The sequence below is a fragment of the Gossypium hirsutum genome, chromosome A07 (assembly GCF_007990345.1).
Source record: "Gossypium hirsutum isolate 1008001.06 chromosome A07, Gossypium_hirsutum_v2.1, whole genome shotgun sequence".
Taxonomy (NCBI): Eukaryota; Viridiplantae; Streptophyta; class Magnoliopsida; order Malvales; family Malvaceae; genus Gossypium; species Gossypium hirsutum.
The window spans coordinates 1,310,290-1,382,378 of NC_053430.1; the positions used below are offsets into that span (position 1 = coordinate 1,310,290).

The window sequence follows — 72,089 nt, forward strand, 5'->3', positions numbered from 1 at the left end:
TTTTTATTATAGTATTATATATAATCATATATTTAATTTTATATGATATAAATTACATAATATATAAATATAAAATAAAACAACATATTGTAAAAGTAGAAATAGGACCGGGTTGGGTAAGGCTCAAACTTGAAAATTAGAGCTCGAGTCCTATTTATATTTTTAAACAAATTTAAATTTTTTTTATCTAAATCTATTTTTTCGAATCTTATATTTTTATTTCAACTCTCTTATATTTTAGGTGAGCCTTTAGGCTCGAGCTAGTATCCTAACCTTTAAACAATTCTAAATTTAATTAAAAAAATTAAATTCAAATTATACTAAACTCAAACCTAAAGTTAAATGACTTTTAATATCCGGCGGTAACCCGATCCGATCCATGAAATCAACACCTCCATATCAAATTGAGTGAGCTAACCAAAAACTTACCAATGATTACTTTCCATAAAAGGCTGCCTTAACGTTGGATCACTTACATATCAAGAACGTTATCACATAAGATTAAAACAGATAACAAACATGGTCCCACAAACATGATGACGTGTCCAATTTTCATCCTTTAAATCATTATATAACGACTAATCACGTACGCTTGATTCGGATAAAACATATGGAGTTTAATCTTCGGAGGGACCCAAACAGGTCCAACCCGACCCGTTTTATGGGATACATGCGGACCCCATTTTTCCTAATTTTGCACGTAAGAAATCACTTAAAATTATATTTAAAAGTGGGACCCTATTAATTTTGGTTAAATTAGTTATATATGTAAAAAAATTTATTAATTGACTAAATAGGTCGAATTTTTAAAAATTTTAAAAATATGTTATTTTTAGAGAAAGAGTATGAAATTCGTTCAGTTGGACGAGCTTCCTACTAACATGTCAGAGAAAGCGCGTCCAGCTGGAAATGTTTTCTCAAAATTCCAAAGAAAATACATTCAACTGGCACGCTTTCCTTACTAATTGTGAAGAAAGCTCGCCCAATTAAATGCGCTTTTATACTTTCTTTCAAAAAAATCACTTATTTCCTTAAATTTAAAAAAAAACCAACCTATTTAACCAAATATTTTTTTTCTACGTATACAACTAATTTAATTAGCTTTTAGAAAGTATGGGCATGAAAGGAAATGGATATTTCTTTTATATTTTTTAATGTAAAAAAATTAATACCTAAAAGGCTACAAGTCTATAACATAAAAAATATTAATGTCTAATTTTCCTTTTATTCTTATCCTTTATGTTTTGATAAGAATGATTTTTTTTTATTTTATAGTTTCTTTGTTATAAATACAATATATCTATAACATAGAATCGTACCAATACAAAGTGAGGCGAATTTAGAATTTTTATTAAAGACAAAATTGAATTATAAAAATTTAAAAGGTTAAAATATAATTTTATCATGTATTAATTTATAATTTATTGGTTTTAAAAGGACCGTAAAATTTTCATTTGAAGGGTCAAAGTATAATTTTATCAAATATTAATTTATAATTTAATCCTTTATTAAGAACTTGAATAGCAATTTTTTCATACAAGTCTCTTACATGTCACAACAGATGAATAACCAAATTAAGCCTACAAATACCATATGCACATGGTAAGACAGAGACCCACATGTCACAATAATACATATGAGTAAGCAATGGGCATAGCTCCTTTGATTAATGGAATAATTTTAATTTTAGCTTCACTTAATAATTAATTATTCAATTTAAGATTTTTTTAGCTTTTCCAATTAATAAGAAATTTTATTTTTGGCCATTTAAAATATTAATAATTTAATTTAAGTTTTTTTTAATGAAAATAAAATTTTAATTTTTTATAATTTTTTCTCGAAGCCTCTAAAAACATTCTCGGCTTTGCCCTAGATTAAAGAGAACTAAATAATGAAATAAGGCAAACGTAAATTTTGACAATTAGACAAAAATAAAGTATTTAAAGTTTCAACCAAAATATACTCCTATTTAAAGAACTAAAACGTGACAAAACACTTTAACTAAACTTGCACACATATATATACTTTTTAAGTCGATTGAATATTAATTTGATTAGTATAAATATCGTTGTCAATATATAAAGATGTAAGTTTGAGTGCGTTGAAGGGCATTATCCTCCTAATTATGGGTTGAGAAGGGGCTATAAATAATTCCTGATATTGTGTAAAAAAAATATGATCAGAACTTATAATTAGATTGTTCAAATATATATATATACTCCTTAAGATTTAGGTACAAATTTTTAATGTTGAATTTTCTTATTTCAGTTCAAATTAAATTAAATAAATTTTAAAATATTTTATTTAAATCTAATTATAAAAGCCATTTTTAAACATTAAAATAAGACAATTGGGCAAGTATAAGCTCGAATTTTTTTTTAGAATCAATTCAGAATTCAATTCGACTTAACCTATAAACATTTTTAGATAAAAAAAATATTTTTGTCTTTTCTTAAAAAAATAATTTAATTTAATTCATTTAAAAACAAATTTTAACTTTAACATTCAAAATTTTATAATTTTGTCTTTACCCGAACATAAAATTCTTAGCTTCACTTATGGTTTTTCTTCTTTACTTTCTTCTAATAAAATATTATTATTAATATGAATTATGAACAATAAGAACGTAAAAATATAGTACGCAATATAAACAATAAATAACACAGTATAAAATGATGCGCAAATATCATTTGCAGAATAATCCCAAAAGAGGAAGAATACAAAATGGTAGTAAACGCAACACTAAAAGAATTTAAAGACAAATTAGAGATGCACCACTTTAATCAAACCGCTTAAAATTGCATTCTAACCTTCCATCATCATACCAACCTCATAACAAACTCCGGTCAATCAAGAAATCACTGTTAAAAGCAAAAAAACACCCATTGCATCAGTGACATGTAAACATTGATAATATAATAAGCTCGATTCAATATAGTGAATTATTATTTAATGATTAAAATAATATTATTTTATTTTTAATAAAATATTATAAATAAAGATATAAAAATGTTATATTTATAAATTTTAAAATTAAAAAAATGAAAGTTTCAACCAATTGAGTCAAAAGGACAATAAATTTTTATTATCCAAACCTACTTCATGTCTTGTAATTTGACAAGGTTGCATGAACCACTTTTTAGTCTTATGTCCTAACCACTTACGAAACTAATTTAAATCACACATTAAATGGGCTGCTATTAGTTGGTAAAATTAGAAAATTAAAAAAAAAAGAACTTTCTTTAAAAAAAAACATTTTTTATACGTTAAAATGATTCATGAGTTTACAAAAAGAAAATTTAAATTTAAAAAAAAGTCAAATTTCACTATTAGTCCATCTATCATGTGTAAATTATGGATTTAATCTATATACTTTATTTTTTAAATTTAAAATAAGTTATTTTTAGTTATTGTACATTTCAAAATTTAAATTTTAATCATGATCCAAACAATACTTATTAAATATGTTTGGTTAAATTTTGTAATGTATCTTACGCTATGCTAAAATTAGATTTAGTCTATATTCGGGATGTAGATAAGGGCACGCACCCCCATCCAATGGTAAATATGCCTTTTAGTCTCTTTGAAGTTTATGAAATTATAAGTTTGTATAACGGTAAAATTACACTTTAGTCCTGACAAAAGATTTGTTATTCATCTCTGGCCCTCAAAAGCAATTTTCTGACTTCACCCCTATCCATGTTCTTCAATTTGACCATTCTCAGTCCCTATACTTTACGAATTTTGATATGTCCATCGCTATGCAAATGACAACCATTAAATTCATTAATTGACACTTTTTTCGAGTAATGCTAGAAAATAGCAAACAAACATGGCATTACACATGGGATAATATGTTTGTTACATAAGATGTTGAAAATAACAAAAAAAAATTAACAACCACTGTTTAGTCAAAAATGACAAAATTAGAAGGACTAATAGCATAATAAAATTAATTAGAAGTTGATAAGGATTGGATAACTAGATAAGAACATTTTATATCTTTAATTGTTAAATTAAAAAAATAAAGAAGCCCATATTTTAAAAATGGTTCAAAAACTATCTACATGATTTAATTGAACCAAATAGTGGATTTTGTCAAAAGATAAGGTAAGCCATAAGTTTTTGAAGGGAATCACTTTTACCAATCACAAAATTAGGCAAAGTATCTAAGCATAATTTAAAGTAACCCATCTTTAATTAATAACTTCAATTTTTATTTTATTTTATATAAAAAAGTAGGTTCTTTTTCCATTGATAAGTCATGTATCAAGTGTAGAACTATTCATAGATGGGTGGTCTAATTGCTTCATTATGTTGGTAATTTTTGAGTTGAGTTTTAGCGAAGATTTTTTTTTTATCTCAGATCAAAATAAATTCAAACTAAATAATTGTAAAAAATAAATTTAATTATAAACATTATATTATAAAATTTTGTGTTTTTATAGTGGGTCACAAAAGAAATTTTCCGAAATCAACTTCCTTGCACGATGATTAATATAAAAAAAAATTTTAAATTCTCGAAATGATTGGATTTAATTATTCGACATCTAATAATTTCTTTTAAATAAATTTAAATTAATATTCTTCACTCTATCGTAGTCATGATCATGAGTATGTTTGTGTGGATAAATTTTATGATAATTAATCAAATTATATTCTTTTAGATGAGTCTCGTATACAATAATTTAAAATTTTAATTGAATTAATATCACCCATTAATCGAATTTTAATTCAATTATAAAATTATTAAAAAATTATTATTTTTAGAAAGTAATAAGTATCATTTTAAGAGTATTTATTTTATCTTTCTATATATTATATAAAATCTAAAACAATACATATGTATAATATAAAATTAAATTTTAACTCTCAAAAATAATAAATTTTTTATTTTAATTTTTATAAAATATACAATTTAGTTCTAACCTTAGAAAAAATTTCTAGCGAAGCAAATAAATCAATTGTTGATCACCTATTTATTTATTTATGCCAACCACCATAACAACTGTATATTGATTTATTTTATTTCTAATTAAAGGGAAATAATAAGATGTTTGATTAATGAAGCACCAATTATAAACGTAAACCCATTATTAATTATTTAAATAAACAATGAAAATGAAATCTTACAAATTATGATTTTTTATTCTCTATTGCCTTCATTTTCAAGCATGGTACAGCTGTTTTATTTTTTAATGATCTTATCTCAATTCCACTATCTTTATATAAATATGGTTGGTGTTAGATCTAAGTTTATCGTTTTCGAAAATCGGGTCGGATCAATTGGGCAAGGTATTAGTTAGAGTATTGGTTCGAAAATATGGGTTGAATTAGATTAAAAAATTGATTAATCTGGTTTTCTCTATTTATTATTATTGTTTATTTAAAATTTTTAATGTTTTATTTGTTTGAATCGGAAAAACTAAGAACCAGTGACTTGACCAATTCAATGTATAGTTCTGAAAAAACCTTGCCTAAATTAGATTTTAATGCAGAGTAAGTTAATAGAAAGATTTGACTCAATTAAAACGTTATGAAATTTGAGGACTAATTTTAAACCATTATTTAGGATGTATAGTGCAATTAGCCCTTTTATCCAATTTGATATGGGGTCAAAGAAAATCAAGGAGCTATACGTCATTTGGAGAAAAACATTTAGGGATGCGGCAGCTTGACTTTATTTAAAGTAGTAGTTAGTCCTAATCCTACAATCTTTGAATTTCATGTTATATATATATAATGGTAAAAATAAAATATATATATTTTATTCATTTACGTGGAATTATATTTTCAATGCAAATTAGTTAAATTATTTCTAGAGTTATATTTCTCTTTTTAGTTCATATGTCTCATTCATTCATTTAAAAAGAATCATTGCTTCTTGTTGTGTAATATACCTAATTAAAAATTATTTTAAGTGATAATAACAAAAAAATAATTATCTCTTAACAAATAATTATAAAATATATAAAACTAAATTAAAAGAAAAAAAAACACAAGAACTTTGTCACGATATGATCCTCGACATTTCATTTACATAAAAACAATAGGTTTTAATAGTTGTTGTTTTATATATTTTTATGAAAATTAAAATATAATTTCATATTTTTATTAATTTATATTTTATGGTTTTTAAAAGGATTAAATAAAAATTATAGTATTTTTAGAGATCAAACTATAATTTTACTATATAATAATTTAAGTTATTATGAATTTTGAGGTCTAAAGTAGCAATTTTTTATTTTAAGGGGTGAGAGGGTTAGGGTCGTCCTTGCCCTTCCCTTCACCTTGTCTATTCTATACTTAAAATAATTTACTGAATTAATGTTACGAGTCAATTGAGTATTAACTCAATTAAAAAATAATTAAGAAATAATTTTTTACAAAATAAGTTATAATATTACGAGATTATTTCTTTTATTTATATTTTTAATATATAATTAATAAAAAGCCACACATATTATTAGTTTTAAAACTTCAATTTTACCATCCAAATTTTCATTTTCATATAAGTTTTTCAACTCATATTTAGGGTATAGAACGTAAGAGATTATTTTATCATGTAATTTCTAAATTTTATAGATTTTTTTTTGAAGTTACGAACGTAGTTACGTGTATAATCATAATTACAAATATAAGATATGGGTAAATATCTACTTACATTATTGTAAAATTAGAATAATTTTACGTCATTTCATATATTTTTATATAAAAATTTTCACTCATAGTTTGGGTACAGAACATAAGAGTTTAATTCATCACATAATTTCTAAATTTTATTGATTTTTTTTAAGTTACAAATATAGTTGCGTATAATTATACTTACAAGTATATATGGATAAAGATCCAACTCTCATATTTCACATTCCATTCATATAAATAATGCATGTTAAATTTGATGTAAATTAATATTTTTTAATTATTTCTTTTATGGAAAAAACATTCAATTGTTCAATAAATATCAATCTATATATATAGTACTTTAGATCGATAAGATAAATATATCATGGTCGTTTAAAAGTTTTACATGCATGACATGTACAATTATACCGATAAATTTAATGATTAAATCGTTAAAATATTAATCGTACAAAGTGATATGAAAGGCACATTACACTCTCAATGGAGAGTACAAATTTGAACATAGAAAATAGCATTATTGATAGGAGTAGTCATGAATTTCGAACATACATCGTAAAAAATATAAAAGAAATGAATTAAATCGATAATCGAAATACATACTAATTGGGTTAAAACTATTAAAAAGAATTGTTTATTTCCTTATAAACCACTTAACAATAATAATAAAACTGTAGACAAATATAGAATTATTGGTAAAAGAAAATCAAATAAAAATTGAGAACTGGACAAAACAGGACAATATCCATTGATTGAAGAAAAGAGAAACAAAAAGCATCCAATTGCTCTTTTAAGCAAAACAATTGATACCCTTTACTCAAATAAATAAATGAATAAATAAAAAGAATAAAAAATAATAGTTTATGAATGGAATATACACACGTATATATATATGGATAAATGAAGAAAAAAAATGGAAATAAATATTTAAATAAATAAATAAAGTATACTGCTTTATTGGTACTGGTAGAATCTTTCTTCAAGTCACAACAATTTCAAAAGATACTACAACAAAAGCATTATTGTTTGCCCCTATTTTCACACGTACAAATGTTAGGCACAAACTCGATCCAATTTAATTTGATCGTAAAAATTTCTATCACGAGAAGTTGAACTTAAGTGAATTAAATTCGGAATGACCCTAACAAATAACATTTGAATTTAACATGATTTGAACCTAAATGATTCAATCTCAAAATGATTTGAGTTTTCTAATCCTGAAAATCGTAAATATTTTCAATAAAAGATATAAAATTGATATATTGATTAAGTTATCCTTACGTGATGTGATATATGATTAACGGAAAATAAACATATTAAATTGATAAATTTTAGCCAAAACTACTAATGATAGGATCATGATTCTTAAATTGAAAAAGGACTAAATGTCAAACTTATAGAAGTACAGGGACTACGAACATAATTCAACCAGAAACGGATGTTAAGTTTTCGTATGAGCGAGAGGGTGAAAGAGTTTCCTTCCCCCCACAAAAGGCAAAAATGTGGGCTCACTTTCTTTTTTATAATCCTTCAAACTCACTTATAAAAAGCAGTTGCAGAGGCACAGCTTCGCTTTGTCATTCATTCATAAACCAAAAACTCTTTTTTAACACTCTGCCTCCTTTCCCCATTTATGTAAAATTCATAAAAGCAAAGAAGAACAGAAAAAAAAAAAAAGCTCATTGATTTCTTCAAAGTGATTTGTTTGTTTAATAATGTGGGACAAACACAACATGTTATCATCAACAACAACAAGAGCCAACATGTTGTTCATGTTATGGCTATTGTTTTCCTCTTGGGTTTTTTCCTTGGTTTCAGCCACTGTTTCTTACGATAGCAAAGCTATCATCATTAATGGCAGAAGAAGGATTCTCCTTTCTGGTTCTATTCATTACCCCAGAAGCACGCCTGAGGTATATATATACTCACTTTTTTAAAAAATATTTTTCATGTCCATTTACGGTCGGTGATCGGGGTATATACACTTTAACACCCCTTCACATTGGGTTTTCATTAAACCCTGAGTTGAGCCGGACCAAACTCCTATAACGGACTGTTTTCATGTCTGGTATATATATACACCCCAGAAAAACCCTGAGGTATATATATACACTTTTTCTTTTTTATATTTTTCAAATATGTTTTACAATTCATGTTTGGATATATACATTTTAACAGCTTCTCCACATTGGGTTTTCATTAAAACTCGAGTTCAGTCGGACCAGACCCCTAAAACGGACTGTTTAATTTGCCATTTTTTGTTGCATATGCAGATGTGGCCCGATCTTATAGCAAAGGCTAAAGAAGGAGGGTTAGATGTTATACAAACATATGTTTTCTGGAATGGACATGAGCCTTCTCCTGGAAAAGTAATGCACTTTCATTCAGATTCATAAAGTTCATAACTTTTTTTTCTTTCTATATTAAAATTTTAATTTTTCTTTTTCTTTTTTTGCAGTATTATTTTGAGGATAGATATGATCTGGTTAGATTTGTTAAGCTGGTCCAACAAGCTGGTCTTTATGTTAATCTCAGAATTGGTCCCTATGTTTGTGCTGAATGGAACTTTGGGTAATTATTGCCATTTTTACCAATCATATGGTTCGAGTTTTTGTTTGATACTTAAATGACACGGTTTCAAATCCTGTTATTGACACTGATACACTCTGTTTTTTTAAATGATTCAGGGGATTCCCTGTTTGGCTCAAATATGTTCGTGGTATTGCTTTCAGGACAGATAATGGACCTTTCAAGGTTGAAAATTTTTAAAATCTTGATTTTATTTAAATACCCTATTGTTTTTATTTATTTACTGATTTTATTAATCAAATAATTTAACTTGATGTTGACTATAATGTATAGGCTGCAATGCAAAAATTCACAGCGAAGATAGTCAACATGATGAAAGCAGAGAAGCTGTTTCAGACTCAGGGAGGTCCAATAATTATGGCTCAGGTTTTAAAAAAGAAAACTCATTTTATTTTTATCTTGATATTCAATCAAAACCTTTATTTTCATTTTTTTAATGAATTTTATCATATTATAGATTGAGAATGAGTTTGGTCCGGTTGAATGGGAAATCGGTGCTCCTGGCAAATCTTACACCAAATGGGCTGCACAAATGGCAGTCGGACTCCGGACCGGTGTCCCGTGGATTATGTGTAAGCAAGATGATGCACCAGACCCTGTGGTAAGTTTTTCAATGTCATAAGTTTCTTAATGCTTTTGCTTTTGTTAGTATACCCTTTTGAATTATTGTATCCTCTTTTCTTGTTGGGGTTTTGAACAATGTTGTTTTGAGTCCCACATTGATTTCTTAGTGCTTTTGTCTTTTCTAATATATATATCTTTGTACCGTCACAGATAAACACCTGCAATGGATTCTACTGTGAGAACTTTACACCCAATGCAAAATATAAACCGAAGATGTGGACTGAAAATTGGACAGGCTGGTATGTCAACACAATTTTTACTTATACTGCCTATATGATTTTTTGTTATGCTAATCCGGTTTCGGTTCTAGGTTTACGGAGTTTGGTGGTGCAGTTCCGACAAGACCGGCAGAAGACATAGCATTTTCAGTTGCAAGGTTCATACAGAATGGTGGTTCATTTGTTAATTATTACATGGTATATTAAGTTCTGGTCTCTTTTGTGTTTTACTTGAGGTCACTGGGTTTTGTTTTTAACATTTTTTCAAACCTTTTTTGGTTCAGTACCACGGTGGAACCAACTTTGGCCGGACAGCCGGTGGTCCCTTCATTGCAACTAGCTATGATTATGATGCTCCTATTGATGAATATGGTATGTCGATATATGCGTTAAAGATTCAAACTTACTTAATCAGAGAGCACCGTGCTGTGCTGTTCCATACCGTGCAGTTTCATGAATGGTTGTTTCCATCTTAAACCAGGGCTTACAAGGGAACCAAAATGGGGACATCTAAGAGAATTGCATAAAGCAATCAAATCAAGTGAAGCAGCTTTAGTTTCTGCATATCCTACAGTGACATCTCTTGGAAGTAAACAAGAGGTTAGTTTTTTTGCTGAGAACTCATCTCCCCGTTGTTTCGGTTCTGGAATTAGAAATTTCTCCTAATTGATGATTGTTTTTCTTCCTAGGCTCATGTGTTCAAGTCTAAGTCCGGTGCATGTGCTGCATTCCTAGCAAACTATGACACGAGATATTCCGTAAAAGTAAAGTTCGGAAATGGTCAATATGACTTACCTCGTTGGTCCATCAGCATCCTCCCGGACTGTAAAACTGCTGTTTTTAATACTGCCAGGGTAAGGAAAAGATATTGTTGCATGAAATTCAAAAGCTCTTTAATGTAAAATTTAGCATTTGAATGCAATTGTTGCACAGATTGGTGGTGCTCACAGCTCAAAGAAGGCAATGGTGCCTCTAAACAGAGCATTTTCTTGGCAATCATACAATGAACAAAGCCCCACTGCTGATGATCGAGAAGCAACTGTACATAATGGTCTCTGGGAACAAATATATCTCACCAGAGATGCGTCAGATTATTTGTGGTACATGACAGAGTGAGTAAGCCTACCCAAATGCGTATTACAATACCTTTGAAATCATATTCGATTTCCTTAACACCATTTCCTTTCATTTTCTTGTCCAACCAGTGTAAAAATCGACCCTAATGAAGGGTTCTTGAAGGGTGGGCAAGGTCCTATTCTCACTTTTTGGTCAGCAGGCCATGCTTTGCATGTTTTCATCAATGGTCAACTATCGGGTAAACCTGAAACTCAGACACTCTTCATTCATTACCCTCAACCCTAAACTTTAAACCCTAAATATAAGCAAAAACTTGGAACTGACCTTATTATCTACTCTATTCTTGTTTTCAGGTACCGTGTATGGCGGATTAGACAATCCAAAACTAACATTCAGCAACAATGTCAAGCTAAGAGCTGGGATTAACAGGATTTCTTTATTAAGCGTTGCAGTTGGGCTCCCGGTTAGTTCAGTCAGTTTTCTAATGTTGACTTTGATTTTTTTGATTTTCAATGATATATTGTTGAATTTCATATGTTTCAGAATGTTGGCACTCATTTTGAGACATGGAATGCCGGCATTCTAGGTCCGGTTACATTGAAGGGTCTCAATGAAGGGACAAGAGACATATCCAAGCAAAACTGGTCTTACAAGGTTTGTTCTGATTACTGCTCTACCAGACTGGAACTTTTTGAATGCTTGTTAAAGCATTCAAAAGGAGTTTAAGTTGTTGCAGTTACAAGCATGTCGATATTCTAATAGACAATGTCGGGATGATGTTTTCAGATTGGTCTAAAAGGGGAAGCCTTAAACCTTCACACTGTTACTGGAAGCTCTTCAGTTGAATGGGTTCAAGGATCACAATTGGTGAAGAAACAACCTATGACTTGGTACAAGGTTAGGAAATTTCCACTTTCCATCTTTGATTCAATAGATACCATGTTTGACAGAATAGATCAAATCAGATATAAATATTTAACATCTATTGTTTTACAGACAACTTTTAACGCACCGGGAGGCAATGAACCGTTAGCTTTAGATATGAGTAGCATGGGAAAAGGGCAAGTATGGATAAATGGCCAGAGCATAGGACGCCACTGGCCTGGATATATAGCTCGAGGTAGTTGCGGTGATTGTGATTATGCCGGAACTTATACTGACAAGAAATGTAGAACTAACTGTGGAGAGCCTTCTCAAAGATGGTGAGAAACTATATTCAGTTTACGTTAGATTCATTTAGCCGATTCAAAAGTATTGATGGTAGAGTCTACACTTACAGGTACCATGTTCCACGTTCGTGGGTGAAGCCGAGTGGAAACCTTTTGGTTGTGTTTGAAGAATGGGGTGGTGATCCAACTAGGATTGCTTTGGTTAAAAGAACTGCAACTGCATGAAGAAGCTCTCAGTTGAAGCTGCCTGCAATTGGTGTCTAAAGAGATAGATTTGTGATAATGAAGTTCAGTTAGTTCATATTCAGTACATATATACTCAGTCTCCTTGTGAGTTTCAAAGGTAATTCAAGCTTTACACATTCCGTTACTGCAAAGAAGATATTGATTTGAATATGATAGAAGGCAATAAAGTGTGTGAATCAAGTGAAGTACAGCATACTCTGTTCGGCCAACAACAAATATTGGTTGTGAAATGGTCAGAAAAGAAAGCTTTATGTACATAGAGAAGCTATTATTTGTCTGATACAGCTTTATAAAGCATACTTAGGATCACTTTCTAATACCCAGGATTCCTCTAGCTTTTGCTGGAATCAAGTTATGCTTGTAAAGTCTTTAGAGGCAAGCAATTTCATTGCTTCTCCTTGTAAAAAGTAAATGGAAAAGTAATAAATCCAAGCATTTCAATAGCATTTTGCATGATGAATCCTTTGACGATGTTAGTGTCTCTTTGATCTATTTATTTGACTTGACGATTTTCTGATTCAAGTAATTGATGATATCATCTACATCTTTCTGAACTTGTAATATTTCCGGCCCTTGATGCCTCCATCGCTCCAGTCTATTATGTACGTCCCTTAACGTCGAAACTCCTCCTTTTTCATTATTAAGCTGGCATAGTCTATTGATGCACTTCATTAAATACTTCCCAGCCTTTACTTTCACCTGGTAAATAAAATCTATCCCACTCTCTTCAGTCTTGAAAAATGAAGCAGATATACTATCAACAGCATCTGTCAAGCCAAAAACAAGACAAGCACCTGCTAAAACATCTTTTTCACTACATTTGTCAATCCAGGTAGTTAAGTCCTCCCTTTCAGACTTATGTTTTATATGTCTTAGTCCAGCGTGCATAGTTTCCCTTGGCTGAAGTATTTTCCCTGTTGCAGCATAGTGCAGCAGAAGTTCACATCCATTCTCAGTAATACAACTGGGGCAACCAATCAATACGCCTAATAGGATTCTCCTTAAAAGAACATTTTGCTGCAGGTTAAGAACATAGAATGCATTTGAATCAGCAGATGCAGAACCATTGATGGTTGTATTACTACCATATTCAAGGTACATTTTTTCAGTTTCATTGAGCCAGATCCCAATCATTTGACAATCATACTCTTTTGCCTGAGCATAACCCTCCATCTTGTTATGAACTTTTGGTTTCTTAAGTTTCTTCTTGCTTGTAGCTCCTTCTTTGTTGGGCATAGCTAAGTCGAATTGTTTCAGACCCCAAGACAGAGATATTTTAGTCAAAAAATCAACTAAAAAATCCTGATTATTTTTACTAGTGGGACTCAGAATCCAGGCAATATACCTTGCAGCAAGTGTAGACAATGATTCCTTATCATGTACTTCTCCAACTTTGGGTGAAAATGAGCATTTAGCTTGAAAATTCTTCTGGAGAGTTTTCTCAGAGAAGAGTAAAACAGAAGCAAAATAGAACCAATCAGGAAAGTCTATTGCCAAAGCCCTGCAAGGAAAATATTTCATCTTAAATTTTTCGAGTAAAGAATACGCTGGGAGTGGGGGCTAACCACTTTGTATTGGAGTTTACCAGAGAGATTTGTGATCTATGCTCTGAACTGCCACTGCTGTCGACTTGATAGCTGGACACAGTTGTTCCCCACCAAGAGATACTAGTTCACTTGTGGCATGCACTAGATGTATAAAGTTTTCAACAGAGAAGGCTCCAACTAAAATCCTCAATAAATGGTTCTTATTTGGGAAATATGCATTAGAAAATGGTAGCTTAGATCCCATTTCCACAGATAAGCCCCACCATGTTGGTCTGGAAATTACATCCAAAATTGCTGCCACTAGTCCAGCCAGAAGATCTAGTACAAAAGCCAGACCCCTGTGTTAAAACTAAATTAATAATGAGGAAATGCTTGTTAATTAAGTTACACTAGATGAAAACAAATACAATTAATGATATAACACATCTTACATGCTATCTATTAGTCAAAATGTATTGTCAATAGAATCAGCAAACTGTAAACAACTTTTAAGTCCCTTGGAGTTTTCCATAACATGCTTCCATTACAATATCTCAACATATTATGAATCAATCATAATGATCATCACAGTGGTGAAAACAAAAAGTGCATAACATATACATGAAAGAAGAGACAATTCAAATCTGCTTCTATACACCTCCTAAGAGACAAATATGTACTTGTAGAAAATGAGAGCAATCAGGTTGTTGGAAATTATTTATGCTATAAGTAATGTGGAACCAATTGGAAAACACATTCTGAAAATAATTAGTGCATCCAACAAAGATATTAAAACAATAGTCACGAGAAACTGAAATATATGTGAGACGGGAACTTACGTTCTAAGAAACCAGTTATGCAATAGAGCTCTGGTCTCGATAAACATAACAGGAGAAAGTGCCAAGCATATTATGATGGCACGCCAATCCATTCTCTGGTGAAATTCCTCACTCAAACAAAGGAAAGGCCTTTCTCTGGTATCTTGTAATATCTTTGAAACAGCTTGCTTTAGAGTTAGGGGGTCCAGATACCAGAAGAACAACCTGCTCAAAGAATAAAACATAAATCTTTAGAACAATAACTTACATAATTCAACTAAAACAAAACATTTGAGCACTTATATGTAAAGTGGTAAATAGTAGTAAAAAGTCTATTAAAATATGTAAATCAAGCTTCAATATACTTCTCACTCTTCCCGTTTTCCCCTTATGCTAAGTTTATCAACAGTTAACCAAGAATTAAAGTTGGTTAACTTCTGTATAGTGTAGTAGCAATTTTTGTTCACAACGAACCTCAATGGTAGTTCCTCATTTTCGAGGGACAGTTCAGCAGGTAAATGACAATGCAACTTGGAAACAGCAGCACTTCTTCCTTCAATTGATTCTACAAGAATAGGTTTATGCGGGGATGAAGACAGATAGCAAGATGCCAAAACCGCTACCCTTAAAACAGCTCGTAACAGCAAATGAGAAAATAACCCTGCAAAACAAAGATCATATTATGTGACAGGTAATGAAATCCACCAAAATCATAGAATAAACAAGACAAAATATTTCAATCCCAAATCTAAAGAACAAATAATCAAAAGCATATTATTTCAAAAAAAAAAAAAAAGGAGGTTCCACTCTCCAAGATCAATCTTCTTAATCCTTCACTACTTTATTTAGTATAATTCAAATAAATTTCAAACTAGTAATAACAATGAAGCATAAAAAAATTGACCTTTTCCTTGTGTCTTTGCGTGAATGTTGTTAAACATTTCAACCAATTCCACGCAATGTAGACCCAAATTTGAGCTATCTATAAGCAAAAACTCTTCATTTTGAAGCCGCGAAATCTGGAAAGTAACCGAAGATGACAAAACGCTGATGATCGTCTTCACTAAATACTCGATCAGTGAATCGAAAACCTAAGGGAAATAATAAAATTTAGGCAATTGGGTAATCTCCTATTAGAAACCCTAAAAATTACAAATTTGTATGTGAATTCACCTGGGGCGACTTGAAACACATAAGAGATAGAGCGGTATCCAAAACCCTAAGCTCAGAATTAGGGTTTTCATTGAGGTTGAGAGATTGGTTTAGCTTCGAAATCGAGAGATTGAGAGTTTCCTCTTCGTTTTCGCGTGCGTTGATCGGTAATTGGAGGTGAAGAGCGAGTTGAGCGAAGAGATCGGTGATTGATGGCGTCGTCGCCATGGTTTTCCGACAATCAGACGGCTGATACAGTGACGGGCGATTGATGATGATGAATATAGCGGCGGAGGATGATGGGATTTCCCGCCATAATTGAAATGATTCTGGGCCTTAGGTAGTTATCAATGGGCTACGCAAGGGTGGTAAAGAGGTATGTATGGAAAATTTGTGGTTTAGTTAAATTTCCTTGTACTTATGGATTTATGCGGATTTATCCACTTTTATTTGATTAAATTAAAAGTTTATGATTTATTTGAAAGTTGAGTTTAAGTTCAATAATTTATAATGTAGATTATTTAACATACATTATACTTATTATCTCTAAATGTGAATTACATGTTAGAATCTATGATAGTAGTGATTAATAGTAATTTCTTTTCTATCTTTAATATGTTGGAACGTTTAGGAAAATTTTATAATTTTTCTATATATTTTTAAAATTTTTAATAATTAAAGAAAAATAAAAAGGGTAGGGGTCAATTGAGAAAATTTGTAATGGTTGACGGGCTAAATTTGTGATTGTACCTAATTTTTAATAGAGTTAACGAATAAAATTAACAAAGGGAATGAAAATGAGTAAATCAAAAACTAGAGAGATCGACTTTGAGAAAATAAAAATAGAGAGATTAAATCCATATAAATCAATAAGTAGAGGGACTATCCTCAAAATATAACCATTAAACTATAAAGTTATAAGTTAATCCAATAATTGCATCTTGATCCTTCCAAAAATTGATAATTTAATTTTGGTTTAAAAAAATTAGGTTGTCAGCACCCAAAGGGAAAATTATTCACTTGTGTTAACTATGCCGACATGACTAGATCCATGTTGTGATAGTTTTAACATTAAGCATTGAGATAAAAATCATATAAAAATATTTAAGTAAAGATATTTTTAATAAATATATTGATATATGTTATACCCTCCCACGAATAATGACATGTAGCAAGATAAAAGGCCATCCGAGGGATAAAACTTCGCTAGCTATCAACGGAAGGAACACCAAAAGCTTCACCTCCGATCCTAACCACCTAAACAAGTGGGAGGTAGCTATTCAAAGAGGTTGACCATCCATTTCTCTAGGCTCCTGGCCTTTTGATAAGAACGTGATCTTTTTGGTCACCAAAATACATGGGAGTTCAATTGCTCTGTACTACCAAATCAAAATGAATGATAGGATCCATCCAGTCATAGACATCCTCATCACATTGAAGATATTTGCCCCATGCGTCCTGCAATGATTGCTTAATGGCAAGTTGAACACATTAACATCACCTTACGCGAGACACTGCCTATAAATACTCCCATAAGATGATGAAGAAAGGATCGACTCTCAAGCATACAAAGCTTACACTCTATCAATTTACTCCCAATACTTAGCCTTCATACTTTCTTCACCTCTACCTTTTGTAATCTCCGACTCTTCGCCCCAATTGGATGAACTGGCCTCAGTTATTACCACCATATCCTCCTTGTCCTTTTCATGTTGTATCACTATCTCAACAATAAAGTAATAAACTATAGTGTTTTTTTATTTTTAAAACAAATTAAATTATCTATATAATCCTTTTAATATATGACTTTTATTTTAAAATTTTGATCATTTGGTAAGTTTTTTAACTGAACTAATATTAGACTTATAACACAAACTCAATTATAAGTTTAAATAATATTATAGATAGATGATAATTGAATTAAGGTTGTATAATTGAATTAAGGTTGTACTCTTTGTAAATTTGGAATTTAACCCATATCCTTTTATTTCTAGGAATTTAGTCTATCTACCTTTCAGATTTCAAAATTCATGTCTAACAATTAATATTGTTAATATTATTTTTTAAAATTTATGTTCTTTACGATATCAATTTTTTAGTTACATAACAACTAAGTGAGTATTTTTTATTTCAAAATATCACACCAACAAATTTATCAATGTTAACAATTAGACTTGGATTTTAAAATATGAAAGAGAGACTAAATTTCTAAAAATAAAAGTACAGTAATTAAATTCGAAATTTGTGAATAGTAGAAGGATCTATGATATATTTTAACAATTAAAAATGAAGAGCTTATTGGTTGTGATTGATAAGATAATCTGTATGGAAATTTAATCTTTATTAAGTATTGCTCTAGGTTGTTAAATTAGAGGTCTGCTACCTCTTTCGAAGGCCACCTAGACTTTTGACCAAGTCAGAAATACATGGACGGTCCATGGATCTCATGCTATTTCGTGTAAACTCCCCAGGGAAGTAATTGAAACTTTCCTTAGTAAACCTACTGTTAGTCAGGCCCCCGGCGAAGACTTTATAGGATGGGGACCTTCGAGTTCTGGATATTTTACTCTAGCTAGTGACCTAGTGTGTACTCTCTAACCTTGAAAAGGATTCAATACCTCCCTTAGATACCTAACATGATAACACTAAAATCAGACAATCCTCAAGCTAGAGGATCATTGGTTCTCTAAGGTTAGAAAGGTTATTGTCATTTAGAATTTAATTTTCTATTTTAATTTGACATAATTTCATCCCGTTAAATTATTTTTAGGAATTAGAGTTTGAAAATTATTACTACATTGGGGTCTAAAATTTTTATCCAAGTTGATCCCTGATATTTCCTTGAAAATTCTAAAGTTTAAGTCTCATCTGGGAGCAATTATTAAGTTTAAGGATTATTTTGGATAAGAAGAAAGTTTAGGCCCCAATGTTGGAATAATTGATTAGTTTAGTTGGAATAATTGATTAGTTTAAGTCCTAACGTGAGAATAATTACTAAACTTAGAGACTAAATTGGACCAAAAAAATTAGATTCCACCATAAGTAATTACCAAGTTTAAGTCTCAAATAGTGATTTAATCATTTACTTTTATAATATCTTTAGTAGGTTCAAATTGATAATATCGTTAATTGTTATTGTTAAAGTGATGATGGGTAACTTATCAAGACAATCTCAAACATCCAGTTAAGATAACAAATTTATTATTAATTCAACATAGTTTACATAAGTTTTCACTGTCTCCTTAAGCATAATAAAGCAATTAAAACCATATTTTGTCTGAAGATTACTTGTTAGAACTCAATGAAGAAGGGAAAATAAGGTGGGATTTGTTCAGTTGAAAAAACATGACAAATTGAAAAATGGTGATTGGTCGGCCAGTAGGCATTGTTTTCCTCTTTTGGTTACTTTTTGGGCAAAAAATTGGTTCAATCTTTAGGTTCCACGTTGCATTTGTAATAACTTTAGTTCCATTTTTCTTTTTAAATGATTTGAGATTTACAATGTCTTAATCCTAACATGTAGCATTACCATACACGTGTCGGGGTTTTGATGGTTACTAAGTTCCAATCATGAGACATGGCTGCAATAACATGAAAAGGAACAGGAGTTTGCTTGTAATACACTACTCTGCAATGGTTTTTGGAATATAAATACAATATATATATATATGATAATTGCAAAGACTTTGTGAATTAGAGGGTGTAATCATAGAAAATTATGGAATTAAACCCTTAGCAATATGATTAAAACTGATGATTTTAAGTAGTTGGTGTGTGCGAAAAATTAGAGATTCTTAATTGTTTGTTTATGAATTAGATAAGATAAGATTTTTCAATAAAAGTATTATAAAAATTAGATTAAAATGATCAGTTTTATTCAATAAAAGTATTATTATACTAAATGTTGGATTATAGTTTATGTCTTTTATTTAAAAATAGGTAAATTAGTTTTTATAAGTTAGATCAAATAGTAAATTGATTATTTTTTGTTAAAAATCACCTCAATTTTTACTATTAAAAATTAATATTTACATGTTAGTATGAGATTACATGGTACGTCATGTGTAACTATTTGATTATTCCATTAACCACGCTAATTTTTAACAATAGGAGTGAATGAATTTTTTTTTATAGAAAAAACCATTTGTATTAAGAGCCTGACTATATTTTTTAAATTAGTTTCTGTATGTTAGGTCCAATAGCTAATTAGTTCTTTCTATTAAAATTTACATCCAATTTTACTATTAAAAATTGATCATTATATGTTAACATGAGATACATTTATAATTATTTAGTTATTTCGTTAACCATACTAATTACCTATTAAATCTCAACAAAACCTCAACAAGGAGAAAACATATAAACACAATAATGGAGCAATACATTTGCTCTCTTTAACCCTAAAATATCAAATCATTTTGGATTTTTTTCAAAAAAATCCTTGATAGATTGCTCTTATTGTTGTTACATATTTGGTTTTTGAACCATGAGGCATCTTTATAAACATGAGGGTCAATTATTAAGGGTGTTATGGACCTAAAAACCATTATCATCCTATTGAATAGTTGGAATAAATGTATTATTGAAGCCGTATATTAAGAGTTAGATTATATTTTTTTCTTTTATTTAATTAGATTAAATAATAAATTATTTTTTTACTAAAATTCCATCAATTTTACTGTTAAGTGTTGATAAACCAACCGGACAATGACGCTTGGTATGCCATGTGTACCTCATGTTAACATGGAGCGATAATTCAAGTAAAATGATGGAATTTTTAATAGAAGAAATATATGAATTTTTTAATAAATAGTGAAATGGATGGCATTTTCGACTCGAGAGGGACTAATTCAAGCAATCAGAGATATTAATATGTCATCACTTAATATTAGAACTAAATGGAATTTTTAACAGAAGAATCAATTTGCTTTTGATTTAACGTACATGGATTAATTTGTTCATTTTTTTGAATAGAGAGAGCAAAATGCAATCTCACTTTTAATATAGGAATTTTGATAACACTTTTACATATGGCGGGATAGAAATGGGATACGTGAGAAGAGAAATGATCCTAGACAGAAAAATCTGTAGCAAATTAAACTGATATTGTTTGCTTATGGACTGTCCTTTTCTATGTCTCTCTCTATACCTCTATATCATACAAAGCAATGGATTTGCTCTGCAGAGAAATCTATGATACCAAGAGGTAGTCTGTAGGCCACTTGTGCTGTCTGGTAAGAAGCTAAGACCTAACTGCCTTTGTGTATGTCTGCAATGTCTCTTTGGTGTATTCTCGTCCTTGAACTTATCTTATTTAAAGGATGTGGAATTCTTTACTATTTAATCCAATAAGCGTTGTGTGTACGTAATATCACTTATGCATGGAGTTGATATCATTTTCAATGGGTCCCCTACCAAACAACCAAAAATCAAAGCAATCAGATTGCAATAAGCAGCTCTGGTACTATCTGACATTGGTAATAAGGACCTGTTTGGATCTGAAATCACAAAATCAAAGGTAAAATAAACGAAACACAGGTGGAGGGATCCAAAGCTTGAATGCTCTTTCACACTCCCAATTATTATCAAACATTCAATGCCAAAAACAGTCTTTAAAAAAAAAATGGTATTTGCTTCGAAGATCAATGCAAATATTATATATAGGTAAAAGATAACTTCTGCTATTAGTCCTGGTAATCTGTATAAATTTTAGATTTAGTTCGATCAATTTTAATTATTATACTTTTTGAATTAGTTAATTTTAATATTTGTATCGAGTTTTGGAATTTTAGTTCCTAACCAAATTTTAACAATAAAATTTATTTGGTTAAACTCAGCAATTATCTTCCACTATAAGTAAAATTATAGTTTTAGTCCATATTCTCTAATTAAGTAATTATTAGTCATTATATTTTTTGAATTTTAAAATTTCAGTTTTAACGCAAATACGAGTTGAAGAAGCCTATTGCCTTCTAACATGACATTACACATTAAAAGAAAAGATATTCCAAAAATAAAATAAATTAAAAATTCTAAGTTCTTAAACCCCAACACAATGATAATGTTGAAGAAGCCTATTGGCTTCCCTAATACCACTAAAGTACGCTCCATGAGTTGTGGAATAGTGAGTTCTATGTGTAGCTTCCCCAGCAAACAAAATTTGAAGGGGACGATGATGATACACATCAGTAGGTAATGGTTCAGCCATGGTGTCAAAATCAGCACCACTCGATCCAACAGCAACATAACTGTATGACCCTAAGAACAATGGATCACTCCCCCATTTGCTCTTCAATACATCAACAAAACTCACTTCAAATCCATTGGAGTTGCTATCAGACATGATTTCATTATGGGGTTTCGATAATAAACTCGAAACTGTCGTTGTTACCGCGTTTATAATCTCTTCGTTGCTAAGTCTTTCGAGTTCAAGAGCTTCTTTCCCTGCAAACCAAGATAGGAACACACTTGCATTGTTGTAAATAGGGGATAAAGAGGCTGTCCTTCTCATCCACCATGGGATCTTTTTATGCCTTAACTCGGAATCCGAACGATGAAACACCATTTGCAAGGAAGGGAGCTCTTCGGGTTTTCGATTACCGTTTAATCGGAGAAACAGCTTGTTAACAACACCATATCCAAGTCTTGATATAGCATCTGTTTTGAAAGAAGGAAGTGGAGGACTAAACAAACCTGAAGCGTTACAAATACCAGCTTTTAAAACCCCTAACGAAACTGTGACAATAACATGATCAGCTACCACAAAAGATCCATCCAAGAAGTGTATCTTCACAGGCCTCGAATCACAACGATCCCATTCGATTTTAGCGACTTTTCGGTCTAATTGGATTACGTCCCGTGGGAGTACCGACGCGAGGTATTCGATTATACTGGAATATCCGTTACCAATAGTGATTTCTTCACCAGGGAACATACGGTACTCACTTTCTGCTTCATAATCTAAACTGAAAAGATCACCAGCTGATGTATAAGTCCTTTGTGTGTTCTCATACATTGCAAAAATGGCTTCTTCAAGCAACTCTCTACTCCATTTACCATACCCTTTAAGCTCTTCACGGTCTTTACTAGAATCCCAATACACATCAAGGCCTTTTCTTAAAAAAGAACCAACACTTTTGTTACGTAAGCGACAACTCATCGAACACCATTTGGATGCTTCATTGCCTTGAGCAAAATCCATCAAGTTCTTAAAAAGTGTCGATATGGGTTCAATCATAGAGCCATTTAGCTCGAACCCACCTTCAGCAATGGTCTTTGGTTCATCAAGTAACCCATCCATACACTCCCATGGCTTATCAGACCCTTGTAATGCATTTATTTGTTGAGCAATTTGATGAACTGGGCTACCTTTTATACCATGAATCCAAGTAGCACCCATTTCAACTCTATCACCATAAAACTCTGATGTATTGATCCTTCCCCCAATTCTAGTACCACCTTCAACAACAAATAGTTCAAACAAGTCATTTGAACTAGTGTAAAGCTTGTTGGCTGCTGCAAGACCAGCCATTCCTGCTCCAATTATCACAATCCTCGGCTTAGCCATTATATAACAAGCAACAATTGGGGAGAAAAGTATAAAGGGAAGAAGAAGAAGAAGAAGAAGAAGAAGAAGAAGAAGAAGAAACTGTGAGGTTTTATATTGAATTAGTTGGTAAGGAATTTATAAAGGGGTGGAGGGTGTTTTGCTGTATTTGTTAATGGCTTTCTCTAATAAAGACACGGTTTTACTTTTGTTGAAACTCAACAAGGTTTGGTTACTCCAATTTGGTGTAATATTTCTATATTTGAAATTTAATTTTTATATTTTCTTTAAGAATTTAGTCTTTTTATATTTTTATATTTAAAATTTTAGATTTATTTGTTAATATTATTAAAAAATTAATTAAATTTGTTGATATAATATTTTGGAATTTAAAAAATACTTATTTAATATCATTGTAACGAAAAAAAGGACATTGAAATCGACCTAAATTTAATAGAGAACTTTAACTGTGTTAATAATTCTTAAAAACTCATATCATTATTTAAATCAGAATAAAATGTATAGACTAACTAAAGACATTATAAAAGTTAAAGTGTCAATTATGTCAAAATTAAAGTATAGAGATTAAATATCAAATTTGAATGAAATATGAGAATAAAAATTGAAATTTAACTAATCTTATGTAATCTCATAAAAGTGGAAGGATTAAATCAGTTTGTTTGCTTTAATTAAATAAATTGTTGAAAATTTATAAAAAGAGAAAAAGAAAAAATTATTTAACCGATTTTTTGGACTAGTTCAATCAGTTCATACTTGTTCACAAGTTAACTAATCCAATTCTTTATTTCGAACCTATAACTTAATTGGCTTTCGGTTCAATCGGCCAATTCGTTATAGTCTGATCTAGTTTTAAAAACAATGTTTATATATGTAGCAAGAGTCGAGCAAGTCAAACCTTTAGAATAGAAGATAAAACTTTCTTACCACTATTTTTTATCAACAAAACTCAAATTTGGAACTTTTTTAAAGGATATCAAGTTCTTCGCCACTCTACCCAATGAATGTTAGTAATTTTCAAGAATATTAGTAGTATATGTTATTACATTATCACATATGAAAAGGTAAAAGTACAACAGAGGTCTTTATATTAGGAGTCAAATTATATTTGACCCCATCTACTTAAAAAATGAATAAATTAGTCCTTACACATTAGATCAAAGAACAAATTTGTCATTTCTGTTAAAATTTCATCTATTTGTGCTGTTAAAAACTAGTGTGTCTGATGGAATGACTAGACAATGATATATAATGTGCCACGTGTATGACAGCATGACGCAAAGAGACCAATTTTTAACAGTAAAAATGGATGAAATTTTTAACAAAAAGATCAAATTGTTGTTTAATCTAATGTACAAAGACTGAATTATTCATTGTTTTCTTAGAGACGGCAGAATACAATTTAGTAAGAGGCTTACATGCTACTTTTACCCATATGAAAATATAAAAAAAATAGTGGAATTATAGTTTTCGTCCCTATAATATATTTAACTTAGGAATTTAGTTTACTGCTTTAATTTATGTCTTAACCAAAATCACTAGCACTGTTAAAAGAAATTCTATTAATCAACTAACGTGGAGTTTGAACTCTCGTGATAATTTATCCAAATATAAAAATTAAATCCTTGAGTTAAATTTGTATAAAGATGAAAACAATAAATAAATTAACCTAAAATAACTTATCCAAAATCAAATTAGTGCCACATTTGGACTATTGATTCATTTGGTTGGCTCTTAAAAAGAATCTGATTATCAATTCAAAAATAGATTAAATATTAAATATAATAATTAATTTATTAAAATATGTATTTTACTTAATGCAATTATCCTTTTAATGATTCAGTCTTACCACTTAAATAAAACTAATAAAATTAACACGAGAATGTTTTCTCTTCGTCAGTTTCATCATGCTTTTAATTTTTTATTAAAAATATTATTCTTACATTAAATCGATAAATCCAATTCAATCTAAAATATAAAAGATTAATCAATAAATTCAATTCAATTCAAAATATAAAAGGTAAATCAATAAATCTGATTCGATCCAAAATATAAAAGGTAGAATAAAAAAGGTTGATAGTACCTTTCACCAACCATCACATGTAAATTGGGGTTGAGGATGGTCCACCAACTATTGAATTTTGGTCCTATCATAAACAATAATTAACTAATCAAACAAATATAAGATTACCTACGAAATCGATTTGAGTTTATCAATATTTTAAAAATATTTTTTACATATATTTATAGTTTGTTATAGTTTATTAATATTAGTATATTTTTATTTAAGTTAGTCCTTAAAATTTATAATAGTTTTTATATTGAGACTTAAAATTTTTTTATCCAAGTTAGTCCTTAAAGTTTAAACCCTAAAATGAGAATAATTGTCAAGTTTAGGCTTTAATATGAGAATTATATTGTCAAGTTTAAGGATTAATTTGGACCAAACAAAGTTCAAGTCTTAATATGAGAATAATTCCGTAGTTCAAACCTTAATATAAGAATAATTACCAAATTTATGGATCACCTTAGATTAAAAAACAGTTTTAAGCCTCAAATAACGATTTAACCATTTTATTATTAATGTGATTGTACAAAAAAGTTAAAATTTTGTTTAAAATATCAAAATATTTTGACTGATACCAATTAATACTAATTGATACATATAAATACAAGTTGGTATCGAGTAAAACAGATTGAAATACTTTAAAACAATCAAAATGTATCAAAATTTGAGTAGGAACTGAATTCACAACACTGATACAAAATGTAACAACTATAAACCCCTCTTCCTTGTTGAGCCTGTATGCAAACATTGGTCTTGGCTCCTTTGCTTAAATAGTGCAATTTCATTTTTAGTCTTCTTAAAACATAATGATTTTATTTAATTTTAGTTGTTTAAAAATAAGACTTAACTTAGACCTCTACAATTTTTTTTTAAAATTTATCTTGACCTTTTAATATAAAATGATTGATTTTACTCTTACCTCTCAACAATGCCTTCACCATAAATATCTCATTCGCGCAAAGCATCCAAGAATTCTTGTATTGTGAACTTCCACTGTAACAAAAGTAACGACAGACGAATCCCATGTGTTGACATGATGATCAGGATATTCACCGTTTCAGGTGTGGCTTGAGTTCGAGTTGTGCTAGTTCCGTTGTTATTATTAGGGCTTTACTCTCCTCTTGCCAGAAGGAGCCTTGACCCCTCAAAAATTTTAAAAGTTATCATTGAGCCCTACAAAAATTTTGATTAAATTCCCTAAAATTTTTAAATTTTCTCATTAAATATCATAAATTTTAAAAAATTAATTAAACCTTTAATTTTTTTTGAAAATTTTAGCTTTTTTGAAAATTTTAATTAACTCTTCAAAACTTAATGTCAGATTTTATCACTAATGATGAAACTCAAATATAATCGAATGTCACATTTTAAAGATGATTGTATTGACTTAACAATAAAGCAAAGTATAAATGGACCCCAAATTAAAAAAAATATGGGACATTCGGTGGTTCTTGGAATGATAGGGCGGATTTAGAGGCAATGAAACATCAAAGATTACGTTAAAACAGTGAAGTGGATTTATTATGGCCAACATGTTTTTAAGTACTCGTGGAGGCAATACGTGACGTGCTTTCTTTTTCATGTTTCTAAACATACAATAAAATTCAACTTCTTTGGTTGGATTTTTATGTTTGTTCTAAACTATGACAGATTTCAAGGATTTGTTTTTATTCCCATGTGATTTACTAATCCATTTCTTAAAAGGAAAAAAAATAGTAATAATAAAAGGGTTAGTTCATCATGAGGGGTTAGTAATAATAGAGGCACTTGGTGGAATTAATCAACTTCCTAATTACATTAATCCATGATTATGTATCGATAACTCTCATATTCAATGAATGATAATAAGGATATACTCTCTTTTTTTATCTTCATTTCTAAGAGTGTTTTTTAAAAGAGATATCCATTTTTAAAAAAAAAAATATTTGATACATTGATAATATATTACTGTTAGTGAACCAGTTGATGACATGTCAACTGAAAATTTTAAAAAATTTACTTTCATTTCAAGTGACGATGATATATCATCATTTAATTCATTGACAGTACATAAAATTATACAATGTTAGTGTATCAAATACATATTCATTATGTTTAATTTCGAGATTTAATGTTTGTATTTCAATTTTTTAACATAATTTGATCTTCTTACTTTTATAATCTTATTAATTAATTTAAATTATTAACATCGTTAATTATTCTTAATAAAGTGTTGATGGTTTTTTTTTTTTTTGAGTTAGTCATTCAAGTCATCATAGTGATATGATTTTTTTTAATAAGATATTGTTGTAAATCCCAGTAAACCCTAAAAATTGGAGAGAAAAATGGTTAACATGTGTATTTAGTCCATGTGCTCGTATAGAGTTTGATATTTGGTTAACATGTGTAGTTAGTCCCGTCATTATTTTTATTGGTAATTTTTATCAAAATTTATTAATTTAATATATTTATTTTTATCAATTATATGTCATTTTATATTAGGATAATCTAACCAAATTACATTTTAACCTTAAAAATTTTGTTATTTTCTGAAACCTAGGTTAAATGGTAAAATTAAAAAAAAAATTCATGTAAGCACTTTAATGGGATAGGCAACGGTATTAGCAGTTAGATTAACTAATAATATTACTGAAACAAAGTGTTTGGACTAAATCTCAAATTTATGAATAATAGAAGGATGAAAACCAGAAATTGACCAAAGCTTTAATTTTAATCAGCTGACTTGACTTCTGCCTTTCATCGCTTTTCCCCTTCCTAAACCAATAATCTTTTCCCTTTTTCTCTTTAAATTTAAATTTGTAATTAACAGTTGATGTGAGATAAAACCGCCATTAAAAATTATGTGGTGGAATCAGATAACCAAATAATCGAACGGTTGTATTTCCAGTAGAATCCCTGATTCAGTTGTGTCTTGAAGTTGCTTTCTTGGACAAAGCAGATTATTTGTCTGAATCCCATGTTGCTGTTCTCTCTATTGCTTGAAAATTATATCAGTAAAATTTAATTCGAATTTAAATATTTAATTCGATTTTATTATAAAGAGTCAATAATTTGAATGATGAGAATTAAAGATAAAAAAGTTAAATATCAAGGGGCCTAGATAAAAGGAATTGTACAAGGTCTGCTTGCAATGATGCATCGCTATCAAGGCTTAATCAACACAAAAACAAAATTCTAGAGTTCCCCAATTCATATTTAATCTCTCGTGACTCTATCATATATATATATATATATAATGAATGAAATAACACAATTTTGGAAAAAAAAATAATGAATATTCATGGTAAATTATAAATGATAATTTCTATCAGCATAATAAAAGTTTCAGTCTCAATATTACTAAAACATTATTATATGTTGATAATTGGTTTTATTATAATTTAATTAGCACTACATATTTAGAGTGATTGCAAGCATTTAATACAAAAAGGAAACCAACCTTAGATGTTCTAAAGCGGTGAGCAAAAATCAACAAAAGAATCGAATATCTACCAAACTAGAGAGGACGACAACAAAGCTATTCCTAAAAATTACTTGCAAAAAGAATATTACATGCATAAGTAAAACTAAAAAACGTGTTACAAGAGCATGCGAAAACTTTTAAAACTGAAATTGAAAATAATCAAATTAAATAATAAGAATCAAATACGCAACTTACTCATAGTACGAGAGTCACACAAAAAAACTAACCTAACAAATTTAACTACTATCATTTAAGTAATAATTGAATATTCAAATTTAAAAATACATATATATATAGGGATTAAAATTAACCAAATTAGAGTATGAGGATTAAATCTACATTTTATGCATATTACAAACTAATAATAAAATTTGATCAATGAAATTATAACTTAATTTTGAAGCTAGTGTAACAAATAATAGTCTATTTTTGTCTAACAAAGAAATGAAATTTGTAATGAATTTAAATTTAATAGAAGATTTTTAACGACATTAATAATTGGACTTATATTTTTAAATTCGAAAAGCAGGGAAACTAAATTTCAAATGTAAAAATAGTACAAAGACTTTGAGCATATGTCAACCTAATATAATATATGAATTCCCCAATTCAATTTTATCAAGTTTAACAATTTTATTTAATAATTGTTTTTATTATCATTATGTATTTTTTTCTTTTATTAAATTTCTAACATATTTTTTAATATTTACGTTATAATATATTGTATTTAATTTTTCATATGATATAAATTACAGAATATATAAAATAATAAAAAAAGCATATTATAACCTCGAAAATGGGTCGAGTAAAACTAAGACTTTGAATATTAGAATTGGAGCTAAGATCATATTTTAGGCGGATTTCAATTTATTTTTTGAGCCTAATATTTTTATCTAAATTCTTTTAAAATTTAAGAGAATATTCGAATTTGAACAAATACAAATCTACATTTGAAGATAAATTTTCCTATAAACTTTTGAGATAAATTGATCCATTTCTTCTACATTTGGATTCAAATACAAATCTATACTCATCCAAGGCACATGTGATAAAATAATTAAATACATTTTCTTGTATAGTTGTACACCCAATTTAATAAATTTGATATAATTTTATATGTAAAAGTAGCATGGTGCATGGAGATCTTTGTATTAAAAGTTTAATTGTATGTTTGTTCAAAGAACAAATTGGTTATTTCTGTTAAAAGTTTCATCTATTTTGTACTATCAAAAATTGGTGTGGCTGATGAAATAACCAGATAATAACACATAGCATGCTACATGTACCTCATGTTAACATACAATGATAAATTTTGAACAATAGAAATAAATGGAATTTTTAACAAAATGACAAGTTTACTCTTTAATTTAACGTTTAAAAATTAATTTACCCGTTTCTTTTAATAAAAGAAACAATATGTAATCTAATCCTTAATTCAATTTCCTCTATTATACTTTTATTAAATTTTATATAATTGGCCTAAAAAATGATATATTTGGGCTCATCATGTGGTCCAACTTTATATTAATGAAAATAGTCAAATTCTGCGTAAATTATAAATTTCACTTATTAATATCTGTATTTTTTTATTTGATCAGCAACAATTTTTTTTAATTTAATTGTAAATTTAAAAAAAAAACCATCGTTAATCTACAAAGAACAAACGCTTTGTTGGCCCAGGCCTACTTAAATAAAAATTGTACCTTAAGGGTTCGGGTAATTGGGCACATAGGCTCGTTGCCATGGTTCAAATGTTGGGATTAGTCTAACATGTTAAACAATATAAGTTACATGGGCTCATTCAATATATTTTTGTATACTTACTATTTTAACGATATAATTATTGAATTTCACATTTCATTCAATAAATATTAGTATGTATAATGTTTTATATCAATATGATAGAGATATTACATTACTTCAAAATTTTATATGCATGACATGTACAATTATATCGATAAATTCAAAAGTTAAATTATTAAAATATTAATTATACAAAAATATAAAGAATGGTATAAACTACTTTAGTTTTACAATTTTACATCGATGTAAGTGAATTATATCTCATAAATGTATTTTTAATATTCTGCTTATCAAATATATTTTATCTAAAAATTTGTATGTGATAAGAAGCTATATCTCGAATTCAAATTTGAATATATAAATCATGTAAATGAGGTTAATCAAGTTAAGCTTGAATTACTCTATATTATTTCGAGTGAAGCTTGAACTTAGATAATAGTATTCTATTGAACTTAAATCTAGCCTTGAACAACGAGTGAAGAATTGAGCTCAGGTTAGAAGGGTTTAAATTTAGTTGATAAAAAAAACATGTCAATTGAATCGGTACGGTTGATTTTATTTTTTTTTAATAAGATTTTTTATCAGATAAATTTTAAGTCAAGTCAATTTTGAGTTGGAATCTTTTTGTGTTAGAATTGTTTTTGGGTTTTGATCATTTAAATTTGTCAAATAAATTTTTAGAGTAGAATAATTTCGAAGTTTAAATTAATTCAAAAAAATTTCATACCATCTTGAACCCATGGCATAGGCTGTTAGGTGAATACCCATAACTACAGGCTTAACGATTAAGGTTCCACTTCATCCCATTTGATATTTATTAATTATTTTTATGGTTAAATTTTGCTATTAGCCTCTTTATTTTGTGAAAGTTATAGATTTAGTCCCTATATTTTCATTTTGTCATATTTAGTCATTTTTTAAAATTTAAAATTTCAGTCCTCGCAAATGATAACTATTAAATCCATTAAGTTCTGCAATTTTTAAAATATAATGCAATAAACATATTACCATATGTGTAATGTCATATTAGCTTATTATTTCCACACATTACTGACTAAAAAATCAATTAATGGATTAACAACTCTCATTTGCTAAAGACTGAAATTTAAAAATTCGGAAAGTATAAGGATTTACAGCTATATGCATAATATATGACTAGTAATTGAATTTAACCAAACAAATTTAATTACTACTGGTTGGGTCATGATTAAAATTTCAAAATTCAAAAAAGTACAATAACTAAAATTAATTAATACAAGAAGTATAATGACTAAAATTGATTAAATTAAAGTATAAAAATTAAATCCACAGCATTTACAAAATACAAAAACTGATATTATTATATTTTTAATACCGTCATTTTCTTTTAATGTTGCTATTTTTGGGATGATATTTTGGATGTTTTAAACTTTATTATATAATATTACTGTATTTTCACGGTTTTTTATAAAAAATAATTCAAAAAAATTAATTAATTATCAAAATGACTCATTTTTTTAATTAAATACAAAAATGACTTGAAATCTACAGTAAAAGTTAGTGGAGCCACTTAATTAAAAAATGAGCCATTTTGATAACTAATTAAATTTTGAGAGACTTCAAAATAAATTTACTATTTTTTGGTGGAACTAATTAATTTTAAAAAAAATTAAAAATGAGTCATTTTGAATGGTTAAATAACAAAGTGATATTTAAATTATACTAATTTTTTAAAATTGGTATCTAAACTTTTTTTATCAGAATTGGTATCTAAATTATTAAATCTTTATTTATTTTTCTCCAATTATTAATCTCTTTGAGAAAAATAAATTTCAACCAATCATAACTTGACACGGAGACATCTACTTATTTTTTATCTAAACAAAAAATAGATTGTTTTCTTGTACAAAACTTCCGCCATTTTATAATCTTCAAGCTTCATGTCTTCTTCTTTTTTCCCCTATTATTTAGGGTGTTTTCATTTTATAACTTTTCTTTGTTACCAAAATGTTAATGGATTTAAAGGTTGATATCCTAAAATGGAAACTTATTTAAATCCCTAGCTTTGTTCAAACCCCATCCAAAGCTTGATACTTTGAGCCTATCATATCTTCAAACTATTGAGACAGTGTAAGCGAATTTAACTCCAAAGTTGTCAAGTTTTGAGCTTCTGCTTCTTTTCTAGAATTCCAACACTAGAGATGTCCCACATCGATTTAGAGAAAGGAACTCACCGCCGCGGCGGGAGTGACGTCAGCTCCGGGGAGGCTAACGTCTGCTTCTCGGAAGTCGACGATGGTTCATGCTACTCTCAGTTTTATTCCACTGCAGGTGGTTCTTACGACGATTACAGATTCGCCGACGGGGAGATTGGCGGTGGCGCCTCGGATTCCAGGAGGGTGTCGGAATGTTCAGGGGAGGTGAAGATTGAGGGCGAAGTTGCTGAAATCAAGGTGCATTTGGCGAAAGTGAAGAAAGATTAATTGTAGAATTTGTCATTTGGGTTTGGAAAGTAACAGCCATGAATCTGAGGTTCCTACCGAATTGGTGTTGAATTTTGGCCAACAATGCAGCAGCAAGTACTTTTGGTGCACAGCCATGCAGCTGGAGCTTTTGTTACATGCAAACTAGTCTAGTTCAGATGTAATTTGTTTTGTTGATGTATAAAGAATAATGAGCTGATTTGTTTATGAATCTAGTGAAAAAACATATTCAACTTCTTGTTTTTGGCTTCTCATTTTTTCTGTGTTTTGTTTTTTGATCGATTATTTTTTGTTTAAATCGATTCTTTTCTGTTCTGAATTGATTCTTTATTGACTGAATCGATTCGTCTTGATTTAAATCTATTCTTTTTGAATTAACTCCATTCAAAAACCCAACAGTTGAGTTGTTCTTGTAAAGATGATCTTGCTGCTGCTCATAAACTTTGTGCCGAGAACAGAGGAAATAAGTAAGTAGAAACATTTCCATTGACTTGGAATTTGTGAAGAACGAAGAATACCGGAATCCTGAAGATGGTGGAATCTTGAAGATGATAAAATGATGGAAGCTTTGTATAAGAAAGTAATTGATTTTATTTTATTTTATTTTTTGGTATTTGTTTGATGAAAAAATGTAAGAAAATTTGATAAAAATGATTTGACAAGAAGAATAGCGTTAACAATTTTTAAAAATTCACAACAACACTTTAATCATAGACTAATGTATTTAAACTAACTAATGGTATTATAAAAGTTTTAAATTTCAAATTATATAAAAATAATATATAGAGATTAAATCTTAAAATTGAACATAGTATCAATACCAAAACTCAAATTTAACCATTATAAAAAGAAGTAAAGGGACTAGAACTCAAATTTAACCATTATCTTAAAGGATATAGATTGTACCCTTTGGTTGATTTTGCTTATCTTTTGTGTTTTTGACTGTATTCTAACTGTGTTGGCTCAGCTGCTCACTGTCTGCTCTGCTCATAGACCATAGTCCTTTCACGCTTATCCCTTTCGTATTTTATTTATTTATTTATTTCACTTAATTAAAATTGTTTTTGTTTTTTGAAAACACACTTGATTAATTTTTAAAAGCCTCAAAAAATATACCAATAGGTCACACTCAAGGTTAGGGGTAAACGTTGAATCGTATGGACTGAAAAAATTTTAAGTTAACGAGTCATATTTTATAATCTTTACTCGATTTGAAATTTTATCAAATTGAGTCGAATAGAATTGAGTAAAATTATTCAAATTAAATTAAAAAATTTAATATATCAAATTAAAATCTTGTTAGAGTATAACTAATTTTATGTTAAAACACATAAATTTAAAACCATATATATTTCAAAAAAAATTCAAAAAAAATATTATAAACTTAAATTATTAATTAACTTGTTTAAGTCTCCAAAATTAATATTTTAGAAATTTGTAAATTTTTAACTTTCTTTACATATATTTTAGAAATTTTTTTGAAATTTTTATAAATATTTTGAATTTTAAAAATTATTTTAAATTTTTTAAAATAATTTTAAATTTTTGTTGAAAGAAATACCAATTTTATTTTTAAACTTAACAAGATCAAAAGAATATTTATAATAATATGTTATTCGAATTATGAAATTCGAATTAACTCAAATAATTCGAATAACTTAAAATTTAATTTTTTTTTCGAATCAAAATGAATTAAATTTTGCTCACCCATCCTCAAGGTTAATCCCATTATCTCTTTGCATTCACGTTTTTTACAAAATAAAGTCTAATTCTAATTTTAGTCCCTTTGTTATATTGCAATTAAAATTTTAATCCTTTATTTTAATTTGATATTATATTTTCAGAACAATGGTGTGATTGAATTGAATTGATATAGTTTGAATATTATAGATCGATAGTTAAAATAATATATATTTTTAATTAATTTTATTAATATATAAAATTATAATTGATTGAATTATTATGGTGGAAAACTTGGAAACCAAAATATATATCATATTAATTTTGGGTTAAAACTAATGAGTAGTAAAAGACAAAAGAAATGAAAATCTCAAGACACCCATTTTCAAATTCAATGCAAGATTTTTCATTTCTTCAAATTCTATAAACCCTAATTTACCTATTTTTCTACTTAGTATTAACAGTAAAATTACTAAATTTTTTAATTTCCACTAACTTTTTTTTTTCAAAAAAGGCATTCCTCACCCAAAAACCTGGCGAGCTGCTCTTCGTCCCATTCCCAATCCACCATCCATGTCTCACGCGACTCTCCCTCGCTTTTAGCCCACGCGCTTCCTTCTTCCGCTTCCAACCACCCTCTGATCTCTTCCAAACCGTTATCAACCTTCACATTAGTGCTCACGATCCCCCTCATGTCCACACTCGCCATCACGCTCGACTCCGAGTCCGAAAAAGACGAACCGCAACTCTCTTCGTTACCGTTTATGGTGACGTACGAGGATGAAGACTGGAAAATCAACGCCGACGAGTACGGATTGTCGCTGAACTTGACTTTCGTACAGTACGACGTCGGAGAACAAGTCGAAGATGGAGCAAGTTCCGCAGAGTCATCGACGAGCTTGAATAACTCACTCATCGCATCAGTCTTGCAAGTACCTTCCATCGATAACCACGGCAAAACGTCGTCGTAGTCTTTGAACTCAACCATTTCCGTTGCCTCTCTCCGCCGCTTAGTCGCCGGAGACTCATCGCCGGTTTCTTCCTCAGTCGCTCTCTTTTTCTCCATAAGGGTTTTTTGTAGAAAAAAATAACTAAAAAACGGTTTTTATATATTTAAGCGACGACGTGCGAAGGAAGGATCTGGATTGTTTGATTTTTTGATCTTTGATGTGATATATTTAATACCAGCCGTCTGATTGGACGGTTTTAAATTATTTTAGATGACGTGGAGGGAGTCTCCAGATGGCTAATGAGAATGTCCACTTGGAATATTTGTAGGACGTGGCGGAGAAAAATGGCGGGAAAATTTGGGTTGTCAGATTAGGCATATATGTCAGTACCTTTAGTACTTACACGCCAGTTTTGGAATTCACAGAACAGCGATGGCTTTTTCACTACTGAAATTACGTCTTTGCCCTTTATAGTGGAATCGTTTATAGTAAAATTTAATTTGATTTAATCTTTTATTTTTTATACTAAATTTGTGTTTTTGAAAAAGATAAATTTTGTTTTATGGAATCTACGTTTTATTTGGTAATATTGAAAGTCTTTTTAATAAATATTTTTAAAAATATTTTTTAAGTAAATAAAAATTACCAATAACCCTCGTAAGATTTTTTTGTAATTGTAATATCTTAAATATAAAAAATATTTTTACAGAAAAGATAAAAATTAATTTTGATTTGATTTGAGTTAGCACAGTTTTTAAGTGAAAACACTTAGAGTTTGATTTCTCAAATTTTCTTTAAAAATAAGGTAAGGGGATTAGTATGTATTAAATTTTTTTTTATAATAGAAAATCAATAAGAATAATCTTGCTGATTTAATGGTAAGGTTTTAGTCTACTTATAATTCCTAAGTTTGAATTTCTTGTTGAGCATCCAACCAAAATAATTTTATTTCCTTGTTTTTGCCTTAAGAGTGACGAATTTTTTAAAAACAACCCAGCCTAAAAACAAAATTTTTAATTTAGTCCATATTTTAAATATAAGTCCTAAACCTACATGAATTTGTAAAACCTATTTCAATTAGGAAAAACAAGTTTTATAAATAGCTAATTTCAAAACAAGCCCTAGAATTTACCAGCAAAATTTCAAGAAAACATCTTCAAAATCAAAGCTAAAAGAGTCAGAAATTTTCAAAAACATGCTTCAAGAAATCTCCAATCTCCTCTCCAATCAAAAGGTTTTTAAAGTCTTCAAAACAAGTGTGGGATCTAAACCTAAATCTTGTGTATAATTGAATTTCATAGGGAGTAGAGAACTAGCATAAGTGAACCCTAGGAAGAAACCCCCAGTGCGCGAACCCTTAAGTACGAGCCCTTTATGCGAACACCCCTTTTTGCATGCGAACCCGTACGTATGAGCCCCTGTTAAGCGAACCCATATGTAAAACCATATAAGATTGAATACGTGAGCTCTTAGAACATACATGCGAACCCTAGTTGCTTATGACATGTGAACCCCTGTTTATGTAAGCCAACCTATATAATTGTAACATGCGAACCCCCTTACATGCTATTACTTGCGAGCACCTTACTAATAATATATGCAAACCATGTGTATATTATATGCGAGCCTATATGTGAACCTTAGAATTATGCAAGGTTATATGTGAACCTTAAGAACATGCAAGCCTACATGTGAACCCTAAATATATGCGAGCCTATGTGCGAAACCTTGGTGTGATAGCCCTAATTTGACCCTAGTCGGAATGTGGTTTCGGGACCACAAAACCGAGTCATAAAATTTATTTAAAATTTTATTTGCATAACTTTTATGTGTGTTAGTGCTTGTATAAAAATTTGATGTTTTAATTTTATCTTAGGAATGTGAATTTTGCTTGAAAGGATTTAGTTGAGAGACTTAGAAAAATATGATAGGTAAATTTGTAAGGATCAAAAAATTACAAAATGTGAAAGCTTGGATTTGCATGTCAATATGCCCAAAGTACAATAAGTGGCCGGCCAAGTAATGATGCCCCTCCACTTAGTCTAATTAATTATAATATTTTGTTAGCAAATGATTAAAATATTCTAAATAAATTGAAATAATAAAAGAAGAAATGGAAGGGAGAGAAAGTGTTCATCTTCTTTTTCATCTCCCAAAACCGAAACAAAATGGAAGAGATAGGGAAATTTATACTAAGGCAATTCGGCAACCCTTTTTGCTAGTTGGAGGTAAGTTTTGAAATGTTGTTTAAACTTTTGTTTATATATGTTAAGCTAATTGTTAAATACATTTTAGCAATGTCAAGAAAATCAAACTATTATGGAGGTTTGGGCAATAAGCCATATATCAAGAGATAGGAGTAGAGGTCGTTTTCATGTTATATTGAATAAGTAGAGGTTATTATGAGGTTGAATTTGTTGAATTATTAGTTGGGTAACAATTGGTGCATTTGGCCATATGGGGTAAAATGGAATGTTCATTTTATTTGTTATTTCATTTTTATGAGAAATGGGTCAATGTTAAAGCCGAATGAATCATGATGGATAAGAAAGTGCAAAATTCATGTTATGTGGTAATATGAGTAGATGACAGAGACATGGAAGAAGGAAATAGATTGATATTTTTATGTTTTGGGAGTGAAAGGCATAATGAAAACATAGTAAGTTTAAGTGCATATTTTAGTTTAAGTGATAAGTAGAATTTGGTTAAAATAGCTTGATATATGTGTGTTTGCCGATTTTAAATCAAAATAGTTTGAGTGACTTAATTGATGTATTTGAAATTATTTGAGTAATTACAATGGGCATTAAGATGTTGAACTCATGAAATTAGAAGAATATGAGCTTGATAGATTTTAAATGAATTAAAAATGATATTATATTTGATATTGTATATTCGGCCATCTAATTAAGTATATAGGTGATGTTGAATTTAATCTTGCACATTCGGCTATATAGGTATACACATTTGTGATATTATCTTTGATTGTATATAATCGACTAAATGAGTGATGTTGGCTTATAAGTTGAGTTTGATTCATGATTATATATATATATATATTTGAATGTATTTGAATGTAAACATATTTGAGATAATGTTATGTTTGGAAGTGATGATGCATCCGGCCTTGAGGTAATAGATGAATATTTGTTGAAGTTTTAATGTCTTGAACAATTACGGTTGTAAAATGTAATGAAAATTATTAGACTATATATGTGAGTAATTAGCAAGGGTGGTTGCCGTATATACAAATATATATATGTGTTATATATGTATGTATAATTAAAATATTGATTGGATTATTGATAGTAATGTGATATTATGTGGTTATTAGCCGAATAACTCAAAAGCATAAGGTAGAAAGATCAAATTTAACCCTGTGTTCCTTATGATATAAAATCATTAAAATTTGGATACAAATAACTAGCAAGGCGGTTAAACTAGTTAATTTATTTGATCAAGCTCAAGAACTTAAAGGAGGGGAATCAAGCAAGGGCAAAGCGAGGAGCATCGAGTAGCCGATTTGGAACCGTTTTATCCAACACAAGGTAAGTCCATAAGCATTTCTAAGGTTGATTAATTTATACATAAATGACTCTAGCGTATCATGAGAGAATTTCTTTTGTTAGGCATTCTTTTGGAGTGATATACATATTTATAATTGTGGCCGTATATGCCAATTGAATTAAGTAAATTGTCTTATTATAATGGGTCAACATTGGCACTAAGTGTGCGGATTTGAAAGGCACTATGTGTGAGGAATTGAATGGCACTATGTGTGCTGATTTGGATGTCAATACATGAGTGAATCTTCAAGGCACTATGTATGCAGTGTAGCATGTGCGAATTTGTTTAGCACTATGTGTGCGAAATTGGTTGATGATATAAGAAGTATAGGGAAAGAATCAAGTGCTAGAGCTATTACCTGAAATATCGAAGTTGAGATATGAAACGTGTATGCATGGATACATCTAGTTCATCATTGTTTCATACTTTGAAAAAAAAAAATTTAAACCATTTGGTTGTTTGATAGTCGATTGGATAGCAGTATTTGGCTTGTGGTTGGATCGATAATCTAGTTAATTGTAGCATAGATCGGTATGGCTGAAATAGTTGATCTTACATTATTTATCTTATGATCTTATGTTAATGGTCTGTATTATATTGCTTATGACTTACTGAGTTGAATACTCATTTGGTGTGTTTGCTTGTCTCCTATTTAGATTTCCTTGACCCCTTTTGCGTGCTTGGAATCATCGTCGAAGTCATCACACCAGCTTGCAACATTTTGGTACCCTCTTCTTAGTTGATCTAAATGAACATTTTGGCATGTATAGGCTAATATGTATTTTGTTTGAACTTTGATATGTATACTTCCAGTCATGTGAATATGGCTTAAATACTAAGTTTGAATTCGGTTATGTTTAATCATGGTATAAATCGTCTTGGTTATAATGTGTAATGTTATTAATGAATTATATATATATAAATCTATACATATGTTTGAGTGTTGAAAATGCTAAGAAATATTGATTATGTGTTTTTGGGGTAGTTCGATTATGACACATTTATATAAGTGATTAATTGCAATTTGGCTATTGTATATGATCTTAGTATTTAAATTGAGATAGCGTAATGGGTCGTCTGGTTATGTCTGAACATAACATAAAATCGTATGATATGGTTGTTATATGATGTAAACTTATATAATGGTTTTGATTGAACTTGATAATGATTAATTATGTGTTCCGAATATGTATGAATAAGGATCGTATATGGTAGTATAATGAATTATGCATTATTAAAGATGAACTTAACGAAATGAAGATGATAGAAGAAGATGCATGAAAATTTTACAAAGAAGTATTTGGTTCGGTAATAGCTTGTAACCCATTCCAGCGATGGAAACGGGTTAGGGGTGTTACACTTGGTGCATGCATGCCTATATGTCAAGAGAACTATAGGTACATACGAGCCTATATGATCATGCGAACTTGTAAATGTGTTAAATAATTAGATTGTTAATTCACATAAAATCTTGTACATGTGACATTGTGTTTTATTTATTTACTTGCACCAATTATATGTAATTATGTGGTAATGAGATAAATGTATGCTTAAATACATGCCTTATAATGCTGGTATGAAACATTGAAGGTAGCATAAAATGATGATAAAAAGCATAAAACACGCTAAGTTTACGTGCATAATTACACGAAATTGGGTATGGAGGACAGAAGAGTTTCATAGGAGATAGTGGCAAATTAAGTCTACACTGAAAGTCAGTATTGCACGAAGTAGGCTGCAATGTCATCTAAACCGGACAGGAAGGGATAGGAGATTAAAAACACCATCAAAATCAAACCAAACTGGGACGATAGTTTAAAAAGCCATCAAACCAGGCAACCAAGATGGTAAGTTATTGTAGTAAAAGTCACTGTCACAGGCGACAAGTGAACGACCATAGTGATCGAAAATCAAACTGGGATTACCAATTATTGTAATGGATTTTTGGAGTGTCGAGCAACGCTTGAAGGTGGATAGGATGGACGAGTGGGAACTTAAAACATATATTGCATCATATATAATTGTTATTCATTGATTTATTATATGTTTCACGAAGAATGCTTTAATTTATACTGAATTTTATATGCATTACTGTGTCACATTAAGTCGTTGTAAGCTCATTCTCCCTTTCTTTGACTCAGATAACACAGAAAACTAGGACTCAGAAAGACATCGGAGGAACCTCAGATTAGCAGCTCATTTTTCGTTATTATTATTTTGAAGTTTTTATTAAAGTTTTCTTTAATCGTTTTCGGGATTTTAGTTATTAATTATTTCTCACTTTTATATCTAGGGTGAAGTTGTTTAGCTTATTCATTCTAAGGCATGACACTTAGATAATACTTTGATATTCGCTTTTAAAAGTTTTGATAAGTCCTTTCTTAAAAACCTTGCCTCGTTTTCCAAAATCTTTACATTAATAATATTGTGATTGAATTGTTAAAAAAAACCGGTTCAAATCAAATGAATTTTTTCAAAAAAAAAAAAGAGAGCGATCATTTACACAAATCAACGCAAGTAGAAGAGAGGCTTTACAGGATCACCTTGATGATCGAATGTAACACCTTCGACTTAACCGAAACTCTTAGGTCAGGTTGGGGGTGTTACAAAAATGATTCAGCACTAATGTAAGAATAATTGTCCGGTTTAGAAATTAGCTTCGATTAAAAAAATTCAAGCTCCAATGTGTGAATAGTTACTAAGTTCGAGCTCAAATAGTACATTAGCGCTAATTTAAAAACCACTACTTCGAATCTTGGGTTTATACACGACAATTCCTTCTCCCTTTTCCTTACAAAAAAATGGTTAAGATAAATTTTTACCCTAAATTTAACAATTAGGACCATTTTAATCTTTTAAACTTAAAAAATATAAAAAATCTAACAACATAAACAATATCAAAATACCATAACATCATATCTTAACCGAATTTGAATTTAAATTTAAATATAAAAAAAATTTACAAGCAAGAGATAAAAAATTATATTAACTGTAAAAAAAATAGTACAATAATTAAACATGTAATGGAACCAACCTTTGACACATGCAAATAAAAATATCAATAATTATTGTCCTTCATTTATTCTAGCTGGAATGTAAGACAGTGCTACCCACCTAAAATAGAAGCTAGGAAACAAAATATCATGAATGTTCTAATAAATGTACTGTTTTGTTGTGTAAAATGTGGGATAGGCTTCATCCATATATATATATAAATCAGTCATGCTTGGATGATTTTTAGTTAATAAATTAAAAATTATTATTTGAATGGAATTGAATTTATTTATTTAATCAATTTATATTTTAGGATGTAAAAGTAAATAAGTTAAAATATGTTATAAGTTTTTGTATCTTTTATAAATTTAGAATTTAGTCTTTATATTTTTATTTTTATAAATTTAGTCTCACTATTTTTTAGATTTCAAAATTTGTTGATGTAGCGTTTTGAAATAAATAAATAAAAACTCACTGGGTAACAATATAATTAAAAATGTAACGTTGTAATGAACCTGAATTGAACAAAATAATTTTAACAGTGTAATAGTTGAAACTAAATTTTGAGATTTAAAAAATAGAGGGATTAAATTTCTAGAAATAAAAGTATAATGACTAAATTTTGAAATTTACAAATAGTATAGGGACTTATAGAATATTTTAACCAAATAAATATTTTATATTAAAATAATAAAAATAATCTAAAATACTTTATAAAAATTATGTAAGAACTATTGGTTATCTTGAAAAACTATTTTTTTGAAAAAATATTTATGAAAAAAACTTAAACTGTATAAAATAATATTTAAAAGTTATACAATAAAAAACGTTTTGTAAAAATGAAATTCAAAAACTCAAAATTAATATGAAATAATCAAGAACTAAACTGAAATATCGTGACTTTAAATTTTAAAAATCCAACAAAATAATCAAACTTAACCCTTTGAAAATAAAACATAAACATATTCATAAATCGAATCGAATCGAATCGCATTGAATTGATAGAGTTGATATACATTAGAATTTTTAAAAAGGTTAAAATGTGCCTATAATCCATGTACTTTTCGAAAAACAAGAATTTAGTCTTTGTACTTATACTTTTAAGAATTTAATCTCTCTACTTTTTAGATTTCAAAATTCAGGTCCGACTGTTAAACTATTAATTTTTTTTATTTAATTCATTCACTTGACATTTTGAAATAAAAAAATTTACTCACCTAATAGCTATGTAATTAAAAGAAATATTGTAATTAACCTAAATTTAACCAAAAAATTTTAATAGTATTACCAATTGGACATGCAATTTGAAATCTAAAAAAATAAAAAGATTAAATTATGAAAACACAAATACAACAACAAAATTCCTAATTTTAAAAAGGTACAGAAAGTATAAACATATTTTAACCTTTCAAAAATATGCAAACACCAAATCCATTGATTAATAAATAGAGAGATTGATTGGGTTGATAGACATTGTCACTTTCTAGAATTTTAGCTGTGCCTTTTGTCTTCTTTTTTTTCAGAAATTTTCTATTAGTCCTTATACTATGTGTGAATTAAGAATTAAGTTATTATGATTTAGTTTTCTCAATTTTAGTCTTATATTTTTTAAATTGATCACTTTAATTTCTTATACTTTTAGAATTTTGAAATTTTAGTCTTGACCCAAATAATAGTAGCTAAACCTGTTTGGTTAAATTCTACTATTAATCCTGTACTATGCATAAAGTTATAGATTTAGTTTATGTTATCTGATTAGATCGTTCTTAGTCCTTATATATTTTGAATTTTAAAATTTCAGTCTTGATGTAAACGACAATAGTTAGATACATTAACTAGTTTTTTAGTAATATGTGAAAATATCAAGTTGACATGGTGAAAAGCCTCAGTGAATTAGATTTTACTAAAAAGGGGTAATTAGTAATTTAAAAGTATTTCGCTCAAGTTGAGAAATGATAGAAAACAAGACATAATCGATTTATAATGATTCAGCCTCAATCGTTTATCTCCACTACTTTAACCACACTTATCTTGAATTCACATTTTTTTTTTTGAAAAAATTCACATCTTTTAAGTACAATGTATAAGGGTTTTTTCAATTCACTTCATTTGATGCTTGGATATTGATTTCTTGCACCTTGGAGTTACATCCAGGAATGAGTTAAATGCATTAAATACGTAAGCCTTAAATGCATTAAGCCTCACACTGTAAATATAACAACAAACAACACCTTAGTTTCAAAAAGAAAAAACACAACACCAACATTATTCATCGTTGTAAATAGTTTAGCCACCATTTCTGTACTTTACCTTTTAAAAGATGATGTTGGGGCCTGGAAACAATTGTCTTCTTATACGTGGCTGCTTGTAATCGTACTGCAAATTCAGTATCCAAGGGTTAGGGATCGTTATGTATGTATGAAAGAAGGAAAAAGGTATTAAAAATGGAACAAGAAATACCTCAAAAAATGAGACATCATAAGTAAAAACAACCTCTGTGTCGGTTTCAATACGTAAGGGCATCTTGAAAGCTTGATTTACGCCATTGGTGTGTTGATTACAAGTTAGCAGATGAGGGTTTTCGTCATTCCATGGACACTCATACTCGTGGTTGATACTGTTTTTTTTTTGGGAAGGATGAAGCCTCAAACTCTTATTAAGGGTTAAAATTACATTATAAATTTTAAGAGGATTAAAGTATAATTTTATTATTGTATATACTTATTATTATAGAGTTTTTAAAGAAATTAAACTAAAATTTTATCATCTTAAGGGATAGAGGTGAAGCTAGAAATTTTTTTAGGGGGCCAAAACTGAATTATAAAATTTTTGAGAGATCAAAATATAATTTTACCATGTATTGATTTATAATTTCATTATTTTTGAAGGGACTAAATAGAATTTTCATATTTGAGGGGGGCAAAATGTAATTTTAGCATAAAATATTTTATAGTTATGTTACTTTTAGAGGGACTGAACTAAAATTTGTCATTTTTATGAGAGTCAAGATCCCTATCAGCTCCTCTAACATTGCCTCTATTAAGGGGCCTGAAGTGTAGTTTTGTGATTACATTAACTTATAATTTTATAATTTTAAAAGGACTAGAATGATATTTTAACATTTGAAGGGGCAAGCCTCTACCTACTACTTGAGACGACAAACTAGTCACTAAGCAAACCTACACACCAACATGGCCAAGTAAGCTGGCTAAAGACCTTATAAAATACCAGGTATAACTAGGGGTAAAGCTAGGGGTAGACAGGGGCTCTATTCCCCTAAAATGAAAATTTTATATTTTAACTTTTCTAAAATTTTAAAAAATTATATCTTAATACAATATAAAATTACATTTTGACCCTCCTAAAATTATAAAAATTATAAAGTTATAAACTTACAATGAAAAAAATTCATTTAGACTCTCAAAAAAATTTACAATGTAATTTTAATCTCTTCAAAAAAAATTTCTGGATTCGTCTATTGTTATAACTATGAACCTCTCATTTTCTCTCTTTCTCTCCGCTTTCACTTAATCTATCTTGCATCGTTACTTTAATAACACCGTTTATTAACATAAACATTAGGAGAGCATCTTGAAAACACAATTTCTAACCTTCTCTAAACCCCAACTCAAGTTCATTTTTCAAGAGCCTTAAGTTTCCAAAACTCGACTCACCTATCTTGATATCTCCAAATCTGATCCATTACACATCAACACAAATGAATCAAGAAAAAAGGGAAGTTGATGAGCACCTGTAAGGATCAACATGAAAGCCAACAATTTGTGCAGAATCATCCTCAGGATTCACATGATACATGACTTTGAAGCTCAAATGGTTATTGATGAAATATACCTCTTTCCCGCTCTACATCATATAAAAAATCGTATAAAATGTATAAAAAGAGAGGAATAAATATAGCATTATATTAATTGAACTTACAGGATAATAGCTTCCTTTAAACCCAATAGGAAACCCTTCCACTTGCCTTTCAGTAACTGAAACATTGCCCAAAATCCTGCATTCCAATTATAGCTACATATAAATGTTTTCATATTAGACTGGTTGGATGGAACTGTTTTGGATTCGGGTAATTCGGGATTGAGGTTTAAAGTTTTTGGGTTGAATCATTTCGAGTTTAAGTTGTTCGCAAAGACGAAACTAGAAAATTGTTTTAGAGAGTAAGAGATGAATCATAAATTATTAAGAGTGTACAATTTTATAAAAATTTAAGAGACTGAATAGTAAACCTACTATTTTTGGGTGTCAAGACCATTGCTTGCCTTTTTTTCTCCGTCTTTGAGTTTGAGTTAATTTAGAGTTTAAGGTGAATTTAAGTTTTGGTTGGATGATTATTGAAGTTTTATGGCGAATCAATTTGATCCTCACTTGAGTTCAAATTTATTTAATTAAATTTTCAAATTCGGATCAAAATTAATATATCTATATATAAAAAAATTGAAATTGAAATTCAGATCAAAGTTACATGTTAACTCGGTAGTTTCCATCAATTTTCTCCTTGAAATTCTTTGCAGCTTCAGCATCAAGTTTTACCCGGCAGGCTACTTTGCATGCCTCATCTTTTCTCATATCCAACTGCCAAACACGAAATACAAATCCTTCGATTTAGTCAATAATTAAATTTATATTTTTATTAATTTAATTAACCGAAATTTAAAAAGCATTAACCGTTATTGATGAATTAATTGAATCAAACTATTTTTAATTAATTCCATCGATTTAACAGATAAAATTATATATATATGATCAAAATAGTAAAATAAATCAAAATTTTAAAACAAAACATAATAAATATGTTAATAACCTCTAGGATTAAATCATTTTTTGATGCTTAAACTTGGCAACTACACTTGTATTGGAATCTGATTCTTTTTATCTAAGCTAATTCATGATATTTCCTTAAAAACCTTAAAGTTCACGTCCCAATGTGGAAACAGTTTACAAGTTTAAGCTCCATTATGGGAACAATTATCAAATACAAGGATTAACTTGGACCAAAGAAAGTTAAATCTCCAATGTGGAAATTCTTGTCTAGTTCAATACCTAATATGAGAACAATTATCAAGTTTAGAACTATTTTAGACAAAAAAAAATCAAGCCCCAATGTAGAAATTATTGTCAAGTTCAAGTACCAAATAGTAATTTAATAGTAACCTTTAAATTGCCCAATTGGTCTAAAATAGATACAAATTTAACCCAATCCAAATAATCTACACCCAAAACCAACAAAACCTATTTTGACCATAAAAAATATTAACCGAACCCACCTAACTTAAACCCCAAATATAATAGAAGATTAGGCCAAACTTAAAAGCAAAACAGCATTCAAAATACCGAACTTCAGTTAACCGATAAAAATCAATTAAATCTCATTAAACCAAATTGAATTAACTGATAATTGAAAAATCACTTATAATATAAACGGAGTTTTGGGAAGTTCCCGGTTGATGAAACTCTTTGGTCCACATGACAATGTTTATGATTTGGTAAGAAGTTAGTTTTCATTCACAAACAAAAACCAATCATTGTAAAGCAGAGAGAGTGAGAAAAAAAGGGGGGAATTTACAACCTTGAAATTGACTTGAGGAAGGAGATCGAGAGCAGTAATGAAAGAGGAGCCAGAAACAGGCGTTGCTGTTGCTGTTGTTGTTTTCGTCGTTGCTGCCGTTATCGAGAGGAAAAGAAGTGTAAGCGTTGATAACATGTTGCTGTAACTCTCCATGGTTATGCAAACTTCAATAAGGTTCCAAATCCATATATATATATATGCATACATATATACCGATAAAAAATATTATCAGTCAAATTGTATTTTAATTCTTTTATTAAAAAAATAAGTAAATTAACTCCTATATACGTGTATAGCTCATACTTATACACACAATGTATATAATTTGTCAGGAGCTAATGTCATGGCTGTCGGCCGGCTACGATGTTTGTCTGGTTGCTAAAGTCAAATGAGAAAATTTAAAGAGATAATACAATGCAGTCACATTCTTAAAATCAGCTGGCCATGACCAATCCTATAGTTGCAGAGCATTTCATAACTCTGGTGAATAAGGTATCTCAGTTAAATTTGTTGATAGGTTAGATTATCAGTTTAAATTGGAAGGCATGCTTAAAATATGAAGAGATTGTTTGGTCAAAAGTATGATTTTAAAAAATTTATTTAGACAAAAAATTTTAAATCCATTTAAAATTTAAGTTTTCAGGTTTAACATTTAAGACTCGAAATCAATTGAACTTAACCAACTCATTTTATATTTTTATTTATATTGCATAAAATTATATATATAATAATACAATGGTTTAAATTTAAAATTTTAATAGCCTCCTGGAACAATTTATTTTTACAAATTTTCAAAAAATAAATTTTAAAAAATAATACGAACGAATTAGTCATTTATAAATATGGATAGATTCAATTAATTTTAGTCTCATATTTTGCATTGAATAAAGATTAAGAAAAGTAAAATGTACTAATCTTATACATAAATCTGATTTGAACCCGACTCAGCACATGAGCATCTTTACTTGCCCGGTTGGCAAAAGTTGAAGCTCAAACTTTGAGGTCTCAAGTTTATTTCCACATTATGTAAATCATGTGCAAATTATCTTCGAATATATTTCAAGTCTCCTTATGTTGACACTAATTAAATTTATTCTAGTCCAAATCTTAACTAAATCCGATCATATCGTTTATCCCATCTCTAGTTATTCGGACATATATTATTTGTATTAAAATTAAGATAAAAATTCATTGGAGAAAAAACGAAATCCCATTTCATAATACAAAAAATGTGCTATACATTTTCTTTGAGTGAAAATTCACATCCAAAAAACAAACAAAAAGGGTGTATTGAGAATAATATATATATAAAAAAAAAGAAGATGATTTCAGAAAGATTCTGAGCCTCAAAATGGGGAATTAATTTCCTTATTGTGAAAAACACAAACCCCAACTGTACAAATTTGGAGTGTGAGGATGATCATATGAAACTCTTCCCCCTATCAGAAAAAAAACACGAAAAATAAAAGAATACTTTGGCTCTATATGCTTCATCGATCAGCTGCGTAACGAAAGCTACTCAGGGTTTCGGGTTAAGAATCTCGCAGCACAAGAGTTTACCATGTTAAATTCCCAGTTCCGAAACCAGCACAACATTTTTCATCAGGCATGCGGAGCAGGTGCCGTCAGTTTGTCATTCGACATTCAAAACTCAAAGGGCAAGTGACATTGGTTTTAATGTGAATCTGACCAGAACTTGATCATAGCACTATGTTCACTGATGCTGCCCCGTGATAATTGTTGCATTTTATGCCAGAAACGATTGCCTCTCCCCGTTCTCAATGGACCCGAAGTACAGTGTCTCCTAAACGACTCAGATGATTGCCTCCCGAATCTTGCTGATGGACTAAACAAATCAGACACTGATAGTCCTCTCTCGGTATCAAGACCCGAGACATAGTTGGGAATAGAATAATGGCTTTGCAAGGGATCGCTTAACTGTTCCGAGCCAGTACCAACCTTACCATCCATATCGATGGATATATCGTCCTGACTAGTACCTCTCGAGCCTACTTTTGCTTCATCACATTCATTACATACTAGTTTTAAAGCCTGTACGACCTCACCCATGAAAGGTCGGTGTGATACCTCCGGTTGAACACACATGGAAGCAATTGCTGCTACCTTGGCCACACTCTCGAAAGATACATCGGAACCTAGAGACGGGTCTATAATTGTTTCTAATCCTTCTTTGCTTGCTAGAAGAGGACGTGCCCATGCAACTAGATTCTCCTGACCAGGTGGCTGTGTCATATCTACTGGCTTTCGCCCCGTTAGAAGCTCGAGCAGGACAACACCATAGCTGTAAACATCACTTTTCACAAGAAGATGGCCAGTCATTGCATACTCAGGAGCCACATATCTGCACCAATGATTCATCAAGAGTAAATATCAAATTACAATAGGAAGGATCTAATAAAGCCAAATCATAAAGTTTAGAGAGTTTCGTACCCAAAAGTTCCCATGACACGGGTCGATATATGCCTGCCTTCCTCATCCATAGCAGTTCGAGCCAAACCAAAGTCAGACACTTTTGGCGTGAAATCATGCTCCAACAAAATGTTGCTTGACTTAAAATCCCGATGTATGACACGTGGGCTTGAATCTTCATGGAGATAAGCTAGTCCACGAGCAGCACCGAGGGCTATCTTGATCCGGGCATCCCAGTCAAGGGGTGCAGATTCCTTATCAACTCCTGAAAACAAACAAAAAGGCAATGCTGAATAACTATAACCCCAGAATAAATCCATGGAAAGCACGCAGTTTTAACTACCATGCAAGTGCGATTCAACACTGCCATTTGGAATGAGTTCATAAACCAAGCAACGGCTGCGCTCCTCTGTGCATATTCCAATCAACTTCACCAAATTCCTGTGGTGAAGACGGCTAAGCATCTCGACCTCAGCCAAGAATTCCCTGCCGCCTTGTTGATCATCTCTCTTCAGAACCTTGACTGCCACGTTAGTTCCATCTTCAAGAACACCGTGGTAAACACGACCAAACCCACCTTCCCCAAGTATTCTTGAATCATCAAAATTGCCTGTGGCTCTTTCTATTTCACTTGCAGTTAAGGTCTTAGCAGATCCTGTATAGGCTGCAATGCTCGAGCCAAATGAAAGCGATATGGAACTTAGACCACTTCCAACCATTGACCCGGCAGAACCTGAAATTTCAACATCCATAAATACTTTGATGTATCAGACAATATGCTTATTGTTTTCATAAATATAACCTGATGGTTTGGCATGAGATGTTTGCGGATGCTGTGGACTTGTTCCTCGTTGACTAGCTTGATCCCCGTGTTTGAAAAGCAAAACCCATGCAACGGCAGAACATAACACCACAACCACTAAAACAGACATAACGATTATTGCAATCACACCCCCACTAAGTGCATGCTTACGCCGTTTCCCATGCACGTCAACACCAAGGGGCTTTATAGCCCTTGCATTATTGTTGTTACCCGAAAATGGTTCGCCATCAATTATACCGGCATCAGGTGGCAAAGGCGGAGAAGGAGGCAAACCTATAAATCCACTATTAATACTTCATGCCAAAAGAGTAAAAATAAAGGGAGGGGAGATCTGCGTACCAAGATAGCGCACATATAATACTTCATAATCCCCAAATAATGAAGCTTTTATAGCAACTTGTTTATGCCAGAATCTCTGATAAGTTAAAAAGGCTGTCGTGTTATCAAATTTTTCGCCAAGTGGTACCAAGTCAACAAGGACAATCGTCTTCTCCGGTTGCTCACTAGCAGCATTAGCACCCATGATGCGAACTTGACTTTGTTTCATAAAAACACCAACGGCAATTTCTTCAGCTAACTCGGAAACCAAAGGGAAGAAAGTATATAACGCAACACTTAGGCGTAAACCAACTTGCATTGGCAAGACACATCCACACGGTGATCCAGGAGGTGTATTCGTATAAGGATCCGTGCAAACAGTTGTCGAACAATCTACATATACAATCAAACATTAGTACAACATAAAATATCTTTGCAAATGAAAGTGGAACAAAGAACCTAGTCTTTAACCTTGATTAGGAGGCGGAGGTGGAAATGACATAACTCGGGCTGGTGGTGGCGCCACTTTGGGACTCCTCGATGGAGAGACAGACGGAGAAACTTTTGGGGAAATACGAGGCACTATGCAAAAGAAACATACCTTGAATGAGGGTATATTACAAACATATATATAACAAAGTAACATTTTATTCTTACTTTTGGTCTGCCTAGATGCTGTGACTGGAGATGGTGAAGGAACTGGAGAAACAGCGGTTACTGGCGAAGGAACGGAGGAGAGGGATGGGGGAGCTGAAAAATCAATGATGCGGAAAGATGTTAAGAAGTCAAAATGACCATTTAGCCCACTTCTTAGATTCTGTTCAAAAATAAATAATTTAGCATTTGCTATATCGGTACCAGAATGAAATGGTGGAGGAGCATAGTGTCTTTGTTTTCTTCCAGGATGAAACGCTGGAGAGATGACCGGACCTACATTAATATTATGATGAAACATGAATGGCATGTCATAAGCCTATATAATGTCAGTATGACAGTGACATGTCTGGGGCATACGATATTACACCTTGTTGTTTCAAAGGAGGTGGTGAAATCAGGTCCGATGATGCTGGAGCAGGACTGGTTCTTTCATTTCTTTTATGTTGATGTTCATGAAACGAGGTCGAAGGTGACAATGCTGGAGGGTTATGTGCTTCATTTGAAGGAGCAAGGGATGGGACAAGAGAATTACTAGGCAGCCTCTTAGCTGTTGGTTCAGGAGGAGACACGGCTGGGGAAGAACCTGCAAAAGTATCATCAGAACCGTTTTTTGGGGCATGGTTCACAGGCGGCGCTGACTTGTGTGTCTCCTTTGTAGGTGACTTAACGGGTGTTCCATCATTGCTTGAGGGTGGATTTGAAACAGGAGAACTATTAGGATCTGCATTACAATAATGATTAAGAAGAGAGAATACATAAACACAGAAAAATTACATCTATGAAACTGATATTAACGTTGAACCTGGTAATGGAGAGGGGTTTCCCGTTACATTTCGGTCGACAGTTGGTGAACTATGAGGTGATTTGACAGGTGGCGATACAACTGAAACTGCATTATATAACAGGATTAGCAACTCTTAGCAATCTCGTTGATTACTTCATAGAAAATACAAAGTAACTTGGTCTACCCGGTGAAATTGACGGCGGCACGATTGAGCGGACAGGTGGTGGTGTCATTTCTACTTTCCTTGGTGGAGATGCAACCGATACTGTGTTTCAGGGAAATAGAATGAGAAAAAAGGATAAAAGTTATCTAAAAAAGGACGCATCAAGGCACGAATTATGCACCGGGAGTGGGGGGCACTAGAATTGGGGCACGAGGTGGTAAAGAGGTTGGCCCTTGGGAGTGAATTGGTGTTTGATTTTGCGGTGAATTTCTCCAAGGTGTTGTAACTGGAGCTATAAAATAGAGTACAAGCAACAGCATTAGAACTTATTATAGTGGTAAACCTATCGACAAATGGCACATTTAAACTAATACGTGTGTACCTGGAGCAATTGGCGCCTTAATAGGTGCCTTGCTATTTGATGAATTTTCTTGATTAGCACTTGGGGTTGGGGCCAAAGCACGTGGCATACTGGAGTGCACTGGTGGGGAGCTTTGTGGTGAATCCCTCAATCCTGGTGCAACTGGAGCTACAAGAGTTAAAAGCAGCAGCATTAGAACCAAACTCGGTTTTATATCTATCATGAAATGACACATCAAACTGCTGATTATATACCTGGAGCACTTGGCTCCAAAACAGGACGCGTATTGTTAGATGAATTTCTTTGGTTGTCGGTTGGGGGGAAAGCACTTGAACTACTGGAGTTAATGGATGGGGAATTTTGTGGACTATTCCTGAACTGCGGTGCAACTGGAGCTGCATATTAGAATAAAACGATTAGAACCAAACTCGATGGTGTAGTTTACTAATTTGTGGCTTACTTTGATGGATGAATGGTGAATTTTCAGGAGAACTATGCAACGGAGGTACTGATGGAACTGCAAGTTAAAAGAAGTGCATTCTTCAATTAGAACCATATCAACTTCAACCAAACTGGACGTGTAGTCTACTAATTTAAGGAGTGCTAAAAATCAGGCTTACTTTGATGGACTGGTGGATTTTTGGGAGAATTCTGTGACGGAGTTATTGATGGAACTGCAAATTAAAAGAAGTGCACTTTTTTAATTAGAACCATATGAACTTTAAATTTACCAAATTACTTGACGCGTTCCTTTGATTAGCAAGCATACATGGGTCAATATTTGGTGAAATTCGAGGCAAGGTCGGAAAAGCAACAGGAGCTGCATATTGAAGCCCAAAAAGAGCAAGATTAGAGCCAATGCCGATTTACATTTACGTGAAGAAACAATGGGAATTGCTTTTAGTCATGTACCTGGAGCATCTGGCACCAAGTCGAGAGACTTAGTAACCGGTTCCTTTCCCTGAGGAGCAATTGGTGACTTTGATGGTGCGTGTATTTGAACAGGCTGAGGTGGAGAAGATAGAGGCAACACCAGTGGTGTACTCGGTGCCAAGGACGGTACACGTTCTTCAATAGTGAATGGTGGTGGAGCGTTATTATGTGGCGTTGGCGGCAAGGAGCGTGCATTCCCTTCAGTCATTTCAGGCACCGGGGCAGACAAAAGTGGTGGAAATGCAGGAGGTGAAAGTAAATCCGGCTCTGGATTGTTACGAAAGAAACTTCAATGAAAAGTCTCAATAACAAGGAAACTAGATACCGAGAAACGGAAGTTACCATTTGGCTGAGGCGGAGTGCTCGTTGTAAAACTTCTTTGTTCACCATGGATTCTTTCTGTAGGGGGAAAACTCGAAAACTCTGCCGGAGATGGGGATGCATAGTGCCCTAAAACAAACGGAAAAAAAAAAAGACATATATTCTACATAAACTCAAACAAAGCACGCAACTTGAATCCATTTGTCATTTATGAAAATCCTCTTCAAGTGAACACCAAATTGCATTTTACCAATCAACAATCATAATCGAGGATTGTCATTATGAGATCAAATAGGTTATCATCCATGATCTCTAAACTGAATAATGTCGAAAATACACTTAATTCCACACAACATTGGCAACCATACAGTAACATTAAGCTGCTAATTATGCTATAGAACATTTCTTACATAAAACCTCCATGAAGAACATTCCTAGCAATGCTTCAAATTCAATCTATAAGATGATGGAATATGCAGATCCATAAAAGATGTTGAATCCAAATTCATTGGATCTAAATGGAAATGAATGTTACTCTTAAAGAGCAGTTCCTAAATAAAATCTTGCAAACAAAATTCATCAAAGAAGTTGACAAGATGAACAGTAATAGAAAAAATATTTGCAAAAACATTAAATGTGATCAAAAGATTAATCACTTGCATAAATTAAAAACAAACAAACAAACAAAAAAAGAACTAAACTAAACTCATTAAAACACAGTTGAAATTCAATAACTTTGAGCAAGAACTGGCAATAAAAGATAGAAATTTTACCTAAATATCCTTGAACAAGCAAAGCAAAGCCAATGATACAGAGTTTGGCAAGGTGAAGAATCAGTGGCATCAACATCCCCATCCCATAAAGCACCAAATCTCACAAATTCTCTAAATCAAGCTCACTCAATGATGATGATGAAGAAAAAGAAGAAGAAGAAGAAGAAGAAAATTAAAAAAACCAAAGAAAGTAATAAAGAAAACGAAACTGTATTATTTTAAAGAAATATACAGGTTACTTGAAGCAAGAGAAAAGGGAAGAAATATTAACAAATACCCCCCTCCTCTACCAATCCCCCAGACACACAAACAGTATAAAACAAGCAAAGATTAGTTGTTTTCTGAGAAAACCCAGATAGGGGTTTGGTAAAAAAAGAAGCAAAGCAATCTTTTTTTTTTTTGTTAATGCTCTCAACTTTACAAAGTTTATGATTTTCCCATGTTAAGAAAGAACTGTTCTTTTTGCTACCATAAGCTTGATGAACACACATAAAAAAGAAATGAAAAATATGAAATTGAATGAAAAACAAAAAAAAGACACCTCACAGAGTTCACAGTGCCAAGTAACATACAACCCTTTTTTTAAAGAAAGAGAAACCAAAAAAATATTATATAAAAAAGGAAAAGATTTGGACAGTTTGGTGGATGTTAAGCATGTGAGAGAGAAAAACAAAAATAAAAAATAAAAAAGGGGAAAAGAACAGAAATTTAAGTTTAATATAATAGTAAATGCCTGTTTAGTGATGGAGAGATTTAAGATTTAAAGTTGGGTTTTTAATGGGGTTTGAACCAAACTTTTTAATTGCATTGGGATTGAAATTTCATTAAGAAATTGTTTAATAGGGGGGGATTGGCTTTTGCTTAAAACCCCAATTTTTTTTTCTTGCTGATTTTCAGTTGAATCTTGTTAACCAGTAGGAGATAATGACACTCACTTGAAAGTGATGGACTTTTGGGATGTGGCAAATTTCTATTTTGACACCTCAACTAATTTTTTTTAGTGATAAAAAATTTAATATTTTAAAATAAACTTTCAAGTTTAAGTGTTGTACATAAAAAAAATTGAGCCAATTTATCATTCTTTTAAGAGTTTATTTTTGAATTTAATTAAAACTCAATATTATTATCATGCTAAAAATTTTAAAACAAAACAATGATTTTTTTTATAAGTTTCATATAAAAGTTAAATTGTGTTTTGTTCTTTTTATTTAAACAATAAATAAATTAGTCTTTGTATAGTAGATCAAATAGTAAATTAATCTTTATTGTTAAAAATTTCATTCATCTCTATTATTAAAAATTGTTGTGGTTGACGAAATAATCAGTCAATTACATGTGGAGCTGATATAAAATGACAATTTTTAATAATAAAAATTAATAAGATTTTTAATAAAACGATCGGTTTATTTTTTTATCTAATGTACGAAGACTAATTTGTTTATTCTTCAAGTAAAGAAAATAAAACACAATTCGATTCTTAATATAAAAGTCTACATGATATTTTTACCATAATTTCACTAACACACAACAATTACAAACATATAATCTAATCAACTACGTCATAAAATTCAACTAATACAATACATAACAAACGAAAAATCATATAAAAATCCCACAATATATAATTACAAATGATAAAACTCGAGACCTCAACCTTATTCAATAGTACTGGCATAGTTACTGCTTAATTAGGGACCTTTGAAGCTTTTGAAACAAATCTAAAGGCTATCATTCTATTAGATAAGACAATGGACCCACCATTATTACAACAACATGTAGTTTTCATGGCATTCAAGTTTGATATCTTTGAATGAATGAATGATGTAAGCCATCTCTAGAAAACAGGGATGAGAAAAATTCCCCTTTCCTTCTTTCTCTTTCTTTTTTAATACACCGACAGTTTTTTTTTTAATGGTCATAAATAAGTTTAGGTGGCCACTGAAATAAAAGGATTCTAAACCCTAAATCTGGCTTAACCCATGGTTTTGGACAATTTCTCAAGGTTAAATTATAATTTTCATCCCTTAATTATATACTCAACTTGGGTTTTAGTTTTTATACTTTAATTCACTATAATTTAGTCCTCCTAATCTATGTATCATGAGTTAATTAGCTACTAATTCAGTTAAAAATGATTAAAATATCCTTATTTTATAAAATAATTTATATTATTTCGAGGATTTTTTTTATATATTTTATAAATCAATAAAAATTTGATCATGATAAAATTTGAACCTGTGAGACAGATTTTAAAAGTTTTATTTTACCATTTAAGTCAAAGCTTATAATTTTTTAATAAATATTTTTTTTATATTTTTTCACTCATCATGAATATATCATAGGCTAATATTATTAATTTTAGGCCTAATTCAATAAATGGGCGTCAAACTATACCTTTTTTTTGAGTTAGATACTTAAAACTTTTTTTGGTCGAGTCATACACTTAAACTATAATTTCATAACCATTATAGATCGACTCCTATTGTTATCTCTATCGAAAAACCACTTTAACCAATAAAAATTTGCCACGTGTCATTTTAAAATTTATCTTATCATTTATATAAATTTTATAATATACATTAAATTATATTTATTTTATTTTATTTTCATTCTCTCTTACCCCTTTTTTTCTTTTTCAAACCACCCATGTTTTTTCTTTTTTGTTTCATGTTTGTCCCATTGTTTTCCTTTCATTTCTACTCTCTTCCCCACATTTTTTTTTGCTTAAGTATGGGTTTAAAACATGAAAAAACAAAATAAAGAAAAAAAAAATATGGGTGGTTTGAAGAAAAAGAAAAAGAAGTGAGGTGGAGAGAGAATAAAAATAAAAAATAATTTTATTTAATTTAATATATTTTTTAATTTTGTGTAAATGATAATATAAATTTAAAAACGATAGATAATGAATTTTTATTGATTGAAGTGGTTTTTTAACTAAGATAACAATAAGAATCTATAATATTTATAAAAATATATTTTGAGTATCTAGTTCGATAAAAAATATTATAGTTTGAAAGCTGCTTATTTAACTAAACCTTAATTTTATTATTTAATTTAAATTATTAACACTATTAAAAAATTCATTAGTCGGTCTATTAAGAAACTCAAAATTTATTTTATGTCATTTAATGAAATTACAATTATCAGTATAATTTATTTTCACCAATCTGTCATAAAAAATTGAGTTCAATCTCATGGTATGGAACTTTTTTTTTTAATGTTTGTGATTTAGATTAAGGTATAACATTTATAATAGGAGGATCAAATTATACTAAAATTTCAAATTGAGTAGAGTATATGGATTGAAACTATAAATTGACCAAGATATTTTTCTTTTTCTAAGGACTAATTTGATCAAATTCTTAACTATGGGAAAAGGTCAATATGAATCCAATAGAAAATAATAGTAATTTTGGAAAGTTAAATCATAATATATATATATATATATAAAAGAGATAATGGGGTTTAAAACATGGACCACCGAGCTAGTTTCCAAACCGTAGTGGAGAAACTAAAAGACATTTAATGGCTAATAATGGGGGTCTCAACTCTATATTGCCCCCACCACACAATCAAAGCTAGACAGAGTCCATGGGGGAACTTAAAACAAGGGTGGATAGTTTTGCTTGGTATCTAGCCAAGGACAACACTTTTTTTCTCATAATACTTTTCGGTATTCAATAATTAATATCGAATTCTGATTAAATTTATAAACGAATCGAGTTAAATTTTTAAATAGAAAATGATTTTTTTTATAATAATTTTTCCTATTTACAAAATTTAAACTCTAAAATTTCTCTGATAAACATTTAACTTATTATCATTCTATTCTGTAAGATGTGATAATTCTAGAAGATGATCAAATGAGGATTTGATGAAAGAGAGAGAAAAGAAACTATGGTGCATGTGACTAGAAAAAGGGGACCCAATAGGGTTGATTCTCCATTGAATTTGTATTGAATAAGCCTCTACTGTCCTTCTTTATATATATATATATATATGTTTTGGTGATTAATGAGAGGTTAAAGGCTTTTAGTTTTCTATAAAAAGGGTGCTTAAAAGTAAATAATAACAACAAAATTATAAGTATTATAATAATTATAAAGTTTAAAAGAGCAAGTAGGCCTTGCATGTGCCCTATAAGATAATTTTTTTTCCTATTATCTTTTATTACAATTATATATATTTGTATCAAATTTATTCTTTTTCTTTTAAAATTAATCATCGGTTTGAATTTTTTCGGATTTAATATTAAATAAAATATTTTATTGAAAAGTATCAAAAATTAATATCTGAACCTAAGTATATAATAGAGTTTAAATCCGTTTAGAATCGTTTAATTTTTTTTCAAAAATAAACTACAAAAGTTGGCAAATAAAATTAAAATAATGTGATGATTTTAATAATTTAAATACTTATTGAATTTAGATAAAAATTATTATGCCTAAGGTTGGTCCATTATATTTATATAATATTTTTGTTATTTTTTTCTCTTAACAAATACAGCAAAAGCACCAAATGACAAATATCCTGTTCAAACTACATTTATTTTTTTTTTGTCAATAACTAAGAACACAACACTTAAATTATCTAAGCCCCTATTCTTTTGGACCCCAAATTTTTGCTTTTGATTTTATTTTTCTAATGTGGGGGCTATATCATAAGAATTTTAAAATGCACATGATATATAAATGTATTTATTTTTTTAAAATTTGTTTATATAATGAAAATTTGTAAAATAAATATCAAATATGAATATTTTGGTCAAATTATAGTTTTGGTCCCTTTATTATGTTATATTCAACTTTGAGATTTAGTTCATCTACTTTAATTTGACATAATTTGATCCCTCTATTTTTATAATGTCATTAGTCAATCTAAATAGGATAATTTAATGTTGTTAACTAATCTCTATTTTTACGTAATTTGGTACTTGAATTTGATGAAATTTTCATTAAGTTAATCTTAAAACTTAAATTAAACACTAAAAAGTTAATACCGTTACATATGAGTACCAAAATATATAATGCTTTTCAAATACAAATATCCATTGGACCAAAAAATAATACAATTATCACATTAAAAAATTCAAACTCAGATACCAAATATATATTAAGAAAAAAATCAGGTGAGAAATGGTGTTTAAACAAAAATTTCTCATTTGTTATAGATGAGTTCCCGTGATGAAAATTGGGTTTCAGCTCAAACAAAAAGTCAAAATAAAGTACAAAATTAACCCCAAATTTAAGTATAGTATAGTAGAGGGACCAAAATCAAAATTTGACCGAATATTGAAAAAAAAATAGATAGCATATGGGTCATACACAAGAAAGATTGTCTATGAATTATGCACAAAAAAGATCCAGTGAGCTAATCAAAGACAATAAACAAACATGTGGATGTTGACAAACACCCCCTTATAAATTCCCATTTCCTCTTTCATCCCCACTTGTTGACCTACGTGAAATCAAGTGGAAAAGCACCATCTTTCATTTGTCTTTAAGCATTTTAGTACCATTATATATATATATATATCATTCAACAACATAATTTGCAGTACCCACTCAGTTAGATTCTGGTGGCCCAATTTAGATAAAAGAAAACAGAACATATATCACCATATATGTTTTGTCTCTACTGTGTTTTTACCCTATAAATGACCCACAACCTCTACTTTGCTTACATTTTCAATCTAAACCAACCAAAAAAGAAAACTTAAGAGCAATTTAAAGTTATGTGAAATAAAAGGGTAAAACTGTAATAATTTATTATAGAAAAATTCGTATAATTCAAATATTTTTTTATTGAAAATATTGAAATATTTAATTTGAGTAGCAAAAATTAAATTGAAGTAGAGCGGGGATGGATGTATCTTACATCCATTGAGGTGGTAGTAGATTTCAAGATTATTCATCCATTGATATCCCTATTATTAATTGAAACCTACCAAAATCATTATAAAAACAAAAAAAAATTAAATATATTTTTAATTTGAAACCATCAAAATTTGATAATATACAATTAAATACGATCGGACATACCTACCCTACTCACACACTAAACTCTAGTGAGCTACCCTTTATTAATTTAAGGTGAGTTTAGAGGCTCAGTATGTTTACCCGTTGTTAGTGTAAAAACAACGGTGATAATAAAATTTAATACCATAGCATAAGATAAAAAGTAAACTAAATACACCACACCACACCTAATCGCCCAACCAAACCATCCTCACCCTGGTAACTTGAACTTGGATGAGTTTCACGTGGATTGTAAAAGCAAATAATTTAACCAAAGTTCATTCATCTTTCTTGCATCACAATCCTCCAATTTCGGTGCTTCACATCACTACTTTTAGCGAAAGAGGGCCATGCCATCTTCTCTCTTTTCTGCAACCCAACAACAAAACGTCATAGGCTTTGGGATGTTGGGACCAATTCATAAAGGTTTTCAACTACTATATTTTTCTTTTTTTTAAAAAGCAATACCATGTGGACACAAGCAATAACCTAACATACACTTTCTTTTAGTAATCTCATATTTTGATTTTATTCGAGATATTTTAGTGTTTAGTAGTGACATTGAATTCTGATTTAATTTAGAATCAAGTCAAGTCAAATCCTTAAACAGGAACAATAATTTTTTAGTATCACGTTTTTTTTATTTACAAGACTCAAACTCGAAATTTTATTTAAAAGATATTGAACTTTTTACTACTCGATCCAACAAACTATCTATTTTTATGTATATATATATTCTATTGCTTTGGTATGCCTTTGTTTAAGGCTGAAAAGAGTAGCCTTTTTCTTTTTCAGTGAAATTCCACCAAATCGGTTTTGGAATTGGAACCCCTTTTACCTAATTTAACCAGCAAGAAACCTTTCAATGACCAAAGACCCACTCATAAGATATTTATATGTATCACTACTCTATTCAGTTAAGACCCCATTAGCCATTAATGGCTAATGTAACATTTCGAAAGGTTGGTGATTGAAGTGAAATGGTTTCCCTTTGATTTCTTCTCTTATTGGAAAAGTCAAAAGTGCACAAATGCAGACCATAAGGCAGTTTTGCATGAAATAATGTTAATGGAACCTAAAATTAGACCACCCTACTCTGCATGAAATAGTAGTGCTTTTTGGAAAGGTTCGGGTTTTTTAAGTTATGGTTACATTAGGTTCGGTTCATTTCAAGTTACATATTTAAAACACTTCAAATTTAAATCATTTTGAGTTTGGATTAAATGGATTCCGGTTGTCAACTTTATATAATCAAATTGAATCGAACCAAGTTTGAACTTATCGAATTTCGTGTTCGAGCTATGTACGATGCCAATGTTGATACCAACCAAACATGGACATAGACAAAGATTCTCTCTTCTTTATCAATTACTATTCCTCGAAACAGTCCTATCCCATTAGAACTTGCATAAGACTACATCAAACTTATACTATTCCGAGATCGAACGAGTGTCAAACATAAATATTTTAATTATATAATTAAATGACTGTAAATCATATACTCAAACTCAAATGCATATCCGAAGACTATAGTTCAAAAAATGCTGAATTTGTGGCAAATTTGCTGCTACGATCAAATGCCACTAATTTTTTTGGTAAAGAAATTCAAAACCCAACCTTTTGACGACCGAAGCTTGGTCTTAAAGAGGACAGGCTCAAATGGTTGGAGCCTTTCTAGCCCATGTTTGTAGTATATGAAGACAATATCACATGGGCTGACCCTTTGTGGACACAACATTTTGCAAAATGTATCTAGTGTTGTGTGGGGTAACTATGGTGACATTAAAACATGACAAAACAATTATAAAATGTATCTTTTAAGTCCATCTATGATGTATTATAAAAATCAAATCAAATTATTTTTTATTAATTTATTTTTTGTAAGAGGATTGATTTCATCCAATCTCTACAAGAAAGAGATTTCGTAGGTATTTTTACTCAAATCAATTATACTATTTCTATATTAATTTGTTTTATGTAATTATATTTTGGATCATATGTTAAAAAAAAGTTCATTAAGTTATTTTGTATATACTTGTTTTTCTTTTCTACCCATAATTGGAAATTAAGATCCAAAAGCTGCATTCGCATTTTTTAAAAATTTGGGTTCATGAAATTAAAATATGTTACAACAACATTTTGAAGATAAATATATATATATATGAAAACAATGTAATATCATGTATAAATAAAGGAATATTGATAATTTAATATCTCAAAATAGTGTTTGTAAGTCTACTATTAGCATTTTTCTAAAATCTATTTTTTACTTTTAATTAAAATAAAACAAGAAAATATTTGGTGCATTGACAGTTAAAATTTTAGATTTCACAGACAGAATTAGGAGTTGACAACTGTCTTAAGTAAAATATTTTTTTTAAAAAGAGTCACATATCAATTTTTTAAGTTTGCTTGCAGGGAAACTCTATTTTAAGAGAGCCGAAATTAAATTGTAATTTTTACGAAAGTAAAAATATAATTTCACCATTTTAATTGCCTCTATTTTTATAATTTTTAAAGCATTAAATCAAATTTTTATCATTTTTAAGGTGGCCAAAGAAGAATTTTACCTTTATTAATTTAAAATTTTAAAAATTTAAAAGTCTTAAATAGAAAATTTTTCATTTTAAGGGGCCGACCCCTATCAGCTCCTGATTTCGCCCTTGTTTGCTTGTATATATTGTACCCGAACTCACCCAAATAAAATTATAAGAAATTATTTAACTAAAAAATAAAAATGTTTACTTGAACGTAATAGTTTAAATATATTAATCTTATATATTTTTTGACACCTTGGTAAATTAACTGTTAATCGATTATGGCTAAAGATGTCGTTGCCAATCACATAAGGGCATGTGGCAAAAAAAACCACCTAAAAAATCATTATTTATATCAAATCATTCCAAAAAAAAAAAGAAAAGAACATAAAAATCAAAAATATAAATTTAAAATTAAATAAATTAATTAATGAAAAAATTATAATATATTTGATATACAATTTAAAATATAAAAATATATTAAAAATATACTACCAATAATATTATTACACGTGACATTTTAATATATTAAAATAATTTTAATTTTTATATAATTTGATTAATTTTATAACTGAATTAAATTTAAAAAATTTAAAATAATTTAATTCCTTTTCAAAATAATTCAAATATCATTCCAATATCATTTGTTTAGTCTAAAAATATCAAAAACTATGTCATATAAAAGTTGTCTTAACCTCACTTATGGGGTGCAATCTAAAGTCAAATTTCATTTGAAATATGATTCAATCAAAGTATGAGGACAAAAAAATTAGGTTCAACTTAAATGTGACTGTACATTGAAATATGAAACCCATTCCTTAGAAATTAAGATCCCATGTTCCCATCAATGGGTCCAATCCAAAAATGATTTTGCCCCATCCATGTGATTGATTGTTGATGCCTTCTAACTTTATGAAACATTTAATTCTTGAAGGGTTCCTTTTCCTTAAAAAGATCCCAATCTCAGACATAATAATTCCACACCATACTTAAAACGAAATTTATTTATAACACATTTGATGATAGAGGCGTTTATGGGTTAGATTCGATTTATGTGTAGCATTAGCTTAAGTTAAATTTGCATAAGCTCAATTCGATCTAAAATATGGGATTCAAAGTTTATATAATTGGTGAAGACGAAGTCTTAGGTTTGTGTGAGTTTTAGTTTGATTAGTCAATATATATGTAAGTTTCCATCTCTCCAAGCTCTATCATGTGATGTTGTCATGTGTAAGTTTCAATTCGGTTAGTCAATTGTAGTTTAAATTTTTTTTTATTCTTAACATGTTTTAATGTAATTGATTTTACACTTTATGGTTTCTTTGACGTATACTTGTATTCGTTCTTTAAATGTGTTTGTAAACTTTTGAAAATAAAAAACATAAAATATAAAATTAATATGTTACAAGTAAAACCCGGTTAGACATTGAATGTTAGAATCCAAGTTCAACCAATATTTTAAACAAACATAAATTTTTTTCTAAACTCATTTTTAAGTAAAATATAATTGTCCGAACTCTTTCGAATATTCAAGTGAAATTAGAGCTAAGAGATGTTTATATTCCACAAGCATAATAGAATTGGTGACATATACCCTTTAAAATATAATAAAAAATAAAGTTTAAAAAAAACGTAATATAATTTTTGGGTAAATTATATTAATAGTCACCTAACTGTTGGTAAGTTTTTTGTTTTGGTCACCCAATTATGGAAAAGTTACTAAATGGTCATTCAATTATTCAATTTTATCTTTTTGGGTCACCAACTCGTTAAATGGCTAACAAAAAGATGATGTGGCGGCTTTCAAAGTTTGCATAATAGCAAATTTAACCCTCAACATTCACACATTGTTTCAATTTAGTATTGATTATAAAAAAGTTAGCCCTCAACATTTACACATTGTGTAATTTAATTTTACTTTTCCTTGTGACCCTTTCACTTAAAAAGTTAAAAAAATAAATAAATTTATCAACTAAATTTGACCACAAATATACAAAAATATAAACACAAAAAAAATTCAAAATAATAATTTTTCATATTTTCTCTTCTTTTTTTTTTTAAGCTAACCCTCAATGTCACAAGAGAAAAGCAAAACTACAAAAAAGACCAAGCTACACAATATGTAAATGTTTAATGCTAAATTTTTTAGAATCAAAAACCCGATGCATAAATATTGAGGGTTAAAGTTGCCATTATACTAATTTGAAAAGTTTCCAAGTTATCTTTCTGTTAGTAATTAATGGATGGTGATAAAAATAAAAAGTCGAATAATTGGGTGACTATTTTGTAACTTTCTTTAGTTAGGAGCTAAAAAAGAAACTTACCAATAATTCAGTGACTATCAATGTAATTTACTTTTTTTACTCTACTTATAAATTAAAATGGGGTAAACTACACCCGAGGTAACTAAACTATTAGTAAGTTTACATTTTGGTCACTCAACTTTAAAAAGTTACAAATGGTCATTGAACTATTTAAAAGTTTTCATTTAAGTCTTGAACTATTTGAAAGTTTTTATTTAAGTCACTAGATTTTTATTTTTATTTTTTAAAGTTCAGCTAGAGATATTCAAGTGACGATTCGATGACTAGTATAGTGGACTAGTACTTATTGACGAGCAGAAGAATATACATTATATCTAAGTTGATCTGATGGTCAGTTTTGGAGATCGGATAAGAAAGTTTTTTGGATTTTGGTTAACAGATTCGTGACCTTTAAAGTTGTCTCATAAAAAAATAAAATTATAGAAAAGAGAGTTTTCGATTGGTACAGATATTGCAAATAGAAAAAGCTATGCAATAGTAACTTTAACAGTCTATTGACTCAAATAAAGATTTTCGAATAATTCAGTGACCATTTAATAACTTTTTAAAGTAATAGACCAAAACATAAATTTACTAATGATTTTTAAGTGGAATTTACCCATTAAAATATTACTCACCAGATATGAACACATAAAATAATGTAAAGCTGAAATTGAAGAAGTAGGTGCCGCGACGACGAAGACTTGCAGCTCTCGCCATGTGTGAACGCTTCTACCTAAATCTGTACTCAATTTGTAGTCACATTTTTCGAAAATCTTTATTGACTGCCACAGTATTTTCAACATTTGTCGTTTTCCCCTAAATAAATTATTTTCTTCAAAATTTTATCCTTTTGCATTAATATTATCATTTTAATACATTAGTGATAAGCTCGAATTAGGCCTTTGAGGTTTTTCCCATTTAATTCACATTATTTTTTTATATAATGTTTAAATTATACATAATTCTTTTAATTTTTGAAATTAAATGCATACTTAAACCTCCAATACTGAAGTTACAAACAATGTCCTTCACATATTAAAAAGTTAATATTTAATATTTTAGGTTAAAATATGTTATAAATGTTTATATTTTTTTTATAATTTTAGAATTTAGTTAATGTGTTTTTATTTTCAAGAATTTAGTTTTTTTTCAGGTCTAATTGTTAACTCTGTTAATTTTTTCGTTAAATTTATTGGTGTGACATTTTAAAATTAAAAAGAAAAGCTCATTTAACAGCTATGTAATTGAAAAATTAAAATTTTAAATCGCATATTTTATAATCAATAATTAAAAATTTAAATCACTTTTTCTTTTTGTAAATTACAAGGGGAATGCAATGCGTTAACAGCAACACAACTAGCACGACTCAAACTCAAACCACACTTGCGATAATGAACACACTAATCATTAAGTTAACATGAGTTCTTAAACCATATTTTTTTAACAAATAAAATCATGATATATATAAAATTAAAAAAATATTTGAATCTTTTCTTAAAAAAACCCACACTATTATATATATATCACGTGTACAATCACATATTTTTAATTAATAATAATCCTAATTAATATAAAAATTTAAATTATAGCATTATTAGTCTAACTTTATTAAATAGTTAGATTAACAGGATTGATTCCCTCGACAAAGTATGTATGTATATATAATAGTGTAAAAACGTCACTCAAAAACACATGATATCATCAATCGAATCATCTTATAATTAATAAATTATTAGAATTGAATGTTAATTCAATCCACATAAATACTTATAATATTTTGAAAATTAAAGAGGTTACGAATAATTTAACAATTATATAATAAAAATAAGGACAACCAAAATTAAAAAATTTTATTTTAAATTTATAAATTAATACATAGTAAAATTATTATTGGTATCTTTCAAATTTTTCTAAGTTTATTGCAACTTCAATACTAAATTTCAGAAATAGTAAAATCAACATAAAAGAAAAACAAATTTTATGCAATGGGGTCCATTAAAAGCATCAATGACTTGACTGAGGAATGGACCCTCTCCTAATATGTCCAAATTACATTATTAATATTTAATTCAACCTTTAATTTATTATTGGCCACATATTTGAAAAAATAAGTTTCTTACAAAAATCCAAAAAAATGGGTACTAATAATTTTTCAAAATTCTCAAAAATAGAATAAAAATAGACTTTTTTTTTGAAGTGAAAAATTATAACCATTTAATATTATACGTAGTAGTTTGTTTGCATGTAATGAATGTGACAATTTAAAGTTCATATATGTTAGGACGGGGACAGTGTGGATCTACCTGTCATACATTGTGTTGTATGATAGCTGTTACAAAATTTTAACTTTTTTAATATGTAATTGGGTTTATATTTGATGGATTATTTGGTAAAATTTTATATATTATTAATAAATTTGAGAAATTGTTAAAATTGTTAATTAAGTGTAATTAAATAAGTAAAAATAATGATGTAAAAATTGGTTACGTAATTTGAACAAATTTTTATTATCCAAATCGAATTTACTTCTGTAGATAATAAATACAGATTCAAATAATGCATATCTGAATCCAGTTTATTTTTGTAAATAACAAATTTGAATATCCAAATTCATTAATCAATTTTGTTAATACATTAAATCAACAAATAGGAGACAATAAGTAAAAGACGATGATGACTAGGGACCAATTCACCCGTGACAAGCAAAGTGTCGTATGAAGCTAATGAGGGGAGGAGGAAGTAGAAAGCTAGGAGACTTAGGGTTTTTCTTGTAGAAACGATCCTTTAGCCTTTGTGTTTTAGGGTATATATAGGGGGAGCTACTCTATTTTGGAAGTGCCATACCATCAATAGTATGGGTAGCAAGATTGTCTGGGTGGTCGATTAGGTGACAGGTTCATTGCACATTATTATGTGATACTGCTCTAACATTGTCCTAAGAAGGTTTATAGTGAGTGGCTAGAAACGAGTCATTTGTAATGGGTGGTCTTTCAGTTGGTTTGAATGAGATTTACAAATGATCAATCATGAATGATTAGATAGAGGGCCACTTATGGACATCCGGGTAAAAGTATAGCAAGTTTACTTTTTTTTTTAAATTTTCATTTTAAAATGTTTTCATATTTTATTTATTTTAATTTCAATAATAAATAAATTTAAATCTAAAAAAAAAAAAATCAAGATATCCAACCCATCACCTTACTTTCCTGGAAGTAGAGTGTAATCCGAAAAACCGAAGATTGTTCCTATTTTCACTTTACTCGAGATTGAAATTGACTTGAAAGCAATTGCAAAGCTACGTGCACCATGCTGATACGTTGAGTTTATCTATTTAAGCCCTATAAAAAACAAACCATCCTTCTCCATATTGTCAGCTACCTTCATATTCCTTCTCCGACGACTCTCCGGCAACACTTTCACTTTACCATTACGTTCAATATGTTGGGTTTTATAGCCAGCTGGTTGACGCCGACGTCTTTGTTCCTCTTCCTCAACGTCGTCATCGGCACCATCTTCCTTATTTCCAATTTATCTCCTCCCAAACCACCGCCTCACGACCGCGGAGAATACTACTCAGCTCCACCACTCCAGCGAACTCCGTCGTTGCTCGACCGGGTCAAGTCAGTTAACTTTTCGACTTTCAAATTTTCTCTCCCGAACCCGGATTTCGCTGACGATTATCATCACCGACAGGAGGATAACAACTTAGAGCCACACCCGCTCGAGCGAGCACAGTCGATTCTCGAACGGGTCAAGTCTATTAACTTATCCCTCTACAAATACCCACCTCAAAACCCGGACCCAGTTTACGTCGAACCGTCCCTAACCCGAGCACCGTCGTTGTTACAGCGAGTCACCTCCTTTTACAGATCCGACTCCGGTAAACTAAACACAGAAACGGTTGACCACCCTGAAACAGATGAACCCGGTTCAACCAAACCCGAGCACAACAACAACAAGAACAACGTAAAGCAAATGAAGAAATCGGCGAGTGAGAAAACAACGGAAAGAGCCGAAGAAGACGAAGAAGAAGTGGAAAAGAGGCGACCGGTGACTACGAGGATAGAGAAAACGACGTCTTTCGGAGACGGCGACGATCAAGGCGTCGATGCCAAAGCAGATGATTTCATCAATCGATTCAAGCAACAGTTGAAGTTACAAAGACTGGATTCCCTGTTACGTTATAGGGACATGCTCAAGTCAAGGTCTAGCAACTAAAATTATGTAAGATTTCGCCATTTTTGTTACTTTTTCAAGGTTTCCACAAAAAAGAACATGGGGTTTTCGTAATTTATCCGGTTTTTGATGATCCGGTTTACTCCGACCGGTGAATGGGCAAGTAAAGGGTAGTAGTAGATATCTAGTTCAGGATCGAGAGTACTGTTTTCACAAGCATGAAAATAAAGGACTAATTCTGGTTTTAATCCCTCTTCTATGCTGAAATTTATGATTTAATTCTTATTGTGATTTAGCATAATTTGATTGTCTTTATTAGTAGGTCGGATTTGATAGCATCGTTAACGGTTTACTGCTAAAGTGATGAATCGATAATATGAATTTTTGCAGTAATGGAATTACTTATTAACAAAAAAAATCTATATCAACAGTAGTTAACAGAATTATCAAATTGGACTTACTAACAATACTCTAAAATAAAAGAATCAAATTATGCAAAAATTAAATATTTGTGATTAAATCTCAATTTTCAACATAGTAGAGGGACTGAAACCAGAATTAGACCAAAACTAAAAATGACCAATGGTTGCCCTTTGGTTTCTAGTAAATTTTGTCGACAATGATGGGGATGTACGCTTGCATGGTTTTAGACTTTTAGTGTGTTCAAAGCATCGAAGACGAGAATTGAATAATGTTTTTATAGGGACTTAATTGTGATATGTAGCCATGTTTATGACAATTAATGTAAATATACCATAATTATTTTGTTGCCGACTTCACCTTTCTTTTGTCGTAAAAAGCAATCTTACTTATAATTAATCATCATTTTATTGAATAGGATGTGTTAATGTCAACCAAATATTAAAAATTACGTCTAAAATTTGATCACATTAGATTAGGTTGTTTGGATAAGACATAAATATTTTTATATCAAATACGAAGTTCAAACTGAATTCAAATATCTAATCATTAGATTATGAGACATCCAACACAATAAAATTTATCTCATCCATTAGATTAATAATTAGTTGATATATCGATTTCAAAAAATAAGTTAAATTAATTTTTGAGTAATTTATTTAGAATTTATAAAAGATTGAAATTTGAGATAAAAAATTAGTGGTTAAATTAGTTGAATCGATTGTATAAATTTATTAATAGTTTATTTCATTATTGTTGAATCAACGGTTAAATTGATCCAATTAGTTGAATCAAGAACTTTTTAAAATTTGTGCACTAAATAATTGTCAATGTTTAAATTTGAATTTGTTTATGGGTTATTACTTGGTAC

General features: G+C 29.8%; 7 protein-coding genes across 8 annotated transcripts; 2 read left to right on the top strand and 5 right to left on the bottom strand.

Annotated features, from left to right (window-relative positions):
- Positions 1-8,207: 8,207 nt before the first annotated feature.
- LOC107932238 (beta-galactosidase) lies at positions 8,208-13,008 on the top strand. Its single transcript, XM_016864204.2, has 18 exons — positions 8,208-8,555; positions 8,916-9,011; positions 9,101-9,213; positions 9,330-9,396; positions 9,505-9,597; positions 9,689-9,832; positions 10,006-10,094; positions 10,166-10,271; positions 10,358-10,445; positions 10,555-10,673; positions 10,763-10,927; positions 11,007-11,185; positions 11,279-11,388; positions 11,504-11,613; positions 11,694-11,804; positions 11,937-12,047; positions 12,147-12,352; positions 12,430-13,008. Exons 1-18 carry the CDS (start codon positions 8,358-8,360, stop codon positions 12,542-12,544), a joined length of 2,220 nt encoding a protein of 739 aa, XP_016719693.2. The 5' UTR covers positions 8,208-8,357; the 3' UTR covers positions 12,545-13,008.
- On the bottom strand, positions 12,691-16,451 carry LOC121231945 (uncharacterized). Of its 2 annotated transcripts, XM_041117093.1 has the most exons (7): positions 16,083-16,451; positions 15,814-16,000; positions 15,384-15,570; positions 14,931-15,134; positions 14,151-14,450; positions 13,911-14,066; positions 12,691-13,803 (listed from the first exon to the last, which is right to left on the bottom strand). In XM_041117093.1, the coding sequence occupies exons 1-7, from the start codon at positions 16,287-16,289 to the stop codon at positions 13,761-13,763; spliced, it is 1,284 nt and encodes a 427-aa protein (XP_040973027.1). In that variant the 5' UTR covers positions 16,290-16,451; the 3' UTR covers positions 12,691-13,760. The 2 variants fall into 2 exon arrangements, with proteins under 2 accessions (XP_040973027.1, XP_040973026.1); XM_041117092.1 differs by having other exon boundaries at positions 12,691-14,066; positions 16,083-16,449.
- Positions 16,452-22,013: 5,562 nt separating this feature from the next.
- Positions 22,014-23,812, bottom strand: LOC121231946 (probable polyamine oxidase 5). Its single transcript, XM_041117094.1, has one exon. The coding sequence runs from the start codon at positions 23,626-23,628 to the stop codon at positions 22,102-22,104; it is 1,527 nt and encodes a 508-aa protein (XP_040973028.1). The 5' UTR covers positions 23,629-23,812; the 3' UTR covers positions 22,014-22,101.
- Positions 23,813-35,606: 11,794 nt separating this feature from the next.
- On the bottom strand, positions 35,607-36,167 carry LOC121232305 (uncharacterized). Its single transcript, XM_041118044.1, has one exon. It carries the CDS (start codon positions 36,165-36,167, stop codon positions 35,607-35,609), a length of 561 nt encoding a protein of 186 aa, XP_040973978.1.
- An 8,474-nt stretch (positions 36,168-44,641) lies between these two features.
- On the bottom strand, positions 44,642-48,368 carry LOC121231947 (transmembrane 9 superfamily member 7). Its single transcript, XM_041117095.1, has 6 exons — positions 48,200-48,368; positions 47,096-47,205; positions 46,552-46,627; positions 46,364-46,476; positions 45,073-45,229; positions 44,642-44,988 (listed from the first exon to the last, which is right to left on the bottom strand). The coding sequence occupies exons 1-6, from the start codon at positions 48,350-48,352 to the stop codon at positions 44,926-44,928; spliced, it is 672 nt and encodes a 223-aa protein (XP_040973029.1). The 5' UTR covers positions 48,353-48,368; the 3' UTR covers positions 44,642-44,925.
- Positions 48,369-49,395: 1,027 nt separating this feature from the next.
- LOC121231948 (receptor-like serine/threonine-protein kinase ALE2) lies at positions 49,396-56,371 on the bottom strand. The gene is made up of 20 exons (XM_041117096.1): positions 55,763-56,371; positions 55,011-55,118; positions 54,648-54,935; positions 54,505-54,555; positions 54,356-54,409; positions 54,196-54,252; positions 53,990-54,130; positions 53,757-53,903; positions 53,556-53,666; positions 53,396-53,476; positions 53,230-53,316; positions 52,795-53,148; positions 52,629-52,700; positions 52,428-52,520; positions 52,242-52,352; positions 51,792-52,163; positions 51,432-51,725; positions 50,973-51,362; positions 50,651-50,894; positions 49,396-50,561 (listed from the first exon to the last, which is right to left on the bottom strand). Exons 1-20 carry the CDS (start codon positions 55,842-55,844, stop codon positions 49,874-49,876), a joined length of 3,825 nt encoding a protein of 1,274 aa, XP_040973030.1. The 5' UTR covers positions 55,845-56,371; the 3' UTR covers positions 49,396-49,873.
- Positions 56,372-70,060: 13,689 nt separating this feature from the next.
- Positions 70,061-70,840, top strand: LOC121232306 (pathogen-associated molecular patterns-induced protein A70). The gene has a single exon (XM_041118045.1). The coding sequence runs from the start codon at positions 70,061-70,063 to the stop codon at positions 70,838-70,840; it is 780 nt and encodes a 259-aa protein (XP_040973979.1).
- Positions 70,841-72,089: the final 1,249 nt, after the last annotated feature.

What these genes read in the sequence shown, in the direction of transcription:
- LOC121231947 (XM_041117095.1), bottom strand. Translation starts at nt 48,352, where the DNA reads ATGGAGAGTTACAGCAACATGTTATCAACGCTTACACTTCTTTTCCTC. An exon ending in TTCCTCAAGTCAATTTCAAG is followed by an intron (nt 47,206 to 48,199) that starts GTTGTAAATTCC and finishes CGTGTTTGGCAG; the next exon opens with TTGGATATGAGAAAAGATGA. An exon ending in GGAAACTACCGAGTTAACAT is followed by an intron (nt 46,628 to 47,095) that starts GTAACTTTGATC and finishes ATTGGAATGCAG; the next exon opens with GATTTTGGGCAATGTTTCAG.
- LOC121232305 (XM_041118044.1), bottom strand. Translation starts at nt 36,167, where the DNA reads ATGGAGAAAAAGAGAGCGACTGAGGAAGAAACCGGCGATGAGTCTCCG.
- LOC121231946 (XM_041117094.1), bottom strand. Translation starts at nt 23,628, where the DNA reads ATGGCTAAGCCGAGGATTGTGATAATTGGAGCAGGAATGGCTGGTCTT.
- LOC121231945 (XM_041117092.1), bottom strand. Translation starts at nt 16,289, where the DNA reads ATGGCGACGACGCCATCAATCACCGATCTCTTCGCTCAACTCGCTCTT. An exon ending in TGTGTTTCAAGTCGCCCCAG is followed by an intron (nt 16,001 to 16,082) that starts GTGAATTCACAT and finishes TATTTCCCTTAG; the next exon opens with GTTTTCGATTCACTGATCGA. An exon ending in AATGAGGAACTACCATTGAG is followed by an intron (nt 15,135 to 15,383) that starts GTTCGTTGTGAA and finishes TTCTTTGAGCAG; the next exon opens with GTTGTTCTTCTGGTATCTGG.
- LOC107932238 (XM_016864204.2), top strand. Translation starts at nt 8,358, where the DNA reads ATGTGGGACAAACACAACATGTTATCATCAACAACAACAAGAGCCAAC. An exon ending in CATTTGTTAATTATTACATG is followed by an intron (nt 10,272 to 10,357) that starts GTATATTAAGTT and finishes TTTTTGGTTCAG; the next exon opens with TACCACGGTGGAACCAACTT. An exon ending in TATTTGTGGTACATGACAGA is followed by an intron (nt 11,186 to 11,278) that starts GTGAGTAAGCCT and finishes TTGTCCAACCAG; the next exon opens with TGTAAAAATCGACCCTAATG.
- LOC121232306 (XM_041118045.1), top strand. Translation starts at nt 70,061, where the DNA reads ATGTTGGGTTTTATAGCCAGCTGGTTGACGCCGACGTCTTTGTTCCTC.
- LOC121231948 (XM_041117096.1), bottom strand. Translation starts at nt 55,844, where the DNA reads ATGGGGATGTTGATGCCACTGATTCTTCACCTTGCCAAACTCTGTATC. An exon ending in CTTGGTGCCAGATGCTCCAG is followed by an intron (nt 54,556 to 54,647) that starts GTACATGACTAA and finishes TTCAATATGCAG; the next exon opens with CTCCTGTTGCTTTTCCGACC. An exon ending in TTCACCATTCATCCATCAAA is followed by an intron (nt 54,131 to 54,195) that starts GTAAGCCACAAA and finishes TCTAATATGCAG; the next exon opens with CTCCAGTTGCACCGCAGTTC.